Below are 71650 nucleotides of genomic sequence, written 5' to 3' on the forward strand. Positions count from 1 at the left end.
CAGACCTTTCAACGTCTCACTGCATTGCAGGCCTCTGCCTATTTTTCTAGGGCATTGGTAGAAATTTTACATCATCAGCTTAGGTCAGAAAGCTGTATCACATTATTTTCTTAAAATATTTTTATTTTTATGCATATGGGTATTTCACCAGCATGTGTATGCCCTGGTATCCAAGGAGGCCAGAAAAGGGCACTGGATCCTCTGGAACCGGAGTTGCAAATGGTTGTGAGTCACCAGTGTAGGTGCTGGAAACAGAACTCTGGAGGAGCAGCCAGCGCCCCTGACTGTAGAGCCACCTCTCTAACCCTGCTGCACGTCTTCTTTTAGAAAATCATATTGAATATGATCAAAGTACCCAGTTGGCAGGGCTGAAGGCTTGGTCACTATTCCCTTTTCCTCAGCCTCAAACAAAAGTCCTGAACATCGTATCCAGAGCCAGACACAGAGCATGCTGGTTAAACATTACCATTTGCCTAGCCCATGCAATTGCTGGGCCACACCTGGATGTAAACTAATAATAGATGACATTTATGGCATGCTCTCAAGGTGCTGGGGACTTAGCAATGCTCTACATAAATAGATCTGCACAAGACAATTTTTAGTCTAGAATATTCTTTTTGAGAAAACCAATATTCTTCTTTATCTTCACATCTGCTCAGGCTAACTTCTCACTGGGACTCTTCTGACCACCCTGTCTGTGCCTCTGTCCCCACAGCTCCCCCTTTTCTGCTCTGCTTTGGTTCCCTCAGCATCCTGAATCTTTAGCGCACTAAGCCATCCATTTACATACTGATAGGCATTTGTGGCTCAGCAGTGTTCATAGCAATAGGATATTGTGGTTCTGTCTTTCTGCCCTGCTAGACACAAGCTCTAAAAAGGGAGCAGCTTGTTTTGTCTTTTGGTTTTGTTTGTGCGTTTTTTTGTCTGTTTATGTCTGTCTCTCAAGGCCTAGAGCATACATACAGGACAACAAATCTTGTGGGAATGAATAAATGACCCTCATTTTACAGATAGAGAAGCGGTCAAAAGAGGTAATTCCTGTGTCACATAGCCAGCGAGGGCTATGCTGCCTTTGTGTCTCCGCACTCAGATATGATTTCTTTAGACATATCCCCTTGCCACTCCCCTCAGAGGATCTGATACATTTCTAGGCCTCTGAGAGACCCAAGGTGTGGATCCCAATTACCCACGAGCTTTCAAGTCTTTCCCTTCCTTCAGGACACCCCCATCCTTCTCTTATGCACAGCCTTCTTCCAGACAGTTCATTTCCAGTAGGCCAGCCACTCATCTAAGGAAGGGAAGGGATTTATCCTCTAGAAACACTAGCTATTCGCTCTTCCTTGTGGAGAACCGGACACTTCTGGAAGGGTACTCACAAACAAAACAGAGCTTGCTCTGTGTACAGGTACTGTGTGTGCACGTGATGCTCGCTGCTGTTGTACCCCAGTTTCCACTCTAGCTGCAAGATTCCCTCCTTTAATTCCAGTCTTGAAATCCAGCCATGTTCCCTACATGCTCAAGTTCCTGTGAATGAAGTGGCCACCTCTCAGAGGGCAGGGGTGAAAAGGGCCACCCTTCCACAGATTGTCCCCAGGTCTTCCTCCTCACGTGTGGCAGTAGCATCGGATAAGATTCACCTGTTTGCTCCATGAGAAAGTACAGTTTCTCCTTTGTGTTCCCCCACCCTTCCCCATAGCAATAGAAAGGAAAGGACAAGCAGTTGAAGCTGTAAGTGGAGAGGCTCAGAAAGCCTGTCTGTGGCTGATTCAGCACCTCACAGTGCGGCTCTGTTCACAGTGGCCCTACTGTGTGTCCTCCTACGGTGTGTATTCACACTGTGTGTACTCCCTTTCTTTGTTCTTTCAGAGAAAGCATGTCTTCAAAGTACAGTCTCCCTCTTGTTATTCAGTTCTCTGGTGATGTTCACAAAGGCACTAATATTAATGAAGGTTCTATTCTTTTCTCTTGCTAGAAAGTCAACATTTAAGAATATTTTAGAGAAGGGAGGCAGCATATCCCTTCATTGCAGCCTGCTCAGTGGACTCTGTACTTATTTGAAAACATCTGTGCCCTATGACTGGGCTAAGAGGACAGGCTTCCATCTTTAAATGCTTCCTGTCTTGTTAGTGACGTCTTAGCTCTCTGTAATTGACAGCATTTTTGGATGTTAGAGACTGGCTTAAAAAACAATCTTTTCATAGCTGACCCTCCATGTGTTAATCAAAAAATGGGAAGAAGAAGAAGACCATTGACCCAAATCATGGCCAAATTCATTAAAGCAAGTGATTAATTAAAGCAAGCTTTTCTATTCTTGTACACAGGCTGCCTCTCCCTAAGACAGGGCTTGAGAGGTTAGCCTTGAACATGAGGAAGACAAGGGTTTTACAGCTCAGGGGTCAGGGGTTTCCAAATAGGGGATTTGGCAGGCCAAACAGACCACCTCCTGAAACACAGACTTGGTTCCAAGGTGGGTGTAAAAAGATAGTCATACACACTTTGGAAACAAAAGTAGGCTTTAAGATGGTTATAGATAACTTTTTGAAACAAAGACATGATTGTCCTTCCTGGAACAGGCAGTACAGAACCATTTGTAGTTAAGGTTACAGGTGGGGTGTAGCCTAATCCTTGAGAAACAGAGATTAATCAACAGGAACTAACCTAGTTTGTCTTTACTGTAAGATGGCTTTCAAGCCTAAGATGGAGGAGGGCTGGTTCTTCACATGTTCTGTTTCTGAGTGAGTGGCAGTCAGTCTACTGTGAACAAAGAAGACAAAGTCGGATGTAACATGGATCCTGGAAGAACACCAGGCAAAGGACCCACAGAGCCAGGGTGACAGGCCTACAACACAGCTCTGTGCTGATCTAGATGTAGACTTGAGAAACGCAGGCTCCTGGACTGAGCAGTTGGTCAGAGCTCAAAGCCACACTGCCAGCAGCTCCAAGCACCACGGGGAGGTCTCTTTTACTATCTTCTACTCTTCTCTGAAGCAGATTAGGAATGTCAGGGAGAAAAGTCGTTGAGAAAACTGCCTTGGGCAAATCTTAATGTTCCCTGTTGTAAAGCTAAGGGGACCAGAATTGGCCCATTCAGAAATGTGCTTTCATCTCATGGGGGCATCTTGGGAAGCCCAGTTCAGTTAGGGCCACCAGGGAGGCCACACTGCACTTAGTGGGTCGGTCGCAAACATGAGGGTGCCTCAGACAATCCTGTGAGGCTTTGCTAGAGCAGAGACAGCAGGGCCCCGTCCAGAGATCTGGAGGTTCCACGCAGACACCTACAGGCCAGAGCAGAGCCAGTCAGTGGCAGCTTTCAGGATGCTTAATACTCCCTCCCACCTTCAGGGGTCAGCATAGTTCTGCCTTAGTCTAGGGCCAGTGCAAATGCGGAGTTGGTTCCTAAGAGGACTGCTCCCTCTATGCTAGCCAGTGTGTCTCATTCACTGTGGCATGTCCAGGGTTAGCTCTTGCCTCAGCAGCAGGGTCCAATCGACGTCCACAAATTGTTCGTAGGTGAACAAATTCATATCTTTTCACAAGATCTAGTGGAAGAGAAAGGCAGATAGTGATAGTGAGCTTTGAGCATGATAACTCTAACAGAGACAGTCATTACTGTCTCTGAAAGTGAGAGCATCTTCTAACTCTGGGGGAGATTTCTCCCCTGTGAAGTTCCACATGCTATCACTGGGACTCAAGGCTCTGGACAAGGAAAAGGCTGCAGGGGCAAAGTCAAACCAGCAGGGGGCACCGTACCCTTGCACCACAGACGTAGGATGGCATCCCAATACTTATCATTACAATAAATCCATCTTGTGTCCTGAATGCTGGTCTTCCAGGCAAACCAGCCTCAGTTTTCATCAGGCCAGGTCCGTGTGCTTGTGAGAGGCCGTCGGAAGCAGGCCGGCTGACAGTGGACAGTCTCTCTGAGAAGGAAGCAGCTGGTCTTCACCTGAGACTTCGGTTGCTTCCTCAGCTGCTTCCAGCCCGGTGTGTACAATTCTGCCGTACACTGGTGACCTGAGGTAGGTACTGGTGGGTGGCAGAGAGCTCCATCTACGTGGCTATGGAGAAGCCATCACCCAGGACGAGTGAGAGTTCCAGAATAGTGTCTGTCTGTCCCGCAGTGTGAGATCCGGTGGAACTGTGCTTTTGTTTGTTTTGGGGTACTTATGGGGGTGGGGGTTTGACATTGTTGATGTCTTTCTGGGGAAGAAATTCTTGAATCATCTTTTTATACTATAAAATGCTGCATTTTTTAAAGGTACGAATAAATAAACCACACACACAGAAATTTCAAAGTTAAAGCGAGCCTGGTGGGCACACATGTAATTACAGCATTTAGGAGGCAGAGGCAGGAGCAGAGGCAATGGATCACAGTTAAATTTGAGGTTAGGTTGGTCTACACCATGAGTATCAGGCTATCCCGGGCTACATAGTAAGATTCTATCTCAAAAAGCAAGTGCCATCCCCCAAAACAAACAAAATGCAAACATTTCTCAAGCTGAGCCAAAGCCTTCAGTCTGTGAAGCAATCAGACTGATCCCCAAGTGCAGGGAACACGGCTTCAGCAAATGGCAGGTCCTCTGTTCTGCATGCTTCCAGGCTGAGACTTGCCTTGTGTGAAAGAGGCAAACACTCAGAGAGGCCTGGATGGAGTTGAAGGGGCTCTGTGGGGGAAGAAATCAAATCAAATTGAAGTAAATCAGGACCCTTTTCCTGCTCCATCCTTTCAGCCACAGCCTGGGGACATGCTTCCCTTAGCAGCTAATCATCTGTTCTTATTTGCTTACATACTTACATCATATTACTTACATGCATAAACATACTCATACATGCTTATATCTACTCTTTACTGCTAGTGGCAGATTTGCATTATCCTATGAATATTTAGAAGAAGGGGGCCACTTGGGCTCCATTCTCAGTGGGAACACTGGTTGGGTCTCTGAGGGTGGCTCTGAACTGGTACTACATCATTCCGACACTCTCTCAAAGTCCCTGTAGTGAGCATGGGGCACAGTCAGAACATAAGATGGGCTACAAATGGAGGACATATAACTTTACATAATGCATTTGGAGACTAACCTACAGCAGACTACTGAACAACAACGGGCCCTTACGGGCATCACATCCTGCCACCTCTCCTAACAAACTGACAAGTGCTTAGAATCTGAGCACCACTCACACTGCCCTTCCTCATTCTTTTTGTCACAAGTCCCCCAAGCTGCTTTTCCCGTAAACTTGGTCTGCTCTGATAGTGGCATTATTTTCCAGTCATTACAATATGGCACTCTGAAGTTATTTTCTAACCAGTTAGCACCTTTGTCTTCTCTAACGCTACCCCCAGTGTTTGTTCTACATGATCTAAAGAGCACTCATTACCATGAAATTCCCCTGCCTAAAAGCCACCAACAGCCACACATGATGCTACAAGCCTATAATCCCAATCCCTACACTTGAGAAGTTGGAACAGAAAAATTTAATGTTCAAGACCAGCTACATAGTGAATTCCAGGTCAGCCTAGGCAAATAGAGAGGGGAGAGAGGGGGGGGGAGGAAGGAGGAGGAGGAGGAGGAGGAGGAGGAGGAGGAGGAGGAGGAAGAAGAAGAAGAAGAAGAAGAAGAAGAAGAAGAAGAAGAAGAAGAAGAAGAAGAAGAAGAAGAAGAAACAGTTCCTGAGAAAGAGGGACTAGAAATATTTTGCTTTTTAAGTTCTAGTCCTTTGGGAGACTATTCATTGTGATCCCAAGTCCTACCGTGTTAGGGAGCTGAATTATAAACAACACAGGGTAATAAAATTTTTATTTAAAGCCTTTATTATTATTTGCTTTGAAAACTTCACACTATCCCAACCAAGTATTCACCTTATTTCCATCATTGTCTTTATACTGCTTCCCTGATTAATATTTGCACTATTAAGAAATGAGGTGCCAGGGACTGGAGAAATGCTCTGTGGTTAAGCATGCTGGCTGCTCTTCCAGAGGACACAGGTTCAATCCCAGCACCCATGTGGCAGCTCACAACCATCTGTAACTCCCAACCTAGTGGATCTGACACCCTCCTCTGATTTCAATGAACACTGTGTATACTTCATGCACATATATACATGCAGGCAAAAACCCCATATATATTAAATATTAAATAGAAAGAAAAAGACAGAAAGACAAACAGAAATAGAAAGAAAGCAAAAAGAAAGAAAGGGAGGAAGAAAGGAAGAAAGAAGGAAGGAAAGAAAGGAAGAAAGAGAGAAAGAAAGAAAGAAAGAAAGAAAGGAAGGAAGGAAGGAAGGAAGAAAGGGAGAGAGAGAGAGAGAGAGAGAGAGAGAGAGAGAGAGAGAAAGGCAGTAATGTGGTTATAACTGGCAACATACAGCTTAGCAGACTATCCTCCATACATCCTTTCTGGTGTCAGCTGAGTGGCCATTTCCAATAGATTTGTCTTTTGTTACCTGGTCTTGAGCTGTGAAGAGAATGTGCTCTCAGAAGTGGTGAAATGTTTCCTCTTTTAACATAGACCCTGGTTATACTCACCTTATGTATCTTTTCTGAATCCATGGGCTGTGTGTTTAATTGTGTGCATGGAGGTCCCCACGCCTATCAGGCCAGGACTCTACTGCTGCGCTATACCTTCCACCTCCTATTAAACTTCATTCCAACACTTTATTTCTTGCGAATTTTGTCTTTAATATCTGTGTTGGGAGTTGGTAGGGCCTCACCACTGTATTTAACAAGTAGTCACTTGTGTCCCTGATGCTATGACTGTAGTGTCTTAGGATGAGGTGGAGAGGCTCTGGGCTTATGTTTATGCACCCAGGCAACCGTTGTGTTTACTGTCTCTGGTCAGCTTCCAAAACAGCCACACCGCACCCGTTAACACAGGCACTGGCTCCATGCTTGCTTGCTGATGGCTTGCCCTTCCAGTTGTGTGGAATTGTTAGTTTTAGCTTGAGCAACTGGTGGTTTCTTTTGAGAGGCAGCGTCACCATCGTACATCAGAGTTTCGACTGACAGAAATCCCTACTGCTCAATGAGGTGGTGAAACTGAGAGGTGTGGTGTGTGTGTCTGTTCTTTAGTTTATCTGACATTGTTTGGGGCCCCAGAAACCAAAAGACCTTAAGCCAAGAATGATGGATATGAGTGACCTGGCTAGAAAACCAGGGCCAGGAATGAAGAGCTATGGGGAGGGAAGAGAAGACATGGAGGACATTTGGGGAGGGTTTTACAGTAGTTGATATTTGAGCTGGATATAAAAGGCAGGGGATGTTTACAGAGCAGTGTGTCAGGCACTGTGCTTGGTGTGCTAGCTGCTTCAACTCCTACAGTCTCTACAACAGCCCCATGAAGGGAGGGGTCATAACTACTCTTATTGTTTAGGTGACAGAGCAAATGCATATGAAGGTTAAGTCACTGCCCCCCCAAGATCACAAAGCTGATATGGAAAGGGAATCGAGATGTTCTTGGGTACATGGCTGTTACCCGAGAGATGCTCTTGGGAGCATGGGTTCATATCTGTATTCTTCATCCTTCAGATCTTTCTCTTCTCTCACTTCAGGGAAATTCAGTTCTTACTAAGAACCAGAAACTTTAAATCACAATCTTAGAACTTGAAACCCAGAAAGAAAAACGACGACAAAGAACATTTAGTTTAGCTCCTTGATTTTACAGATGCAAAAACTATGGCTAAGTTAATAAAAAAAAACTTTTTTTTGGTCTGTTTCAAGTGATAAGAACCCATTTTAAACTATCTCAGATGAGAAAGGAGATATATTAGGTTTTAGAATTATAACCAACCTTCAGGACCAGAAAGAACTGTTGTCAGTTGCTATTGGTGTTTTCCTTTTATCTGAAATCTGTCTCTGCTTCAGAACACGATGACTTGCATGTCTCTTGGTGTCACTGGAATTTATTTATGGCTGGAGGAAGATATAGCCATGGGAAGCCTCAGACTTATAATTACCCTATGGTAGTGATTTCACATTAAAGAGTGAACTCGTCTCTCCTTGTTTCTGCTTGTATAAATCCCAGGGAAAGGCTCTGAAAGGTCAAGCTTGGGGATATGTGGGTCACAATTATGGTGCCAAGAGGATGTATCATGCTGGTGTGCTCTGGGCTACACCATACTAGGGTAGGGATGGCACTGGGTGGCAGGCTTATGGAGGCAGTCCCACAGAGGAAGGAACATTGGGTTCACCAGAAAGAAGGACAGTAGGGTAGACTGGCCTCAATGATCGCCACCTCCTGATATCCAGGTCTTCCTTCATGTTTTGAGCATGAGCTAGGCCTAATGTCTGACTTCTTATGAACAGAACAAAGGAGACATGGTGGCATACCACTTGGAGATTAGTTTACCATCTTCCCCCCACTCTAACCTTGCCTGACTCATACTGGCAAAAGCCGGTTCCCATGTTGTAAGCTAGGAATATAAGCTTACAGAATGACCCATCTAACAAGAACCTGGGCCTTCAGACACTAGCTAGAAAGTAACTGAGACCTTCAATCAATCCAGCATTCCACAAATTACCAAGTCCAGATCACCTGGGGGAACTTGGGAGTTGAGCCCATCCTGACAGGTGGCTTTTTGTGACACCCTGGGGTGGACGATTCATATAAGTATTACCTAAACTCCTGACCCATAAAGCTGAGAGAGTCAATGGGCATTTCTTGGAATTGCTATGTTCTAGAGTGACTTGTTATATAGCAACAGAAACTTAATTCAAGGACAAAGATATTGAGTAAACCTGTAAGAACACAAACACTGTCCTTGCTATGGTTTCCAAATGTCTTTAACACCCCCTCCCAGACTTCTGGCATTGCACTTTTCGAAGCATCAGTCACTGCTCTTCTTTACTACCCTACAGTTCCCACTCCGCAAGCTTTCTTTTCTTTCCTTTCCTTTTCTCCTCTCCTTTCCCTCTTCTCTCCCTCTCCCTCTCCCTCTCCCTCTCCCTCTCCCTCTCCCCTCCCTCTCCTCTCCCTCTCCCCTCCCCTCCCCTCTCCTCTCTCTTCTCTTTTTTCTTTTTTTCCTGGTTTTCCAAGAGGGTTTCTCTAGTCTTGGCTGTCCTGGAATTTGCTCTGTAGACCAGGCTGGCCTAGAACTTACAGAAATCTACCTGCCTTTGCTTCCCAAGCGCTGGGGTTAAAAGCACGTACCACCACTGCCTGGCTTCTGCAATCTTTCTTAAGAGGCAGCAGAAAAGAGAAACATACTAACGAGGGAACTGTGTTAATTAACTGGTTCTGACGAGGACTTACCATGTGCCTAGCAGTTTTCAGACCCTGTTCCACTGATCTCATTTAACGATTCCCTCAAACCTAGTAAGCCTGGTTTTATAAGTCCTTTTCTACACACTGGAAATTTGAGCCTACAAGCAGACGTGCCTGGCTCAGGATTACTTATCTGGGAAGTGGCGGAGCTGGGCTGTAAGAAAAGCACATTCATTCCACTTCAGTCTGTGTGCCCCGCCAGGCAGGTAATTGCTTTTTATCTGATAATCGGCCGTGAAGAAAGAATGTGAGGCTAGTTGCAGCTTCAAGCCTCAGTGCAAGTCTACCCGTTTAATCGTTCAGCGTCTACCGGATTACCAGCTGCTTTTCTTTCTGTGCCAAAGAGAATTTCTAACCGAACTGGCTGTCAGCTGAACAAGTCCCTTAAGGAAGAATCCTTTACTATGAGGACACAGTGCTGTTAGCTCCACAAGAGCCCATGGCAGCCCTTTATTATTGTGAAGAGTGGCCTATCCCAGCAGAGGAGGCAGAGCAGTAACTTCAAGGCCCAGTGAGCCTGTCTTTTGGAAATACAGAATCAGGAAACCCAGAGCTGGTTTCTCCTACGATGTCAGGAGGCTCTGTGGGCAGGTGTAGCTCTGCGCCCTTCACCAGAACAGCTGAACAAGAAGGCCAGACACAGTTCTTAGCCATGCAGAGGCTAGACAAAGTAGAGGCCAGCTTTCAGATTGGGAGAAAAGTAATTTCCCTGAAATTCCTTTCTGTGTCATGGCTCAGGGCTGAACTACTGAAGGAAGCATTTTGGGAACACCATACAGGAGGGAGAGAGAGAGAGAGAGAGAGAGAGAGAGAGAGAGAGAGAGAGAGAGCTCTAACCCTTTAATGATAACACCTTTTTAAAGACTAATGCTTTTCCCCAGGAGGGAGTCCTTCTAATAAAGACCTCAGAAATGAATATGTGATAAGCAGAATTTCACAAGGGAAAGTAATTTGAAATGAGAAACAAAATAAAACTCAAACCAGTTTCTCATCTAAGACCTGCTTTGCTCAACCATGATCCAAGGATTCACGGCTCAGGGTCCAGACCCTCCTCTAGGTTCCTGGTGGCCACCAGTTGTATTTCAATTCAAGTCCAAGTTATAGAATTGGGAGTCACATTTTGGCAGGGCTTACTAATATGGTCATATCTTCCTATTTTTATTTCCAATATTTTTATTTGCTGCAATGAAAAAGGGAAACCTTCATGACAAGCAAATGCTAGCAGCCCGTTACAAACAGAAAGGGCTGGAGCCAGCAGCTGGGTGCCAGCAGCTGGAAGACAGCATTTCTACCTTCCACTTCTGAAATCATCTGTTCTAAATTTCTATTCCCAAGAGTTTTCTGCCCATGGTCTTTGTAATGTTTCTTTGCCTCTTACCATTGTCTGCCTCGGCTGTGTGCGATGTAACTTGGTTCCAGAATGGAGTAGCTACCTCTTGTTTAGTTTCTGCTTATACAATCTCTGTACCTTGAGAGTTAATATTGCCCCTTGGCCCTTAGAGAGCATTGGGTAGAATTACCTCCTCACGTCTGCAAGAATGCTCTCAGTTACAGAAATGTGTGGACATCCAAGAGTTTTATGTAAAATGTATTTGCATATAAAACGTATATTTCCCTATGTACATCAAACCATTTCTAGACCACTTATGTAATAAAATGTAAATAAATGACACATAAATAACTGTTAGACTGCCCTTTTTAGGGAGCAACGGAGGAAAGCTCTGTATGTACTCAATACAAATGCAATATTAAAACCACTTTGACACTCCTTAGATGTAGTAAGTCAACTAGATATGAGGTAAGCTCTTTACATCTAATGTCTTGACTCATCTCCACAAGAAACTCGTCTCTCTTGCTATCATGAGTGTGCTATCCCAGAAACACAAACATTTGTGTTTCCCCACAGTGTCAGAATTTACTGAATAACAATGAATTCACAAAGTCCAGTGGCTTCAGTGGTGCCAGTTTGCCAGACAAAACCACACACCTTTGTAATCTGGCCAAGGCACATGCATGTTCTTTTATCTCAGTGCTAATTACTAATATTAACCCTTCTAGCATACAGCACACAGTAAATATATCTAAATATCTACACGTATACATGTGGTTTACGGAATGAATACAAATTAAAGAGGTGGAAGCAGAGTTTGAAATGTTTCAGAAGTGGGTTGAGGGACTGAAGAGATGGCGCACTAGTTAAAGGTGCTTGCTGCTTCTCCAAAGGACCTGAGCTAGGGTCCCAGACAGCACCCACATTGGGCAGGTCACAAAAGCCTTTAATTCCAGAGCCCAAGGATCTAATCCTTTCCCCCTACCCCTGTCTAGTTAACCACAGACTTATGACACATAAATAAAAAGAAAAATAAATCTTCAAAAAATCAGCAGGCTGTGAAATTCTATAGTGATAAAGCAAGGAACCAGACCAGTGCTGGAAAAGGGCTGTTGATGAATATGTCCCAGTCAGCAACCAGGTGTGAGGTGAAAAGGCTGAACCAGGGTTCAACAATAGGATGCGGTGGGTTCAGGTCCACATCCAGGCATGTGAAAGATAGATGGCAGTGGATTGGGCAGCATCAACAATGGGGTCCAAGCCTAAAGCTACAGCGATGGTCAGGGAATCTTCTGCATGTCTGCTCTTGACATACACACTAAGTCTCAGATAACTGCTTGGTATGGGTCATGTCAACACCATGTTAGGTGGGCCATCTTTATGGTCCAAGCAAGGGAGTTACACCCTTTTCCTGATCTGCTGTGTCTGATAACTTTTGGGCCTGGTTACCCTAATACAATTTAAATACATCTATGTACCCCCAGAGTCTCAGTTTACCTTGACAAATTCACAAGGTGGCTCCCTTTCTACTTCCACAAATAAGTCATTTATCAGTCTGGACCGAGGTGGTGTTTGATGGTACACTTTTGTGGCTCTACCCAGGGGCTACAGTCATTCTCCTTTTAAAAACTGGACTTAAAAAATATGCTCATAAAAGTCTCCCAGGGCAAGGCCTTGCCTGAGAAAAATTTTTATACAAAATGGAGCAATTTAGAGTAGGAGGTCTAGTCTGGTCACAATACTTGGCTGTCTTATCTTACCAATGACACAGAAGGAAAGTCTAACCCCATGTACAGACTTGCAAACCTAGCATCGAGTTAGAGCTAGTCAATTTGATTTCACAGCTTGTATTCTTTTATCTGTTTCTTTATGTAGCTCAGGCTGACTTAAAACCCACAACCTTCATCAGATGGTGGAATTACCCGTGTGTACCATCAATCCCTGCATAGCTTTTGCAATTAACCACAAGTCTATTTAGTTGGCTCTAGAGTTTAGTCCATTTCTTGAGTCATAGTTAATTGACTCCAGTATTCCTATTTTGTGAGATAAAATAGATGCCTGGATTCTATCCAAGACTCATCCCTTGGATAAGAGCACCTGTGCCAATTCATAAACACAGAGGTGGGGATTGGCGTGGAGAAAAGCCGTAGTCACTCTCTACACACATGGGAAGGGGCTTCTGCTCTTTTCCGCGTAGGTTTGCTCCAAGGTAAACTTTTTGCATGTGTGTCCTGTGTTTTCTTGAATTCTTCCTGGAAGTCTTCTTCTCATCCAGCAGCATCTCCACCAGCTTCTACGTCCAGCATTATACCCAGAACTGGCCTTCAGTTCATCTGCTTTGCTTTTAGATGGTCCAGATCCACAGAGTTGAATGATTGCCCATTTGCCTGGCTCTAGACAGGCTGTGCTGGGTCACAGTGTTCGTAATTGAGCAGAGCTTGTACTCTTGGACATGGGTCTGCATAATAGGGTAAAATAAACTAAGAGCTCTAGAATGGAATAACTTATGTGAAGTAGGATCCTGACTTGAGGAGTAAGACCTTTTTGATCTAAGAAATGAAAAGGTGCCAGTAAGCATAGGATGTTTGAGTATACACCGGTAAGTCACGTAAGCATCTTTTATTCAACAAATACCAACAAGCACTTGATAAGAACCTGCCACTGATCTAGACCCACGAGTGAAGAAGACAAAGGCCCTATTTTCATGAGCTCGTGATTCACCCTTTAAGGTAAGAGTGACAGGGTGGGAACACAACAGAACAGCTATAGGCTCAGGTCTTAGGGGACCTTGGTGATACGCGGAAGTGAGGTCGTAAGCCAGGAGCAAAATGCTACCCACTTCAGATATGAAAACCACTCTTTCAGATGTGGCCCCAAAATGGTGCCTGAGAAACATGCAGCCCCAACTCTGGTGTCTCCTTGTGGTCTAGGAGGATTTACTGCATCACCTCATGGTACAGAACTACACGGATGCTACAGAAAGCATCCTGCCAGAGAGACAAATATTCAATAGGCATATCTGCTTGGACTCTGGCCAAAGTCAGGCAAACTCAGTCTCAGTGCCAGGAGGGTTAGGGAGGTGTCAGTTCTTTTAGAAACCAAACCTATAGGCTCAGAGACACTAATGAAGGGCTTGGCAACTTCCCTGAGAGTTGGATGATGTCATTAAGTGGGATGGGAACCCCTGCAAGAAGGGGGCATGTCCATTCTTCCCAAGCATTTCCTTTTTTCATTTTTCCTTAAAAAAATCAAGGAGATCTTTATTATATATCAAAATTCATAACGTCATAGTTATAACGATGGGTAATATAGTCATTGTTTTAAATGAATTGTGTACTGGTTGGTTTTGTGTATCAACTTGACACAGGCTGGAGTTATCACAGAGAAAGGAGCTTCAGTTGAGGAAATGCCTCCATGAGATCCAGCTGTAAGGCATTTTCTCAATTAGTGATCAAGGGGGAGGTCCCCTTGTGGGTGGTGCCATCCTTGGGCTGGTAGTCTTGGGTTCTATAAGAGAGCAGGCTGAGCAAGCCAGGGGAAGCAAGCCAGTAAAGAACATCCCTCCATGGCTTCTGCATCAGCTCCTGCTTTCTGACCTGCTTGAGTTCCAGTCCTGACTTCCTTCAGTGATGAAACAGCAATGTGGAAGATGTAAGCTGAATAAACCCTTTCCTCCCCAACTGCTTCGTGGTCATGATGTTTTGTCCAGGAATAGAAACCCTGACTAAGACAACTTGTGACATACAATTACTGAATTTTCAAAGATAGCACAATTTATACAATACTTATCTATCTATCTATCTATCTATCTATCTATCTATCTATCTATCTATCTGAGACAGGTATGTAGCTCCAGTTGGCCTCAAGTTTATGATCCTTGGCACCCTAGTGCTAGGACTACAATTGTGAGCAAGGCCATCATGCTTTGTGGCTAGTCCTGCTTTTCATTAACAGCGATAGGACAGTGGAGGGTGGGGTATTGGTTGTCAGATTTTCACAGTCTCTCATCTCTTTCCATTATTTTGCTTATTGTACAATTTTATGTAATACTACCTGCCCATATTTGTATCATTTACCTTTTGATCTGTAAACTTGTGGAGAGCTTTTGGTGCTGCTTATAGAAATTTAGCAAGTACTTGTCACTGGGATCGAGGAGGAAGTAGGATTAGATAAGAGTATTTGCATTTGGGCTAATGCAAGGATCAAGGTAAACACTGCTGGCTATTTGGGCTGTATGGCCTTGAATGGAGGAAGTATACCACTGTTGGTGGGCTTTTCAGGCTTCAGCCAATCCCAGCCGGCTCTCTGATTCCCGTTTGTGGTTTGAGACGTGAGCTCTCAGCTGCTGCACTGCTACCTCCATTCTGCCATCTTGGACCCTAACCCTTTGGAACTGTCAGCCTAGTGAAACTCTTCTTTGATAACTTGCCTTAGTGTTTTACCATAGCAATAGAACAGAAACTGATACCAAGAGAAAGGGATTAAAGTCCAGGAAGTTCTTTACAGGAACTTTGTTTTTATTGTCTTAGAACAATAAAATTCAGCAGTGGGCTGGAGAGATGTCTCAGAGGTTAGGAGCACTGACTGCTCTTCCAGAGGTGCTGAGTTTGATTCCCAGAAACCACATGGTAGCTCACAACTATCTGTAATGGGATCCGATGCCCTCTTTTGCTGTGTCTGACAGCTACAGTGTAGTCATATAAATAAATCTTTAAAAAGAAAAAAAGTTCAGCAGTGTTACAGAATGCCCGAAAGGTCCTGTGACGCTCAGGATTGTTTAGTACCCCGGAGCTTTTTGGCCATCTAATATTACTGAATCAGTGAGCTTTGGGTTCAGTGTGCCACCCTGTCTAAACAAACAAACAAGCAAGCAAACAAGCAAACAAGCAAACAAACAAATAAACAAACAAAAAACAAAGGTGGAGAACGATAGAGGAGAACATGTCTGGCTTCCATATGCTGGACACATGTGCATATGTACCCACCTATACATACACACAAATGAATACACATATGAACATGTACACACGCGCACAACACACATACACATTAACAAAAAAAAAAAAAAAACCCCAAAAACCAAAAAACAGGCCATGGTCTGGATTTGCCTCTAGGCTGTTACTTACCAATCCCCATATTTTTGGTTAAATGCTACCAGGATAGAGGCAATTAAAACAGAAACCAAGGAAGTGGTCTATGAACCGATGTCAAGGGTTACTACATAGGTCCTAACCCCACCCTACTTCCTCTTCCACATGTCAGTAGACTAATTTACTGGCTTTTCTATGCTTAGGTGGTACCATGGGCCAAGTCTTCAGAGTGGAAGATGGGCAGGTCTGGCCCCTTAGAAACTCGCTGAAAGGTCTTCAGTGTTTTCACATGCTCAATGTTTATCTGATGGCGGGGGTGGGGGGGTGGGGGGGAGGGAAATGATTGTCAGCTTTGTTAAGATCTAGGTTGGCTGGGGAAAGGGGGCCCTGGCCTGCCTGTGGAGAATTAGGTTAAGTGAGGTGGGAAAACCTACTTACTGTAGGTTATTTACCAGGGCTCAGATCCTGGTAAAATAAAAAATGAAGTGGGGCTAAGGGATGGATGGCTTGGTAGTTAAAAACACTGGCTGTTCTCAACGAGGACCTGGGTTCAGTTCCTATCTTTTTTTTTTTTTTTTAAGATTTGCTTGTTTGTTTGTTTAATATATCTGGGTACACTGTACCTGTACAGATGGTTCTGAGCCTTCATGTGATTGTTGGGGGTTGGATTTTAGGACCTCTGCTCGCTTCGGTCAACTTCATTCACTCAGTTCCTGCTTGCTCTTGCCCAAATATTTATTATTATAAGTTAGTACACTGTAGCTGACTTCAGACATAAGAGGGCAGAAGGGGGCATCAAATCTCACTACCAGTGGTTGTGAGTCACCATGTATTTGCTGGGATTTGAACTCAGGACCTTCGGAAGAGCAGTCAGTGCCCTTACCCGCTGAGCCATCTTGTCAGCCCTCAGTTCCTGTCTTAATTCCAGGGGAATCTAACTTCTGACTTCTAACCTCAGAGGCACAGGTACTCACACGATGCGTAGACAGCACATGCAGTCTAAATGCCCAGACACTGAAATAAGCAAGCAAGCATAAGACAGACATGTGGGCTGAGCATGAGCATCCGTTACTCTCTGCTTTTTGGCTGCAGATACAGAGGACACTGGGAGATGAACCTAGGTTCCTTGAAGAGCAGTCAGCGCGTTTAACTGCCGAGTCGCATCCCTAGCCCCTATGATGCCTCTTCCAGCATGGCTTTCTGCTGCCTGCATGGCTTGGGTCCTGGAATCCTGATTAGGGGCAGAGAGGGAATGGAGAAAGGACAGACATACAGACACATGCACAAGGAAGCTGGGGTCCTGTGGGTGTGTGAGGTCTGATAGAGCTACACCTATTAATGTTGGCAACCGGAATATGCAGGGGAGGGCTTAGCCAGGCTCTGTAGAGGGTCTCTGTGAGCTAGTAGTCTCAAGTCTTAATGGCCTTGCCAGTTTCCATGGGTTCAAGGCCTTGGAGTTCCCATGTCAACAATACACATCCACTTGGATCTTCCTCAGCTCCCTACAATGGCTGCAGAGCTGCCTGTTTCTGCCAGAGATGACAGAGAGTTTCACGTTTCAAAAGTATGACTGTGTTTTTAAAACATCTCTTCTGTTGTAGCAAATAGATCTACAGAGTTTGTCAGTTCTTGTCCAGGTGAACCTCTGCCCTGGCATCTTAGCCGCCAGGGTTGTTGGTAGGTACATGGAAGGCTTGTGTGTATGTGTGTGTGGGGTGTTGATCTGAGATGCCTTCTCAGAGCTACAAGCTGCCCTTTGTAGTTCAGATAAGGACCAAGAGAAAGGAATCTTCTCGGCCCTCACAGTATTATTTGATAACCAGAATACTTTTTTACACCACCATACTTCCACTCCCCACCCCACCCCCCCACTTGAGGTCAAGGGCCTTCAGACACAATGGCTGCACCAAGGAGAGTGCAGTGCAGATCTGAAGCCACAGAGAGTGACTGCCTGGCTTTTTCCTAGTAGAGAAGGAGGTGGGTCTGCATCCTGCTTGGTCCAACGCCCTGGATGACCAGGTTTTCTGTGGACAAGAACCATTGTTGTGCTTGGTGACCGAGCTTGCATCTTGCAGCCCATTCACCATGATCCAAATCCAGGCTGCTTCTTTTATAGAAAATGCCACAGAAAGTAGTCACAGCATGTGTGAATTGCCCTAGTTCCCAAAGTATGGAGCCCACAGTATGTATGGATGTGTTTAATGCGCATGGGAGTTTTGTCTGCACATATCTCTGTACATTATGTATGTGCTTGGTGACTACTGAGGCTGGAAGAGGACAAGGGCTCCCTGGAACTGGCATGATAGACTGTGGTGAGTCACCATGTGGGTGCTTGGAGTTGAACCCAGGTCCTTTGGAAGAGCAGCCAGTGCTCCTATCCACTGAGACATCCCCCAAGTCCCAAGACTGACAGTTTGAAACTGAGCATCAGTTCCCTAACCAGGCCTTTCCACTGCTCTGGGATGAATAGCCTTGCCCTTCTCACGCCAGCTTACTCCACCACCCCCAGAATCACATTGTAGGGAAAACTGACTACTGGATAAAGCTCCAGTCTCATTAGTGAAGGGTCTCCAGCCTCAGGAACATGTGCACAGGTTAGAAATTTCAATGTACATAGTGAGCCATCGCCCTCTGCCAGCACAGGGTGGATACAAAGTAGCAAGGGGCCAGGTGTGGTGGCACACGCCTTTAATCCCAGCACTTGGGAAGCAGAGGCAGGTGAATTTCTGAGTTCAAGGCCAGCCTGGTCTACAGAGTGAGTTCTAGGACAGCCAGGACTACACAGAGAAACCCTATCTTGAAAACAAAACAAAACAAAACAACAACAAAAAGCAAAGTAGCAAAGGAATGCCTTTGCTGTTTGACATCTCTATGATACTAATGCCTGCTTATGACTGTAAGCATACTATCTAAATTGACATTGTACAGGAAAACTGGGCATGGAGGAGGGAGAAACACTTCCTAGCTGCAGACTGTGCTGTTCTTGGCTACACCTGCCTTGAGCCCTACAACCAGCTGGCACTCCTATGATGAATTACCATTCACTTAATTGCAGAAGTGAAAAGCTGCTCTTTGGGGAGCATAAGTAGCAAGGAAAGAACAGAAAGTGGACAGCCTGTCTGGGAGAGCAAATGTGGCATTCCTCAGAGCCACAGAACCCCCAGCAGGGGAGCGAAGCCCCAGAATCCTGTTCTTTCTTTTCATTCTGCTTAGCCCAGAGACACAAGTCAATATAGCAAACCACCACTCTGTGGGCAGCACAATTGTTTGGCAGATTTAGGGAGACTTAGAACCTCAGTACCCCTATGGCCTTTGCAGGTCCATAGTCACATTTGCTGACTTAACACAGAAGGCACCTGAGGGGCCTCCACCTCTCCTCAGTCATGGACAGTTCCTTATAAAGTGGAGGATCTAGGCCCCATGGAGGAACCATCATTTTAAGTCAGTGCCTATTGCAGAATGGACAATAGGGACACCTAGCAGGTTTGACTCTTGGCCTCTGTAGTGGAGACTTTTCTTGTTGCCATGGCATACCTGACAAAAGCAACTTAAGGAAGGTGGGGAATGCACAGGCTTGCAGTTTGAGGAGATGCAGTGGCAAGAGAGGTTCAGAGGAAGGAACCGAAGGCTGAGTCACACTGAGAGCCAGGAAGCAGAGAATGATGTCCGCTGATGCTGATGTGAGCTCCCCCGTGTGTGTGTGTGTGTGTGTGTGTGTGTGTGTGTGTGTATGTGTGTGTTTTCAATTGGGGACCTCAGCCCATAGAGCAGTGCTGCCTACATTTTGGTAGATTAACCCCAGTTAACCTGATCTAGACACTTCTCACAGACCCACCCAAATTTGTATCCACACTGATTTATAAATCTGATTTTTAAAATTTTAGTAGTAGTGGCACATGCCTTTAATCTCAGCAAGGGAACAAGCTGTACCTCTAGGAGGCAGAAGCAGGAGGATCTCTGTGAATTCGAGGCCAGCTTGGTCAACTGGGTGAATACCAGGACAGCCAGGACTATGTAGTGAGACCCTGTCTCAAACAAAAAAAAAAATCCCTGACAGTCAAGCATTACCATCCCAGTTCTAGTCTGAAGGATAATTATGCTAGTGGAAGGACTCAGAGATGACAAATGTATACACTTTCTGTCATTATACCTTCTACTAGAAGCGTCTCTACAGACCAGAGGCATATGAGTACCCAAATGCCCCCAGAAGGCATTTGATAAAGCTTCCAGTTCTCCCACAGTGTCTCAGGTGTTCTCCTCTGGAGGCATCTGAAGAAGATAGAATGGAGCCTCCTCTCTCAGCATCTCTTTTTCTTGCTATAGTTATTTCCCTTAGGATTCGTTACCTTTCTCAGCAAACCCTCGTAGCAGAGGAGTTAGATGAGTTAGATGTATCTTAATGTGGTCAAGGTGACAATGGAAAGCAAGCCCTTATCTTTAAACGAAATTCATTTTGTGGAGTGCCGTCACTGCCCTCTAAACTGGGATGTCTTGAGAAACACCGTGTGTCTGGAAGACCCAACTCCTCTCTCCCACATGCTTCCTTACCTTATTCTAACTTCTCACCCTGTCTCTCCTGCTTCTGGCTTTTCTCTGCAAGGAGCCCGGGGCCTTGGAAGCAGGAGCTCTGGAGTTACTTTTAACACCTAAGCGATTTTAAGTTGTCGGCTTTATCTCCCTGGATGTCAGCTTTGTCACCAGGAAAATGTTAGATATGCTGTAGAACAGTCTCGTTGGCCCTTGTCAGCCCTTACTTGAGACCTAGATCCATGTCCCAGTCCCTCAGGGGTAAGATGCTGCCCTTCTGGACATTTCCGGGTACTCTTCACACGTGGAGCACGCAAAACTCATCTCCAGGACAGGGCTGTTCTGGAAGGGAGCACTGTGCCCTGCATCAGCTGTGGGTATTGGTGTGGTGTGCTGGAACATGAGTCTCTGCTGTCTGCTGCCCACTGCAAATGACCCATCCAGGTAGACACATCCCCTGTACACACTGAGTGAATAGTTTTACATGTTTTAGGCCATGGAGTACCTTGAACTTAATGGAGTGTGAACAGGTTTTATTTTCATGAGCCGCAGACGAAATGTCATATGCCAAGTTTGTCACTGAAGCCGGGGGCAGGGGACAGAACTCCAAACCTCTCACCTAAAAGTGTCTGGTGCTTTGCTCACTACTTAACTATTTGTAGAAAAGCGGAAATCTGGTTCTTTTCTCCCCTGGAGCTCTAAATAGATTGTAATACGTTCTAGAATGGATTGAAAGAGAAGTGAGGTCGCTGGGTACAAATGAAAGCTGTTCAGGTGGACTGAGAAGGGATTGAAGAAATCCCGAGGCTGTCTCATAACTCTGCACTGCCAAAAGTCTACCTTAGACTCTACTTAGAAAGGATGTGTGGGGTACACATGGTGGAACCAAGCCGAGCTCAGCAAGGGAGCCTGCCCAGTGAGGAAAACCTGAAACAAATGAGAAGTCAAGCTGCCCAAACAAACAACATGGGGTAATTAGTAAGGCTCTCCAGGGCCCAGGATCACAGCTCAACAAGCTCATTAGGGCCTAAATGACTGTTCCCATCTCCTTGTGGCTGCAGGATGCACTCTGCTGGCTTGCTGGAATGAGGATGCTCTTCTCCCAGCTACTAATTAAGCCTTTCTAACCAACACTGGGAGGTGGGTCAGACCCATGAACTGCTCCCAAGGAATAGGCTAAAACAGTAACCTGATACCCAGCTCACCACTGAACTCCACCACAGAGCTGTCTGTCACCTATGTCGGTACTGTTTCCCACATGTGAGACTCTCTCTCTCTCTCTCTCTCTCTCTCACACACACACACACACACACACACACACCGCCCCATGGTTTATGGAGATTGTCACCTTGATGTGGTCTGACAGTGACCTCTTACTGAACTCTGTGCTAGGTGCTCGGATGAGTATCTTATGGACCATCTCTTGCTTCATCCTTACAGTCACTGTGGAAAGAGTTTTGCAACCCCACATTGCAGATGAGAAACCTGAGGCCTAGACTGCTCAACACTAATCAACATGGCTACACAGCTGATAAGTGGCAAGATCCAAATCACAATCCTTTTGTCACCCGGCTTTGCTTTTGCACTCGGACAATGACTCTACTCAAAAGACAAGGTCTCACTTTATAGCTCTGGCTGAATTGGAAATCACTATGTAGACCAGGTTGGCCTCGGGTTATCAGGAACTTGCTTGTGTCTGCCTCCTGCTTGTTGTTAGGATTAAAGGCAAAGGTGCAGGCCTGTTTCTGGATGATTTTATGCCTGCAGAGAGATGCTGTGTAAGAACCTGCTGCCTTGCTGTAACCCACAGAAGAGAGTCCACTGTGGAAGTGCCTTCACTGACACAGAGGCCCAGTGGATGAGGCTTCTTCAACATGTACCTATTAGCTCCTGTGCCCACTGGGCTCCTGGTCTCTCTTACTCTTCTTGTTATGTTTGTTCACCTTCTGCCTGCTCTAGGATATGAAGTCTGTGGCAAGGACAATGGGAGACTTTCTCAGTAAGCCTGACGAATCCAAAGGCTGAGGAGTTTAAGGCCCCTCTCACCCTGTACCCAGCACCCAGCACTCAATCAGGTATCTGGTTACTCTGCTATTTGTTCTTTTGATCTATGGTAAATGTTGCAAATGGCAGCTGGTAGGCCAGATCCAGGCCCACGATGACCTACATAGTTAATATTATTTTTACTTACTTGGCATTTTTTAAAAAAATAAATAAAGGCCTCACATTCTTCTGTTGCAACAAGGGCTAGGTCTTGGGATAGCTGCTGGCGTGTCCATTTTACCTAATCATGTGCTTGCTCCATGCGTACATTAGATTTAGTGACCTCTGACTAGGTTTAGCAATAGACTTTACTCTAGGCTTTTACATTCAATTCCATTAGAAGGACAAACATTTAACCTGAAGTTAGAGAAATGCTCACTGTACACACCTTTTCAAGAGTACTTATATATTTTGCTGACCTGAAAAAGTAGATTATTTTCCAAAATACAGTTATGCTTATTTAAAGTTCCCAGGAGGAATCCATTTTCCACCCTCTGCTGATAATTTTGAGATTTTGATGTAGTTTTTGATAAAACAGTAATTTGCAGTATGAGGTCTGTTGGGACTTTCTGTGTTCTTTATGTTGTCTTTTTTTCAGTTCACTCTGAGGGTTTGGAGATGTGCACCCCAGAGGGGCTGCGTTCTAGAGAGGATGCAGGTTTCCAGAGCAACGGCAGCCTAGGGTTGAGTACAGAATCTTAACAGTCATAAGGATCCTTCCTTGGGCAATTCCAAGCATATGCAAAGAAAGTGTCAAAGTTCAGCCACACCTTTGGCAGAGCTAGGAGACAGTTCCTAGTCCTGTCTCCTGGTGTCACTCCCTCTCAGCTGGATAGGGATGACCTGAGTAAGTCATGGAATAACGTAGCAGTGTGGCTTCTAAAGTCCATCTTCTCTTTTCCTTCAATGCTAACTCCTGGGTCAATCTCTATGTTCACTTAAGCCGTCCTGTAGAGAAGATTGTGCAGCCAACAGCCCTGTGTGTGGGTGTGGATGCTGTAGCTGTTGCCTGCCTAACTTTAGATTGCTGCAGCCCTAGGTGACAGCTATACTGAAACCACTAGCTGAACTGCTCTGAAATTTCTACATACCAGATACTGTATGAGCCAGCTAATGCTTATTGTTGTCTTAAGAAACTAAATTTTGGCCAGGCAGTGGTGGCACATGTCTTTAAACTTCAGCACGTGGGAGGCAGACGCAGGAGAGTCTTTAAGTTTGAGGCTGGCCTGATCTACAGAGTGAGTTCTAGGACAGGCAGGGCTACACAGAGAAACCCTGTCTTAAAAAACCAAAAGGGAAAAAAGACTTTTTTAAATAGAAGGTAAATTGGCTCCTGTATATTCACAAACAAGCATTTATTCATTATTAAGCATCTAGCCCATTCTACATGCTCAGGATGCAGTGGAAACAAAGCTAGTATGTGGTACAGACCCTCAAGGATGTGATAAACAAAACATTCAGCAAGCCAAGAGATTGGGAATGTCTTCTGAATGGAGTTGCTGCTAAGCAAAGGGCAACATTAACCTGGGTATGAGAGGAGCAAGCGCTAGGAATGGCTAGAATTTCCCCCTGGCATCTGTCCTGACTTTATTGCCTTTGATGCCTTAAGATTTTTAAGAAAGGAAGCAGAAATTTCTCAAAGGTAAGGCAGGGACATCTTCTTTTTCTTAGGACAAACTCCCCTCCTGTATGAAAGGGAGTGGTTGTACAGGCCACAGAGCTCTGCCTCAAGGGCACTGGGGGAAAGTTTGGAGCTGCCTGGGACTGGACACACTAAGAGAGACAAAAAATTAAGGGTGTTTGGGGAGGACAAACCATGACTAGCATTGTTATTTTGTTTGCTTTTGCTGCATACAAAACCTTCTGAGGTAGGTTGGCCTTTTGGATACACAAATATTATATTTTTCTTTAAGATTGGTTTTAGGAGAATGCATAGAAGATTAGTAACTTACCTGTTAGAAAGACCAGGAGCTTTCAACCCAAGAACAGCTACAAATAAAGCCCAAAACAAAACCATAAATTTACTTAAAACATAACTAGATATTTTGTGTGTGTGTGTGTATGTGTATGTGTATATAACTCAATTGTGTGGTTCTTGAATGTGTTGTATATAGATGATAATGTTGTAGCACAATGTCAACTGACCTCTAACTAACTAACTAACTAACTAACTAACTAACTAACTAACTAACTGTGTGTGTATGTGTGTTTCTCTGTGTGACAACCTGTGTGTATGTATGTGAAGGACAGAGACAGATGTTAAGTGTCTTCCTTCATCACTATCTACCTTACTTCCTTGAGACATGGTCTCTCACTGAACCAGAGACTTGGCGTTTTGGCTAGGCTGTCTGACCAGAGCCTCCTGGGATCCATCTGTCCCTGTTCCCCAGCTCTGGAATTATGGGCAGGCACAATCACACTTAACTTTGTACATGGGTATGAAGGGTTGGAACTCAGGTCTTCATGCTCCCACCCCTGAGCCATCTCCAAATCCTGCATCTGGAGCTCTGGACAAACACACTAATGTAAGGGTGATAGTCACATGCATCTGCTCTGTGTGATTCCCCACAGAAAACCGTGCTCCTACGCTTGGTGGTGACATTGTGTTGCTGCTGACAGACTGGGGAGGTCGTGTGACACCTTGCCTGACACGTGGGAAAGGTTGGGAGTGTGGCTGGACACACCACTGCACACTGACTGCAGACCATCCTGCTGATGTCTCCCTGCAGTGGTCCAGGGAGGTGGATTCACAGAATGGTTGGTTTGGGAAGAAGCACGAGAAGGATACAGAGACTCTTCAGTCCCAGAAGAGCAGCATCAAGCTTTGCAAACAATGGTCTTGCTTGTCTTTCTTCTCTGACTTCCTTCCAGGAACACAGAGATGCCAGTATGAACAGATCTCCACTAGCCCTTAGGAAATATACAGAGTTCCTGAATTGAAGGAGGGCTTAGGCTCTGTATCAGAACTCTTGTGTTGCTATGACCAGAATGCTGGAGAACTACTGTCTGGGTTACTTGTCTCACTGCCATGACAATGTAACTGATAAAAAGCAACTTAAGGAGAGAGGGGCTTATTTTGACTCTGGGTCCAAGGGAAAACAGTCCATTGTGGTGGGGAAAATATGTCAGCAGGAGCAGAAGGTGGCTGGCCACAATGCATTCACAGTTTCAAAGCAGAGAGTGATAAATGTTAATGTTTATCTAGATTTTCTTTTTTATATAGTTCAAAACCTCAGTCCATGGAACAATGCCACCCACAGATTTTCCCCACCTCAATTGACTTGATCAAAGTCACATCTCACAGACATGTCCAGATCCTGCCTTGTGAGAATCAACATTAACTATCACAACCTAAAGGAGATGAATCATTAATTCTTTTCATGGTTGCAGATATGGCATTCCTTCCATAAGGGTAGAGAGAGCAGGACATGTCTCATCATGGCAGCCAGGAGGCAGAGAAGGGCAGTAGGAGAAGGGCCATGTAAGATGAAGCCTCACAGAAACATGTGTCCTTCCCCCAGCCTTGAGTAGGCTAAACAGACCTTGAGTGCTTGCCACAATGGTTTTAAGACCTAGCTAGAGTTATCTGGCCTAGCCACATTTGCAGTTTCCTACAGGAGCTTTGAGGAGTAGACTGCCCACTGAGCTTGCTTTGCAACACAATCCAGCTGAAATAAAGGATGGGTCAGTGGGCTCTCCCTATATAAACACAGTGCTGAATATTAAACTTTGAGACTTGATCAGAACCTTTGTCTTGGTTTCATCCTTCTCTCGCCCCTCATCCTTTCAGGTAGACACAGTTCTCCATGGCCGCTGGACTGCTACAGAAACACTTTAAGTGACCTAATTCCTCTGAGGGTCCCACTTCTCACTTTTCCAAAGCATTGATGAGATCATGGCAGAGAACTGTCTCTAACAAGCAGAGCAGCAGTGCATTTCTTCCACATGTCTTACTTTTTTTTAAAAATATTTTTTATTACATATTTTCCTCAATTACATTTCCAATGCTATCCCCAAAGTCCCCCATACCCTCCCCCCCCCCCACTTCCCTACCCACCCATTCCCATTTTTTTGGCCCTGGTGTTCCCCTGTACTGCCAATGGAGGAGCTAGAGAAAGTACCCAAGGAGCTAAAGGGATCACATGTCTTACTTTTAATTGCTTATTGTTTGAGGGTTTTTTTTCTGCATGTCTGTCTGTCTGTCTACACATCATGTGTGTGCTTGGTGCCTACAGATGTCAAAAAAGAACATCAGATCCCCTGGAACTAGAGTTACAGGCTGATGTGAGCCACCATGTGGATGCCAGAACTCAAATTCTTTGCAAGATCAGCAAGTAGTCTTAACCACTGAGTCATCTCTCCAGCTCCATACTCTAGATTTCTAATTTAATCAACTCAACAGTCAATACTTAGCATTATAGGTTCAACATACAAACTTCTGCTCTGGTATCTTCAGAGGGTCTAGTAGTCCAAACAAGATCTTGGCAAGCCTAATGCTCTGACAATTCAATTCCTCATTCATTCAAACACACTAGTCACGTTCTAAGTGCTTAATAGTCACATAAGTTTGTGGTCACTATATTAGGCAGGGTGGGTTATGGAATATTTCCCCACTCACCACAGCTGTATTAGATGAAACTGTGTCTAAAATCCAGGATATAGAATAGGTTTCCTATATAATAAGAAAATTACCTTCTTGAAATAAATGACGTAGGTTTGTACCATTCATAAACTAGATTCTAAAATCAGCATACAGAGATAAATACAAGTCAGCTAGCAAATACAGATATATAAAGGAAGACTGGCTTAATCTTTTTGAAAGGGGTGTTTCAGTCAAGAATCCCTTCACTCCCAATCTCTTCCCCTCAGCTGGGGCATTAAACAATGGCCTTGTAAACACTAGGCAAGTTCTACATAGCTGAGCTATGTGCCCAGCAGAAGTTGGCTCTCACAATGTCTAGTGTTATACTTTTAGGTTGGTGTGTGAGCATGTGAGTGTGTGTGTGTGTGTGTATGTGTGTACACTTCTAGCTTTGGAGTAATTTGTTTCACTGGTCAAACATGAGGTGAAGGACTTGGTTTGCAGTTAGGGGCAAAGTGTAAGACACACAAATGGTGTCTTTCAATTTTCATATAGCACTGCAGGAAGCCAGATGGATGCTCTATAAGAGGGCCAATAAACAACTCCCCAGTGCAGTTTGAATCCCATCCCTTTTGTTAGGCTCTTGTCTCTTGTGCGGGAGTAACAGGTGAGTTGCTCACAGGACTTCAGAAGTTCCTCATCTATACAACATGTTTTGTTTTTCACTTTTGTTTTGATGCTAAATAGATGGAGAAAAGTCTGAGCTTGTTAGAATCACAGTGTGATTTCTCATAGACAGTCCTTGCTCAAGGCTTAGTTAAGGAGGGGTTACCTTTCTGCCAAACTTAAATATTTTATAATTAAGCAGAACAAAGGAAGTCCAAACAGGGGGAAAAGAAATCTGGGCATGGTGTTGCAAATCTGTAATCCTGGTACTGGAGAGCCCAAGGCAGGGAAGGATCAAAACTTGTGGTCAGCCTGGGCTACCAAATAAAACTCTATCCCTCCCCAAACAGGAAGCAAAAGACAAAACAACACAGTTTCTCCCTGAAATCTTTCTTGAGGAAGCCAAATGTCAATACCCATTGACCCCAAAGATTGAGTGGGACCTTAGTATGAGTGGGTCACTGTAGAAGTGGCACTAGAGTTGTTCAGACTCCAGAGCCCCCTTGGAGAACCCAACCCAGCAGAAAGTTCTATCCTCTCCAACCTCCCTGCTCCCCAGAGCATGCATGGTTCTGCCCGTTCTGGTTCTAAGTATGTACAGTCGTAAATCTTTCCTTACTATTATACCACACATTTCCAGTCAAGTCACAAAATCCCCGAGGGCAGATGGTGCTTGCCTTTTATCTCTTGTTACAACCCAAACATGGGGCCTTCTCCCTTTCAGGCTTTCTTCATATCTAGCTTAATTTTCACATCAGAAGTGATGTCCTTAGATGTGAGAAGAATCATAGGCATACACTTAAATATTCACACACACTTTAAAAGCACAACCAATAGAAAGGCCAGAATTTTCTCTTTCAGTTGGGAGAGAGATTTTAAAATTGTGTACCTTACTTGGAAGGGTTCTAAGTGGACTCTCATGACATCATCTTGAAGAGCAACGACAGTTTGAGGTGTTGGAATCAAGCCTTGGAGGGAAGCACAGCAACTGCCTTCTAGACCCTTTCAGTGGACGTTTACCAGCTCAGCCCATGTGGGATCCCGTCTTCATGTGAGGACTTAAACAGTCAATGATACAGAAATGGCTAATTAGAATCCTACCAGGTCACACTACTGCATGATGATACTACAGTTTTGTTTCCAGTAGGACCTCACTGTTTTAAAAGTGCCTCTCTTCCTGGTTAAGTTCCCCACAGTTCAGTATTTTATCATTACCTTAAGGGCTATTTAATCCTGTGCTAAAGGTTATTTTAATTGTGTTAGGATAAATCCCTGTTTGCTGGTATTATAATAGTTGTAATAACTTACATTAAAAGTATTCCTAAGTAGGGTCTAGGGAAATGGCTCAGTGGATAAAGTCTTTGCTGTGAAAGTCAGCATTCACGTGTGTACACGCATACTCATGTGCCTAAATACATGTAGACATGCACGTGTACATGCACACAAAGCATACACACCTATATATACACAGAAAAATCTCTAAGTATATTTTTAAACATCATCCTGAGTATTTCCCAACATTATTAGTTTAGATTGGATTCTGGGCGGTTTGTGTTTTGTTGTTTGTTTTTTATCTCCTTGAGGAGGTAGCCCAGGCTAGCCTGGGCTAGCCTCAGGTTTGTACCCTTCTTACTGTGATCCCAAGTGCCGGGATCACAGATATGTGCCACTAGGTCAGTCCTTCACTGAATTTTAAAGAAGACTCCAATGTAGTTGTATGAAAAACATTCTGATGAATTGAAAGTCATGAAGATCACCATGTTTTACATTGTTTCTTTATAAAGATATGGAGGGCTAATTTAAACATAGGTGTCATGATTACTTTAAACATTGGCTGTCAAAACCATTTTATTCCAGCCTGTGGCCACCGTTGACTCTCCAAGCACGTGGTTACCAGTGCCCCTTCTTCCCACAGGTAGGATTTAAAGTCCTCACCTGAAAACACTTCTTATCCAGGGGATACTGCCACAGATCCTGACCACAGACCGACCGGCTCCTCCTCAGGTCAGAACGACAGTTTAGGTAAGCTTTGATCATTTGCTTCTGTTGTTTTAAAATTAAGACCATTTGGGTGCCGTGGCCTGGGTGACAGGGAAGAGAGGGAAGAAAGGAGGGAGAGACACCAACAGACTGGGAGGTGCAGTGTTATTAGCAAATGTTTGCGATTGTTGTAGCTCCTGAAAGCTTGGAAGGCCTCTAAGGTCTCAACCACAAATCCTGCCCAAGGCCTGTGGCTGGCTCCCTACCTTCCATAGCCTATTATTTAGACACTGTCTGTGTAACCCTATCAAACAATGGCGTCTCCTTCCCAGGCTTGCTCACCTGGCCACTGTCTCCTTCTGGGTCGTGGAAGGGTGTATCAAAGTAACAGAACAAGTTAGTGGCTATTTTCTTCTCTTGCTCTCTAGACTGGGTTGTTTCAGCACCCTAGACACACCCATTTTAATTAATTACCAAGTGTGTTTTGCAAGGCACTTTTCTGCTTTATACAGGATACTTTTTTTTTTTTAAAGGGTAAATCGTTGTGAGATTGCACGGTGATTAAGACACAGCAGCTGGGGGCAGGCGAGTGTGCACTCAGGTACATTTTCTTATGAGGCTTTTGAACTGATTCCAAGGTTCCATGAAAAGTTGCTTGGGCCTCTGGCCTTGCCTTCAGCTTCTTTTCAGGTTGTAAGGCACCATGCATTGGTCTCGTCTGGGCCTCATAGTGGATGACTGAAACACAAAGAAGTAAGATGACCCTCTCTCAGGACCTTAATCTTTTAAGGGTGTGCGCTACTCCAGGTGGATGACAGCATGAATCCCTTGCCCAACCCAAACAAGGGCTTTTATAGGAAAGACAGCTTTCCTTTTGCTACAGTACGTTTTGGCTGAAGAGGCAGGAGTCAGGAATGAGAGGTTAAAGCAGAGACATGGCTTGCCAAGTGCTGCCAGGGGCCGAGTGGACAGTAGGCAGCCTATTGATAAGGCGTTCCTAACAGTCTCTGCACATCAGAACTCCAGGCCAATGGTCTGATTCAGCGACTGCGACCTTTTGAAGGGCTGCTTCATTTGGGATCTAAGACCACCGACATGTAAGACGTTTCTCTTGAAAATACAAACTCCTGGGCACTATTAGATTCACAGATACAATTTCCTGAAGGTAAGGATAGACACCCTGGGTGACTATACACTTGAAATTTAAAACCACCTGGGTCTTTTTTACTCACCGAGGATCCAAGTGACTAGAACAGCAATGACACAGGTCAACAAACACCTGTTGAATGAATGACAGCCGTAAGTGGTTGGAGCCTTTAGAGGCTCTAATTACTGATCTCTGTTAGACCATCTAATTTAGCTTGCCTCACAAAACTGGCAAAATGTACTATCCCCCAAGGACATTTCTAGACTGGCCAGGGGGTGGGGGTGGGGGTGGGGGGAACCTCATCTCTCTGCCTGGAAGCCTAAGTTAACTCTCTTACCTTAGAAAGCCTCTCTCTCCCTGGAGTGCAGACGTCAAGACAGAGCAAGTAGCAAACCTCACAGTTCTGCCCTCTTAAAAAGTAAAGTGTACTGACAATTGGTCCCTTAAGAAACCCAAATTATGTTATGTGAATATGTTTTTGTTTTAATGCCGGGTGTGGGATATGGGGCTGCTTCAGTTTGACCACAGCCATTAACGGTGATCGCCTCATGCTCTAGGAGGGGTGTGAATTCTCCAAGTGGTAGATAGTTCAATTCCGGGGACTCTGGAGAGGGAATAAATGCCAGCTCCTGAGAGGGGTGGGAGGCACTCTGAAGGAGGCAGCTGCCCCATCCCCATCCCCCTGCGGCTGCTTATTCCTGGTTTGCTGGATCGATGACCTTCTGAGATCAAAGATTAGACTGGCCTCAAGATACTGGCCATCCTTGTCAGCAGGAAGTGGCCTAAAGAGGTCTGCGTCCCTTTTTTTTTCTACCCTTATTTCTCTCCTCTCTGGTGTTAGGGGGCTGGAAGGGTTAGGGTAGAGTAAAAGCTGAAGGGTGAGATGTATAAGAACACAATAAACTAATAAAACAGAGACACCAAAAAGGAAGGAATTCCTGAAACTAGTTAGGAGTAAGACCCTAGATTCAGTACGGGAGTCTGTCCCTGTGTTGGTAACTGAAGCTGGGATTACTTCTATAAGCTATCCAGTTTTACTTGAAGGCTGAATAACCAAGGGATCGAATTTCTTCCTAATCATTCAAACCGCAGGAAAGAACACAAAGCCTTGCTGCTGTGTATGTTCTGTACAAAAACTGTTTTTAGAGATATGTTAAGAACCCATTGTCAAAAGCCAAAGAACTTGAAATTAGCCTAGGATGTGGAGGCAGGACTAAAATTTTGAGGTTAGCTTGAACTACACAGAAACATCTGGACAGTGGTGGGGGGAGGGGGAAGGAGAAGGTAGGGAGATGAACTGCATCCTAAAGGAGAGTGGATAAAATATGCCACTGTATAATATATATATATATACCCTTACAGTGGAACACTGCTCATCAATGTAAGGGGAAACAGTTGAAGCAGTACGAATGTAGCTAAACACTTGCAAAATCAAAGACGCCAACTCTAAGACATTATGGGGTGAATGAATGAAGTGACTCTGTCATTTACAAGCTATAGCAGGGGAGACAGATCACTGGGCTGCCTGACCTAAGTTAGAAGTTGGAGACATTTTTATATATGGGACTTTGGAAGGATGAAACAATAATTCTGTATCCTGATTAAATAGTTACACACTAAATCTATGCACTAACCTCATAGAACTGTGCACCCAATAGTAAGGTCAGGGCATGCAGATATCATAGTTTATATTTTATTAAAACAGAACTTAGGCATCCACAACATAAGCTCATTGGGTCTCTGGAGCCTCTGAGACATTTTTCTAGCCTTTATCAATATGGGAAGCACACGTACACATGGTCTTATAGTATGTGAGATAAAGGGACCACTATTAAGCACATGGTCTATGATAAATACATTGTATCTAGAGCCAAATGCAGCATGTAATAACCCAGAAGCTATCTTGTAGAAAATTCCTTTATTATAGTGCAAATAACTTTTAGCAGTGACATAATGTAACAACACATTTAACAACAGTTTACACCACGCAGTAAATAAGAAAGTGTTTCTTTGAAAATATGTCATCATAGGAACATTATCTTTACATTAATGCTGGAAAATGCCAAAGCTGTTTTCTCAAGGCAGTAGGGCTTGATCCTTTTTTGGATATTTTTCTCTTAATGCACATGGATTTGCCATTTAATGCGTCATCAACTCTAAGAGTGATCTCTTAGGGAGTTGTAGAGAAGTTGGCAAGATTTGAAACTGGGCTTCAAAATTTAAAAAAATAATCATTTTAAGACAATTCTGGGATTGCCCAGGAAGTAGAAGTCATCTGTTAACATGGTAGATAGACACATTTCCTCCACCTTTGCTGCAGATTGTCTAAAGCCTGCTTATTGCCCCAGAGCCTGATTGTTATCCCTTGGTTTTGGTTATTGCAAGACTAGGGCCCTGGGTGGACAGAACTCCTGTGTATGCAGTGCTTTCCCCATGAAGCTTGAAATTGCACTTTCCATCCTGAATTCCCCACATTTGACCTCTCAGGCTGAGGAGACTGTGAACTTGTCCTAGTTTCTAGCTAGCCATTTGGACAGTGAGTTGGGCTGTGGCCCCTATTGATTAACTAGTCCAAAATCAACTCAATGCACCACTTAGACGGCTCCCAGGAGGCTGATCTGGGATTTAATACTGCTTTTCATTACCAAGCAGCCTACGGGATTGGCTGCTTCTGAGTTAGCTGACAGGTAGAGAAAAGCCACTTCCAATCTTTTATACTCCCGTACCCCAAGCTTCTGCTGAGTTACACATGCTTGCCCACTCAGAAGATCCCTCGGGGGGGTGGGGGGGGGTGCTTACTGCATGAATCGAATCCAAATCTCATAAATGTTTTTCAGGGTGTGTTCTAAGTCTCTTGACAGACACTCCTCTAAAGTGGCTTTTCAACCCATGAGAAATTGCTCACAGGCTTTAAAAAAAACAAAAAACAAAATAAAAACCTGGAGCTACAAAACAGCTCTCCTGGCTGCCTGAGAAGCCATGAGAACAGAAAGTTTTTTAAGACGCAGCAGGTCTTGGTGGACAAGGCTTTGAATATAACACCATGGAACTGTGCTAAACAGTTTCAAAGTTGAGAAGAATCCAAATATATCATCTATAAAGATTCCTTATTTGAGTTTGCTTTGTTTATCTTAGACTTTGGTTCTGAAACACTGTCTACATTCTTGACACATGAAGATGACATGGTCACTTCAGTGCCTCTGCATGTTGTGTAAAAAACCTTAGAAGCGAAGGACAAAGAGGTGCCCTAATAAGACACATACACTGTACAAACAAAACCGAAATTATATATAAATACACCCCACCCAGGATCCCTTTCTTCTCCCACTACCTGCCCAAAGCAATGCCAAAGGCCCTTCTCTCTAGGACCAACGCAGGGTATGAAACACCGAGCATCTCTAACCTTGCAGATACGTTAGTCACCTGCAGCCTACTGGTGGTTCTGCAAGTGCAGGAAGCAGTTTCCCTGGAAGCATGGTCACTGTTGGCTGAGATCCTGGGACTTAATCTTTCAGATGACCTAGCTGGATCCCACCGTATCCACCAGGGAGGCAGCACTGTCTACTCAGAAGCTCCAAAGGCATTGCTTAGGGATACTGGGCAGGGTCTCAGAAGACAAAGTATACAATGAGCTAACAGCCTAGGTTGATATAAATTACTTCTCAGTAAGTAATTTGGGGCAACTTGCTTCTGCTTAACACTGCATTCTGGAACCATTTTCATAGCATACTATTAAAAACTGATATATAGTTATTTAAAAAGCTGTCTATGCAATCACCTCTTATATGCTTTCCATTAATTTAATAACAACTTAATGAGCTATTATGTAAATCTAAGGAATAGTTAGCCTTAAGGAAGCCAATACTGTGCTAATTCACAGGAAGGAGAAAAAGCAATGCAAACAAAAGTTCCCATCATCGACAAGAACTTTAGAGCTTTATCGAAGTGTTGCAAAAATGTCCCCAAAAGCACTTATAGCAATTTATGTCAAGAAGCCAAAGTTGAGGGGTAAGGGGAATATGTTCAAATTCTTTAAGGTAAAAATTCACTTATTTTATGCTTGTTATACATAAATTTCCCCCTTAGACCTAAGTTCATAATTTGTAGACATTGCTCATTCTCTGATACATTAATACATATACTAAATATAAATAAATTAATCGAGAATGCTTAAAAATCCAAGTTAACATGATGCTGTGCCAAAAACAAAACAAAACAAAACCCAAGAAAACATAAGAACCAAACCTTGCACAATCTACATTCTATGTAAATACCCTGACTAAAATGTCGGTTGTGCTACGCAATTCCACGTCAGTGCAGATTTGATGTACCGCTGTTGTTTTTAAGGTCTTTAGCACTTTTGTTTCTAAATATCACCTTGCTTTGAAATGATGAGTAATTGCTATCAAATCACAAATCATCACAAATCCATTTTAGTTTAGTCTGAATAAAAACCAGATAAATGTATTACTTTGTTCTGGGTATAATGGCTCAGTGTCTTTCTTGCGAGTTTTCTTCTTCTGGGCAAACCACAGATGAGGTTGTCACTCTGGACTTAAACTGCACAGAAAGAGACAGTGAAGTCTGTCTTTGTTTTTGTTTTCTTTTTAAGTCTCCAGATCTGGTTAGGACACTTCTTTCAGACATGTAGTTGTGGCACCTGATCGATCATATTTGAAATAGAAGTGCTTTAAACATCAGCCAAGTTTGGTGATCTGGAGGTCCCCATTGATCTTTATGGTGTCAATTGCAGATAATGTTTGAATACGGTGATAAAAATCAAAAAGTTGGTGTCCATCCACAAACACTCTGAAACGTGGGTGCTCGCAAAGAATCTCCACCTAGAAGAAACAAAAATAATAACAATGCATAATTTTGGATGAATCCTGCTGGAGTAAGGGGGAAACCAACAACATAACCACACTTCATTGTGGAGAAGATAAGCAAGGCCCACCGTAGATCTCAAACATCACAAATTGCTGAATGCTAGCTAGGGTGCAGACTGCTGGGTTCCCATTCCCCCAGCTCTCAATTCAGGAAGTCCAGAGCTCGATCTAAAAATCTGCACCCTCCCCAGTGCTAAGGCTGGAGCAGGGAACCCACTGAGAGAATCACCACTCCATACCAGTGAAAGATTTGGAACAGACAATTCCTCCCATATTCCAGGTAGAGGTGTGAAGGAGCACCAATCTCTTCACATGACACTTGATGCCAAACAAGCCATCCTACCTGCAGGGGGGCCTCTCCTGATGCATGGCTGGTAGCCCTTAGCAGCATCTAATAATAGTCTAGACAATCATGGTAAATAAACACTAAGGGAGATTACACAGTAATAAGCATTGGACCAAGAATGTGTAATTAACAAGGCTTTGTTAAAACAAACAAACACTGACTCCACATGGTAAACCTTTTCCCTCTCTTTCTCCATAATTCACCACAGAGGTTTGTTGGGATTTTGTTTGTTTGCTTGTTTGTTGAGACAGGGCTTCTTCATATAGCTCTGACTGTCCTGGAACTCACTCTGTAGACCAGGCTGGCCTCAATTTCACAGAGATCTGTCCGCCTCTGCCTCCCAAGTGCTGGGACCAAGGGTATGAGCCACCACCTCCTGGCCACCACAGAGCTTATGAATTGGCTGTGCTATGATGCTTGTAGAAAAGCATTGACAGTTATCATTAAGGGATGCCATATGTGGTATCAGTCACATTTAATTCATATTACTGCTTAAATTATACCATCAAAAAGTTCTATTTCACTCCATTTGTGTAAACTTTATTTAGAGACAAGGTTTCTCTGTGTAGCCCTGGTAGTCGTCAAACTTACTCTGTAGACCAGACAGGCCTTGAACTCACAGAGATCCACCTGCCCCTGCCTCCTAAGTGCTGGAATTGAAGGCGTGAGCCACCACCCAGCTTATTTCACTACATTTTTTTGTTGCTGGGAAGCAATGTAACCCTTCTAGTCAGTAGCTCACAATCATGAACCAGGCATAAGGATTTACCGTCTGAGATAGCTCTGTTGAGGAAATACTCGACTGGTAAGTAAGAGGACCCAAGTATAATTCTCTATTTTCCCACAAGAATGGCAGGTTCTGAATGCACCTGTAATACCAGCAGTAGAGTGGTGGGGATCTGGGCTCACTCGCCAGCCCAGTTTAGCCTAATCAGTGCGATCCAGGCTAGTGAGGGAGGCAGATGGTGGTGTTCCTAAGGATGGCACCTGAATTGCCTTCCAGTTTGCAAGCTCACACACACACACACACACACACACACACACACACGGCTTACCATGTAAGAACGTGGCATAGCAAGAGGAGCCCGCAAGGGGTTACCATTCTAAAGGAGGAGCTAAGGTAATGGGGAAACGTCCTAGATTCCGGTCGTAAGGGGAACAATCTCATTTCCTTTACTGATGTAAAAAAGTTATGGATTTTTGTTTTGTTCTAGACTCTAAGGAAAGAGAAACAGTCACGGTTCTTGAGAAGACCCACGTGAAGTGCAAGGTATCAAGAGCAGTTCTGTTTACTCTGGTCTATACGTAGCACAGAGCTTTTAACCGAGGTGCCGTTACTGACGTATGGTACGATTCATGCAGACAGCAGCCTCATCTCCAGGCCTGACCCGTACACAAGTCTGTTCTTATATTACTGACTTGCACCTCTTATTTGTCCTGCAGAGGAAGGTAGTGAGTGCTACTGCTGCCTGATGGGGTGGCAAACTGGGTTGTTTCCTGCCTGTTAGAGACTGGGAGCCAAGGAGCTCTACCCAAGCCCTAGGGAAGAAACCTGTCAGCCACACAGCTTATGACCATGAAACAGACACGCTTAATTAACCCACACGGGAAAATAGTTATACAAATATGGACTCATTAGCAAAGTGAACAAGAGAAAATGAAATGATAACCACTAAATTGTTTTAAACCCATAACTAATAAGGTTTTGAGGTATTTAGGCCAAGAAACATGAAAATTCTGGATACTTACTAATATCTAGTGATCAATCAGATACTTGGGGGTAGGTTATTTATGTGCCTCACACTATATTGGGAATTACACAGAAAATTATTACTACATTAATACCCCAGCTTGACCTGATGGCATAGGCCTGTAATCTAAAATACTCTGTAAACTGAGCCAGGAGGATTACAAATTCAAGGCCAGCCGGGGAATTTAGAGAGTTCCTGTTTCAAAACAGAAATCAAAACGAGGATTGGGAGTGTAGCTAAGTTGTAGAAACCTTAACTAATGTGCACAAGGTTCAGTCCCTAGCACCACCCCAGAAGTTAACAATAATTAATACCTCCGCACTGGCTAAGTAGAATTACAGTTAAGTACTTAGCAATTAGGTATGCATATATGCATCCATTAACTAAACATATGGTCTGAAGAGAATCAAGAGCTACTAAGGCAAGCATTAACATCTATCAGCAAACAGACTTCTTTTGTTGTTTTTTATTCTTTTCTCTCGGCCTCGAGACAAGTTCCGGGCAACAAATTTCTTGGACATGAAGAAATTCTTAAAGAGCTCTTGGCACACAGTAGATACAGAGTAAGTAGGGGCCCTGCCAACACTGCATCAGGCACTCAAGGTACCTACCCTGAACGGCTGGTCTGGGATGAATGGAAAGTAAGGGATTGCCGACTGCTCCTCGCCTCTTTCTCCTGAGATACAAGAGTTTCTGAGCAGCTGCCGGTCTGTGAACACAGCTTTGAGTTCAATTGCCACATCGGCAGGAGGATCTTCAGAGTCTCCACAGGTCAAGCTGATGGCAAAGCTAAAAAGAAAACAGTGTCACTTAGCCAGGAGTCAGATGTAACATTTTAACTTGACCCAGTTCCTCCTCCAGTGGGTTCATCGGCTTTTAATGGGCTGCTACTGTTTACACAGTTTAAACACAGACACTAAGGATTACACTCAAACCAATAGATTTTGTTACCTAAAGTAGGCTCTGGTGAAAACTCCAGTGGAACTGAAAATAATTACAACTGAAGACTTCAAATGCCTCAGGCCACCCTTGCATTAATCCATCTCAGAGTTCTCAAAAACAGCCACAGAACTTGACAAGGGAAACATCTTGTAAGTTTGGTTCTTATTTATTCTAACAGGTTTGGTTACGACTACCGTGTTTCAAAACCATAAAAAAAGAAGTCTTTTGGCCTTCTCAAGGGTCAAAGATTAACTGTAGGCCTATTTTTATCATCACTGATATAAATAGCTATCTGCAGAGATGATGGCTAGGATTGATACACATTCTTTTCATGGGAACATGGTACTTTCTTGGCACTCCTAACTAGTGACACTGTGCAAGTAGGGTAAGGGGAGGAGGCAGCCGCGGGACTCAGCAATGGCAGGGCTCTGCCCTTACCTTTCGGGGTTGAGATCTACGATGCCCATCACTAATACCTTCTTGCCTGGTCTCATGCCACCTTTAATGTGCCCACAAAATGGAACTATCTGCAAAGGAAGAGGGGAGAGACAGGATGTTTATGGGCTGTTAGAGACGAGCCAAACCCTCAGCCCTGAGAATCAGACCCATTAGAAAGCAAGGAAATGCACCAGAGGGGAAAAGGATAAAGGCAGAGACACGGAGCACATTGATTTACCAGTCGTGGGAAGTACACGTCGGCTTGAACTGGAGAACCCAAGGAGTTGTTTAAGTGCCCATCATCAAGTTTCTAAAAATAGAAGCACACAGATTGGCTTTCCACAGACCCTTGTTTATTAGGGAGTGAATGGAAGGATGAGGAATCAACACAAATCTGTAGTGATCCAGCAGCCCTCCACAGACACACATACATATGATGCCTCTTTATAGCCCATTAAATAACCGCGAAACAAAACCCGGCCTTTCCATCCGGTCTAAGCCTCTGATGATCCCCAGGCTCTTGAGACCGGATCAAATTCAAGGTCGCGGCCCACCCGGGAAGCAAAGCCCGTGTAGGTGGGCGGCAGGCCCCTCTCCAAGCACAAACGCTCCCGGAGTCTCTGCCCCCTGGCCTGTCCTCGGGGACGTGGCTGGAGTGCAGCGGCAGCGCTCGGCTTCTCTCCGGAGCCCCCGGCGCGGGACCGTTTCCAAAGGGGTAAATCCCGGACGCCGGGACCGCGGCCCCACACTAACCCACGTGCACGCACACGCGCCCAGCGCGCACCTGGCCGGCGCCCTCCTGCCCCGCGCCCGGGGCCCCCCGAGCTCGCACCCCGCGGCGGCTGACAGGTACCGCGCTTCCCGCGGCACCGCGGGTCCGTAGTCCTTGCCCCGGCCCTCTGAGCTACCCGCCTCGCGGGAGGCCGCTGCACTCACCACCACGGCGTCGCTGTCGGCCACCGACCCCGCCATGTTCCTGCAGCGAGCGCCGGGGACGCGGCGGCGGGCGCGGGTCCGAGCCGGGCGCGCGCACACACGGGCGCGCGTGCACGCCCCAGGCTGGCGCGGCCGCAGGCCCGGGAGGGGGAAGGGAGGCGGGCGGCGCGGAGATCGCGGCGGCGAGGGGATGACGGTGGCGAGGGCCGCAGTGCGTTGGCCTGGGGTGGCATTTAAAGGCGGCAGGGCTCGGCTCGGGAACCGAGAACCGGGAACAGGGCGGGGACGGGGCCCGGGAGCCGCGGCTTGCTAAGCGTGCCCTGCCCTACGGCCATTGGACCACGGCTGAAGGCCGGAGGGCGGTGGCCTGTCGGCGGGAAGGTGGGTGGGGCTGGGGAAAGGGGTGAAGGGAGGGCCCAGGTGGGCCAGGTGACAGGTGCTGGGGACACTCCTGGTCGGTACCCTACTCACTCACCTCCTTCCGCATCCTGGGGGACTGTGGGGGTGGATCAGGAGTGAGGTCGAGAGAAGGTGGAGGACTCCAAAGAGGAAGACCTGGTATGGCTTCTTTCAGAGAATTCCAACCTAGTGGGAGGAAAGATAGTTGCACTGTTTGGAGGAGAAGGAGAATGGAGGTCCAAGGCTTGTACATATTTGACCCTAAATAAAGAAGCAGCCAGGACTCTAGGGGGACAGTTTGCTGAGCGCCGACCAACCCTCTGTTCCCAGGGAAGCGCAGGCTAGTGTCGGGGTCCCGGAAGCATTCTTCAGCAGGTGCCCGGCCAAGCCGCAACTTGAAGTGGACACAGTTTCTGTCCTTAGCTATTTTACGTCACTTGCTTAGTTTGGGGTAATGGAGTCTCCAGTCCTTCTTTGTGTAATACTTCCTAGGGAATACACTCCTCTTTCACGCTAAGGCTCAGACTCCTGTAATGGTATCCTGACACTAGCATAATTATGTAACTTCTCAGATAAGGCTGTATCAACATACTCTCTATTAGGTGACATACTCGGCTTGCCCAATGCACTGTGTGAATCACCACACTAATAAGCAAGGAGCTTGAGCAAGTGAGCTGCTACAGTCCCAGAGGGGCCCTTTGGGGGACCTGGCGTCTCTGCAGCTTTTGTGTCCCTTTATGGACCAGTGCTAATCATGGTAATCTCTGTGGGACAGGGAACATGCCTGTAATCCACAGTCGGAGCCTTTGTGGAAGTGGTTCTCAGAATTAGAGACTGAAGAGTTGTCATTGTGGCTCCCATTTTGCTCCTGTTTACTCATCTGAGCTTGAGAATCACACCTATTAATTATTCTAACATACTAGGCAATTACAAGAAACTTGATATTTTAAAGTCATACTTTGATTCTCTGAATTTCTAAGAGTCAGCATAGGGAAAAAATCATTGAATTATTTGCTATTAGCTAAGCGTGGTACAATATATCATGGTTATTATAAAGGGCTGGTGTCTTGGGTCCAAATTTAGTTTCTTATTACTGATAGTAGCGTGCCTTAATTTCTTCATCAGACATGATAATAATTACTACGATGATCCTATCTTGAATTACTGTGAAGATTAATAAATTGGTTCACACACCTTCCCCAGAAGAACACTCAGCACATTCTAAGCAACAGTTTTGAGTGTCTGCTGTTGACCAAGAGCTGAGAATTAGCAGGGGCATTGCTGAAATTACATTGTAGCGAGGAGAGGCAGACATAAGCAAACTTGCAAGTATATAGGTAGTAAGACAGAAAAATAAGGCGGGGAGGAGGAGAGTGCAGGATGATGCTATTAAAGTAGGGTAGTCTGGGAAAGTGACATTGAGAATTCTGAAGGAGGGAGGGAGAAAGGGAGGGAGGAAGGGAGGGACAAAGGGAGGGCTGGCTCAACCTCCAGAAGAGGTTGCTGGCTCAGGAACTGTAAAGATAAAGTTTGCAAGATGGGACCTGTAGATTAATGCTGGACATGTGGAGCAGAAGTGAAGGCTGAGGTCTTGGAGACACCTTTTACTTGAAGGGAACAGAAAGACACTGGAAGTTTCTGAGCCAGGGAGAGGAGGTTTGGTTTTGGAGGTTCTGGGGAGCAAACCCATGGCCTTGTATGTGCAGGGCAAGCATACTGGCACTGAGTCACATCATGGACCTGTACTCTCTGATGTTGACGCATCCCTGTAGCTGATGTAACAAGGGCCAGAGAACAGGCAGCATGTAGCCAGGGCAGGAGGACAGGAGGAGGGGGCTCAGGTTCTGTGTACCTGCATCTGTGCTCACAGATTTCTGACATTGTGAGGAGACCATTGCCTGCAGCTGGGCCACCACCCTGCCCAATTGCTCTAAGAACTGGGACTCAACAAAGATTTGCAAAATATCCCACTGCTGAGGTTTGTTATCCCATGATGCTGATTCCCTCAGACTCCCACTGGGAAGGGAAGCCACAGCCCACTCTAACAAACAGGGCCCCACACACTGCTCTAAGTCCATTAGGCACTTAGTTTTTAATAACTGTTTTTGTCAAGCCAGTCTCCACTCTTATGAGCAACATTCACACAAGAAAAAAAAAAAAATCTCCAAACTCAGCATTCTTTGATTGCCTACTTAGGTAGGAGGGCACAACTTATCAAACAACTTTTCTGTATTTCAAAACATGATTACAGGTTTTAATTATTTTAGGAACTATGGCCTAGTTATCAAATGATTCTTTTAGACATACACAGAATTTTCTCATACCCAAACAATTAGGAGAATGCTGTAAAACTTGGCAGTCAACACTAGTTTTGAACATTTCATTAACTTCGGTTATTTATGGGGAAGCTAGATTCAGCCTCCGGTGTGTGTTTTAATTACAGACCAAAATAAAAGCCTCCCTCTGAAGAAGATGGTCATGACCCATTCCCTAGAGGAGCGTGGGGCTTCAAAGATGCAGTTCCATGTCCCCTTGTCCCCTTCCACATGGCAACAGAAGCCTGGCAAGGAGGAGGCAGAGGACCCTGCTTCTGCCTTCAGAGCTGGTGCTGTGAACAGGAGGTGTTTGGAGACTCCTCACAGCCAGATTAGTGCCTGTTCTGGGAGTCGCTGCCACGTACCCAAGCCTTCTCTCCAGCTTACCTTCAGCGATTTCCAAGAGACCACTGACCTGAGTCCAGTGCTTGATCTGCCAGAGTGTGACAGGACTGTGTGACTGAACCTGAAGTCTAATTACATCTCTTCATTGTTTCTGGACACTTCTGGTTGCATTTGTTGGCACGTAGTCCTCCCTTTTGTTGTTTTTATGATTTTATTTTATTTTTTTATTTGGTGGTTTAAAGGGCTTTTTCATCTTGTAGTTTTGCAGAAACTTGCCTGGTTTGGCTAGAAGGAAAGAGACATTCTGTCCCCTGGGGATTTAGACGCCCTGACCCACAGGAGGGAAAACGGGAAGCATCTACCTGGCTCTCAGGAGTTGGAGAGGAAATGTCTAGCTGACACAGACCTCCAGCCTCCTTCAAAGCTGGAAACTAACAGCCCAGCTTCTACAAGGAACATGGAAGTTTAAGTTTGATATCTACAGTGAATGTCCATGTACTTTGCATATCTAGCAGTTCATTGAGCTGGGCTGTGCTTTAATTGCTATTTTGTTAATGTTGTACTTTCATAAAAAAGACTAAGCATGGTGGCAAAGGTCTTTAATCCCAGCACTGGGGACGCAGGGGCAGACAGATCTCTTGTGAGTTCAGTGACCAGCCTGGTCTATGTATCAAGTTCCTCAGGTAAGCCAGGACTACATAGTGAGACCACCCTCTGCCCCTGGCAAGACAACAATGCAAAACCCTGAGAGCAAAGTCAAAACCAAGCACACACACATCTTCACTTAAAGCGCCTAGCTCTGAGTATGGTAAGGACACCACTGTTACCATAATGCTGGGGCTAAGGACACACCATTCCAAAATAGTCCACCCACAGGGTAGCTCTTTGGCATATTTCAGCTGGTTTATCCTGAGAATTTGCAGTTAGGAGTAGCTCTGAAAAAAAAAATTCACCTATTGTACTGGCTAGTTTTGTGTCAACTTGACGCAGCTGGAGTTATCACAGAGAAAGGAGCTTCAGTTGAGGAAATGCCTCCATGAGATCCAGCTGTAAGGCATTTTCTCAATTAGTGATCAAGGGGGAAAGGCCCCTTGTGGGTGGTGCCATCTCTGGGCTGGTAGTCTTGGTTCTATAAGAGAGCAGGCTGAGCAAGCCAGGGGAAGCAAGCCAATAGGGGACATCCCTCCGTGGCCTCTGCATCAGCTCCTGCTTCCTGAACTGTTTGAGTTCCAGTCCTGACTTCCTTGGTGATAAACAGCAGAATGGAAGTGTAAGCTGAATAAACCCTTTCCTCCCCAACTTGCTTCTTAGTCATGATGTTTGTGTAGGAATAGAAACCCTGACTAAGACACCTATAAAAGAAATAAACTGTGTTAGTAATTACCTGTATCAGGAAGCAGTATGCCCCAAATGATTTTATGCCTGGAGAGGACATAGAACCAGACAGCCTTTATGCACCACGAATTTCTAGGTTCACTTTCCCATAACATGTCATTCCCCACCCAAGCCCCTGTTCTCCGTAGCTTAGGGTGCTATACAAGCTTCTGTCTTCTGCCCTTTCTCTGATTCTCCCATTTTTTTGACTCTTGTGGCAATGTGTATAATTAATATGATTTTGCTCCTCTTAATCTGTCTTACGTCAGTTTAATTCATAGCCTAGGCAAAGAACTAGGAAGTCAAAGGGAAGCCATCTTCCTAGCCTTACATTTATATAATTTATTCTACCTCTGCATACTGTTGCTTCCATGTGGCAATGTTCAGAATGAGTCTTTGAGCCTCTCTGCCAACATGCTGGCCTGGAAAAATGAAGATCAGTGCTTCAAACTCAGGAGCTAGTTCCAATATTCCCAATCAGATAGGCCCTGCCCATCCAAACCCACCCTATCTGATGATTTCCAATATAGCTGTTCCGGTGGCTGCTTCATAGACTGAGCAAACTGTTGAAGAATGTGTTTTTAGCATTTCTTTGTGGTAGCTCAGGATGAGCACATGAACACACATGTACCACTGGGCTGTACCCACAGCCTGAAAACATTTTCATTAAGAATTTCAAATCAACAGTCTGCATTGACTAAATCTGTTCCATGTCGCTCATTCACAGTGTTGATATCTCTGCTTGCTTCGGATCTGGACAATGAGTTGGGACCCTATATATTAAGGAGGCTTTGGGCTGGGCACCACTTTTCAAAACTAATGTAGAGATGGGATGAAATAAAGTAGGAGACATCTTCATCTTTTCTTAAAGTCATCTCTCTTTTATTACCTAGAATAAATAAAAGTAGCTTTGGGAGAGAGTGGGTGTCTTGTTTTGAGATAGGCTCTTACCGTGTAGCTCAGGCTGACCCTGAATAACTCTTACTGTGTAGATCAGGCTGTCCCTGAATCATTACCCTTCTTGCCTCAGCCTCCCTGTGCAAGGGCTATAAGTGTGTATAACCACTCTTGCCTTCATCCCAGACGTTTTGTCAGGGAAAACTCATCATGGGGAAGATGTGTGCTATCTACTTGCTTTTAGGTGCTTGTTAGGGGAACAAGACTATGGTTCTGTGCTTCCTCCTTTCTCTGTTAACAGGTGTCTGGCTAGAATCTTCTTACACTCAGGCCTTCCCAGACAGTTCCACCCTGAGCTGGGTACCACCTACTTAATAGTGTAAGATGGTATACTTCCCAGAATCACAGCTTCTCTCCTGGACCAATTTGCCTATTTCATTACTGGCCCTCTGGATGCTTCCCTGTTTCTTGCATGAGGTCTGGGCTGGCTTTCCTAACAGCTTCTTCCTACACATCCTGTCCTTAGCAGCTAGATCTGGCAGACAACTCTCCCCTCATCTGAAAGAGAAAAAAAAATGTCAAACAAATGCACTGTTTATATATGGTCATTCCTTGGGATACAGAAATGGATGAGTTCTGGTGCCTCAAGAGGCCACATATTCATGGTTTTTTCTTTGGGCCACGATTCTGTAGTTTGCACAGGTAGAAAAATATGCATCACTCCGTTTCCACCAGTGTCCCAGAGCTAGTAATTATTCTAGAGGAGTGACAGCCGAGGGGTGACACGGAATGATTTATAAAGATTAGCTAACATTACAAATGATATGCTGTAAATGGAAATGGGCCTGTGGGAAGGCGGGCTGGGCTGTGTTCCTGAGTGGTTTTTCCTCGGGTCTAGTGCTGATTTTAATCTACAGCACTGCTCATTCTCAATATTCTAATAAAAAACTCATAAAGCAGCCACAGGGTCACCTAAAAGCTCAGAGTAATTATGACACAGTGCTAAATTGGAGCATCACCCAGGAACTGGAAAGTCTCCACATATTTTAGTATATGTAATTTGCTTTCCCTTCACCTTTGTGGAGCGTGCTCTTAGTCAGTGTGACTTTTTTGAAGTAGAACCTGTGCATTGTTGACTCCATTAAAATCCCTTGTGTGTTCTCTTGATATTCAGAATGAGGTTGGACTTCCTCTTCGGAGTTGAGTGCCCCTCCCGGCTTCCCCGGGGGCTGTAGTCTGCCCTGTGAGCACTGTCCACTAAAAGTGTCCTCCCTGGCAGTCAGTTCTCCAGGGGCTTAGCACTTGCCCTTCTTCCTGCTGAGAATGTGCTGCTCTGGGCATTTTCTTCATTTCCCAGCTCAAATGACCTTCCCTGACCAAGCCCTAGCCTGCTCCCCATCTCTGCCTAGTGGCCAGCTCCCTTCAGTGGTCTTGCCTATCGTCCACTGTAACCTTCTGCTTTTGAGGTAAGAACCTGGCATGAAGGGTGCCTGTGAGAACTTGGCATGATGACTGTTGCTTGACTGAATGAGTAAATGAATGACTTGTTGGACAGTGCATGGCCATAGATGTGCAGACAAGCATACAGCTTCACAGTGGTGAGGACTCCCGTCCACTCATCTACACCCTTTGCTTACAGCCCAGGAGCTATAATTCTCTCTAGGTTGACTCAGTACTAAAGGGTCTTCCCATCCTGAGAAGGCTAATCTAAATAGCCTATGGTTCTTGTTCATTTGTTTGCTTGTTTTTTTGTTTTTGCCTAAGTCCATGTTAGAAAGTAGCCAAAATTGTTTTAAAAAATAAATGTATAATTTGTCATAATATGCCCCCAAGAGCAATGAAAAATTGAACTTGTGTGATCAAAAATTGGTAAGATAATGACAAAAAGCCCTAAGTCATAAGCTTAGCAATATATGGAAACAGCTATATTGACTGGTATCAGTGTATTGTCTTGAATGGCTAGACCTCAGCTGATACCAAACTTGAACATCCTCAGAGAATGAGCATCGAAGGCTTTCCAGATGACTTCTTCACCTCCTCCTCCTCCTCCTCCTCCTCCTCCTCCTCCTCCTCCTCCTCCTCCTCCTCCTCCTCCTCCTCCTCTTCTTCTTCTTCTTCTTCTTCTTCTTCTCCTTTTTCTTTTTGGTTTCTCGAGACAGGGTTTCTCTGTATAGTTCTGGCTGTCCTGGAACTCACTTTGTAGACCAGGCTGGCCTCCAACTTCTGTTTAACAAGCACTTGCCCAGTGTGTGTGCTGTGTGTGGTGTGCCTGGTGTGCCTGGCTTATGTGCTGTGTGGTATGCCAGGTGCTTCTCTAATATGCAACAATGAGCCCATAGTTAGCTCTTCTGAAGCAGTAGATGAAGCAGAGTCTGAGTGTGACACTCTTATTAGGGATTCGTGCCTTTGAGGAGAAGGCAGAGAGCCAGAAGACGTGAGTCTGTAACCTAGGCTCAGCAGCATCTACCAACCAGCCTAGGAACTTGAGGCCAGTGCTGCCTGTCAGCAGCCTGCATTAGCCAGAATGACCTACCAATTACATCCCCCTAGTCCCTAAAACCCCTTTGCAGATCTGTGAACACCTGAAAATGTGAAGAGATGGAGGACTTGCCAACCACCCTCCTGGTGGCAGAGCAGCAAGCCTTTTCTTGAACCAAATTGGGCAGAAAATCCCTTCTCTAAAAGAAACTCTGAGCCTCAGACCAGTTGCATAAGCAACTTTATTCCCATTTAACTGATAAGAAGACTGAGACATGGATAAATTAGGTAACTCAGAAAACTTGGTCAAGTTGGAGAGAGAGAGAGGGAGGGGGAGAGGGAGAGGAAGAGAGGGAGAGAGAGAGGATGAGGATCCTGGGCACATTTACAGTTGTGTTCTGGTGCCCATTGTAATCTTAGAAATTGGAAGACTGAGGCAGGAGGAAGCAGAGGAGGAAAAACAGGAAGTGGGGGAAGTGGGGGAAGTGAAGACAGGATCCTTTGGGAAGGATCCTAGGGCTGGGCTTCAGAAGAAAGATGGCGTACAGACAGCTCCTCAGGATGGAGACAGTGGATCTAGACTGAAGAGAGGAAACCTCATCAAACAAAGCAAAACAAAACAACAAACAAACAAACAAATCATGGTGTTTTTAAACTATAAACCCACATTTCTCATATTATGGAATTAGACTTCTTACTTTTACGCTGGGTTCAGGCAAGGGGGTCTCCATAGTAAGTGTTGCCGGATGATGCAGAAGTCACGTTTCCCTGTAATTTACAGTTTGCTTTTGCCTAGAATAATTTCTAATAATAAGGAATACAAGTTGTTATCCGTGAGCCCTGAGATCCAGTGGAATTAGCTGGTTTCATATTCTTTTTCTGGAACTTGATGAAATCCCCTCTGAATCCAATGGAGAAATTTGTTCTAATCTCTTGATATTTTTATTTGCATATAAAACATGTTCCCTAAGGCTAGAACAAGCTCTTAGTAGGAAGAATGCTTTGCGGGGATAGAGTTTAGCACCGTGACTTGTAAGCAGGCCAGATGTGTCTTCTCTGGGGATTAAAGGGTTGTACTCTGGCATCTGCATGAAGTTACTCTCTCCACAGAACATGCCACTATTGATCATGTCACTGTCATGTCAGCATTGGTGACCCCTTGATCCCTGTGATAACAAGTTTTAAATCCCTGTGATATCCTCTCACATTCCCTTAGAGACATTCTAACATGATCTATTCATTTGCTCATTTTCTTGACATATAAACCATCCTAGAAACTCGCTCACAGTACAATGCTACTCTATATAATTTACAAAGTAAATCAAGCACAGGGGTGTTTGAAAAATAATGTATGACAATTGCAGGAGAGCACACGAGGCCAGTACGGGTCTTGCTTAGAGTAAGTATCAAGCCATTGTCATAGGGAGCTGGTGGGAGAGTGTGAAGAGGCACAGTGTGTACTGTGTGTCTAGTAGCAGCTCCCTGAGCAGTGGCATGATTTCAGGTTTGCCTTTTTCTTAGGCCACACAGTTTGTATTTAGATGAGGACTGACTGTCCTAGTTTGGTACCTGTTGCTGTGGTAAACGCCATGACCAAAAGCAACTTAGATGGAGGAAGGGGGTTTATTTGGCTTTCTGATTATAGTTTATCATCAAGGGAAGTCTAGGCAGGAACCTAAGTCAGAAACTTGGAAGCAGAAACTGAAGTGGAGGCCATGGTGGAACACTGCTTACTGGTTTGCTTTCCCTTGCTTACTCTGCCATCTTTCGTATTAGCCCAGACCCAACTGCTGCAGGATGGCACCACCCACAGTGAGTTGAACTCTTCTCCCATTATTTAACATTCAAGAAAGTGCCCAATAGACATGTCCACAGGCCTGTGAAATGGAGGCAGTTTCTAAGTGTGTCAAATTGACAACCAAAATTCGCCATCACAGTTCTGAGTTCTAGCCCTTGTTATTGAAGAGTGTACCCCCAAACCTGACAGATCTTCTGAAAGTGGACATAGGAATGTGAAATGGGTCTGTGTCCCTGATGGAGGGAGAGGAGAGCTTGGGTCCTATACCCTCCTACTGACTTAGGATTCTGAATTATCTTCATATAGTCATGTCCCAGCTGGGCCTGCCTGCTTTGTGAATCAAGTTAAAATAAGTTCTGTTCAAGGACACAGAAAGGAGTGGGTATGTCTACACTTTGGAATATATATATATATATATATATATATATATATCTCCAACATACATGTATATATATATATATTCTAAATATATATACATAAAATATATATTTCAAAATTATATATCATTTGGAATTTTTATGTGTTTGGTTGTTTTGCCTGTATATATGTCTATGTACTCCATGTGTGCAGGGCCCAGAGTGGCTAGAAGAGGGCATTAGATCCTCTGAAACTGGAGTTGCAGAGGATTGTTAGCTGCCATGTGGGTTTTAGGAATTAAACTGAGGCTCTCTGGAAGAGCAACAAGTGCTCTTAACTGCTGAGACATTTCTCTAGGCCTGCTAAAATAAATATATATTTATATTTTTATGTATATATATATATATATACACACATATATATATGTACTATATATTATTTTCTTACCATTAATAGTTTTAGATTATCTCCTTTATCATAATCTTTTTATCCAATGAATTAGCAAAAAGCACCACTACCATATATAGTTCTAGTATTGTTTTTCTGAGTGAGTGTTTAAGAACAATTCTGAATTATGAGTTATGAATTAGATATATCATATATTAGATAGTTACTTATATTAGATATATAATTATAAATTAAAAAGTAAAGTCTAACTTGTTAGTCTACCATGCTAATTTGTGAAAGCATCTGAATGTAAAGATGTTATAAAATATAAGAAGTCGTTAATACTCTTTATTTTCTGTCAGACACAAGCCATACTAATGCCTTTCAATTGTAAAAGGCAGCATCTTTGGTACAGGGAATTCTAATTAATTGGCATTGTCTAGAGTAACATGGAGCAGTGGTCTTTATTCATTTTAATGCTGTGACTCTTTAATACAGTTCTTCATGTGGGGTGAGCTCCAATCATAAAGTTACTTTTGTTGCTACTTCATAGCTGTAATTTTGTTACTGTTATGTTTTGTAATGTAAGTATCTGAAGTGCAGGCTATCTGACATGCCATCCCTGTGGACTCATAGGTTGAGCCCCACTGGTGTAGCTCGTTGTCCTCTTGCCATCTGTAAAGGACCAGTGAGCACAGACTGAAGCACAGCTGAGTCTCCTGCTTGGCTCTACAACATGAGAGGATTTCCCCAGTGTTTAAACACACTCACGCACCCAGCTATATAACTACAAACCATTTCAGTACATTTGGAGGTGGCATCTCCTATGTTTGTGAAAAGTTGAATGTTACTAATTAAGCTCAATCCTATTTTGAGATAGGGAAACAGGAATTGCAGTAGCTATTTTTAAAAAGATCATATCCACATTACTATAAGCTGATTTTTAATCAGTTCTGTCCAACAGAAATATTCTGTTAGTTCTTTGTTGTCTGAACTTTGATGTATGAATTAAATTATGGCACACATTAAGAGAATGAGACATTTGTTCTTAATAAGTAAGGCTATTGCTTATTATTAGCCTTTTAAATATAAACTGTCAGGCCTGCCCCTTCTCCCTTCTCTTTAATCCTGGTAAAGATCATTTCTGTCTCAGGGGTGTACTTCCTCCAAATACTCGGTGGGGTATCCTCTCCCCAGGTGATGCCTCTGCTCTTGGTTGCACCTATGTAAGAATCCAGCGACCTGACCTGTCTTCTGTCCAGACCACTGAGATTTAGTCCTGTTTTCTGCCTCTCTCCCTTTCCCCGGTGTGGCCTGGGTGCACTTCTGAAGGAATGTCTTCTTACCTTTCTCAATGTCTTTCATACTCAATTCACTTTCTCTGGTCATGGTGGTTCGAGTGAGAATGGCCCCGTAGCCCCACATGTTTGAATCCCATGGTCCCCAGTTGGTGGAACTATCTGGGAACTGTTTGAAGATATGGCCTTGTTGAAAGAGGTGTGTCACTGGGAGTGGGCTTTGAGGTTTCCAAAGACTCCCGTGATTCCCAGTGCTCTGACTCAGCCTTGTGGTTGTGGATTAAGATGTGAGCTTACAGTTCTTTCACTCTGCCTCCATGGACTCTAACCTCTGAGACTGTAAGCCAAATTAAATGCTTTCCTTTATAGGTTGTCTTGGCCATGGTGTTTATCACAGTAATAGAAAAGTAACTAAGACACTGACCAACACTGCAAACATTATGACTTGAAGCCAAATGACCCACTTTCTCTTGATCATATATTTTTAAAAGATGTATTTATTATTTTTATTTGTGTGTATATGTGCACCTATGTGCATTTATGTGCAGCATGTGTGTGCAGGTGCCCCTAGAGGCCACAGGGCATCAGATCCCTTAGAACAGTGAGTTACAGGCAATTGTGAGCTGCTTTATGTGGGTGTTGAAAACTAAACCTGGGTCCTCAGCAAGAGCAGTAAGTGCTCTTAACCATTTCTCCAGCCCTGACATGTTCATATATAATCTTTGTATACTGCATTTAAAAGCCTATCTAATAGTTTATGGACATGGTTAATTTCTGTGCAGTATGGCTAAACCAACTTATACATTTTTTTCTTCTCATGCCTGGTGCATTTTTTACTGAGTTAAAATGACTTTAGGAAAAATTCATTTTTCCCTTCTGAAAACAGACAAAAATGCAGTGGCCAGGTGACCAAAATTCACAGTATATCTTAAATTCCCAGTATATATCTTAAATCTTATTTAATGGGCAACATCACTATTCATTCTGTGCCTTTTTGTCTATGGCACATGTCACACACGTATTCTTCAGCCTGCTGTTGTTCTAGAATTAACTGTAAAACTATCATGAGATGACATTCAAGCCACACAAAGACAACAAGGTCAAAGAAGGCTGGAAGGAAGAACAAGCAAAACCCATAAAACCAACGGGCATTAAGATTTAACAAGATTAGCAGTGTATTGAAAAGAGATCCAGACCCAAGTCCCGGGGAAGGGGCCTCTCAGCTTTGCTGTTGCACCACACACCTGAAAAGCTGCTGAAAGGCTGGCAGAACCCTGTGATAAAGGCCTCTGGAAAACTACCAAATGATCGTATCATATCTGTAACGAATATTTCCACTGGACCTCTGCATAAGGAATGATTGTTCTTGTGCACGCCTGGCTAATTGTTAGTATTTCTTTTGTCTGCCTCGTTGGGTAGTTTGTCTGGAGCATGCCCAGGTTCAGAAGCTCGTTTACTACACAGGAGATGCCGGGCTCCTTTGCAGCACTTCCCATTACCGGGCTCCTTTGCAGCACTTCCCATCACCAGCAATGACAACTCCCCAGTGACTTGAACAGGAGCGGAAGGAGACAGCCCTTCTCCCTGTCAGGCTGTGTTGAAGTCCATGAATGAGTGGAGTTCACTAAATTATAGATGAGGCTCATCACTCAAACGCTCACTAATCTTTCTGTCCCTGGACCAGAGCAGTCTTTCTAGTTCAGTCATGTTAGCGATTATGACAAGTACCATTTTTAGACCATCCTGTGCTTTATATTGTATCTGCTCATCCCAGGAATGCTGGGTAATCTCTGGGCAAGCAATTTGCTAAATGCTATGCGTACAGGAAGTTTCTAAAGCCAGGCTAGGCACATTCGTGCCTTATAATCAGAGTGTAGTCTTTTGTTTAGATGCCTGTTCAGGAGCTTCAGGTGGGATTACATTTGAACAGTAAATATTTGCTCTCTTGCTTGTTGATTTAGGTTATTTGATGCTTTCATTCTGACATGTCTGCCATTGATTACACATTTCAAAGCCTCCTTTTTTATTATTTACTTACTGAGGTTTTGGAGGGAAAGTGTCACAGTACTCCAGGCTGGCCTGGAGCTCATGATCAGCTTCTTAGTGTTGGGATTATAGGTGTGCACCACCTTCTCTGGCTTGAATTTTCCCTTCTCATTATAAGTGGAACCTATCTGGGGTTAAGTGGCAGTTTACTGTTCAGACTTCTTGTTTTCCAGCACAGTTCTGTAGACTTTTTATTCAGGGAAAATCAGCCCCTTGTTTTAGTGGCCATGATCAAGCACTTTTTCAAGCCACAAACACTGACACTGAAAGTGTTGGCATTACAGGTATGTCCCACCATGCCTGGTGAGCACTGACTTTACTTAATTCAACACTATGACGGTTTCCTTTCTGGCCCTCCTTGAATGTAGGTGACAGCCTCTCATGGGCTGGGGTCCTGGCATGAATTATAAAGGAGAAGGTTTGGGTCCTAGCACACGCTGCCCTGCTTCAGACTCCAGACACAGTATAGCCAGCTGCCTCATTTCTATAGGCATATCTTCCCCTTGAGATGGACTGCGCCCCACAGTCTGGCCTACTCATTTATTGTCAATATTTCTTTTGTTTGCCTTGTTGAGTAGTTTGTGTCTGGAGCATACTTATCATCCCAATGCTCTAGAAAGATGGAGACAGGCAGACCCCCGGGAAACAACATCTGAGCTTGTTAAACAACATTTAAGCTACTCAATTTGGCTTCTACATATATGTAGTACATGCACATAGCCCCGATACAGACAGACAGACAGACAGACAGACAGACACACACACACACACACACACACACACACAGAAACAGGAGAAAAATGTGTGCATTAGGGTTTGGCAAAGAATACTTAGATTTGACAAAAGTACAGTCATAGATGCAAAAATGTGTTGATAGACAAGCAAAATGTAATTTGTTCTAAAAAAGTCTTCATTAAAAGGAAGAAAAGATTAATTATGAAACCAGAGAAAGTATTTCCAGGCTCACGTCGGCAAAGGACTAGGAGGGTACAGATGCTACTGTAATTCTTTCTTGAATATAGGAAGAATTATTAAGCTCCAGCTATAAAATGGTAAAGAAACAAAAGGACATTTTACCAAAAAAGATTTCCAGACTGCAAACAAGGAACTGGAAAGATGTTCTCCACCGTCCATCGATAGGGAAATGCGATTAAAACCACAGTATACTAGTGCTCATTTACAAGTATGGCAAGAATAAATCAGCAGGCAGGAATGTCGGAAATGGTGTGGTGTCCCTTACATGTCGCTGGTGGGAATATCAAGCGATTCAGTCCCTGTGGAAAGTAGTTAGGCAATTTCTTAAGCTACTAAATGTAGCTATCATATAACCTGGACATTTGTCCAGTGAAATTAAGACTTATATTTACCCTAAAGCCCTCATATAAATGTTTATAGTAGGTATATTTTATGTAGCCAAACATTAAGGCTCAGGGCTGTAGCCTTGTTGAAATTCAGTGACCCCTTCTCTAGAGAAACTCTTAAGTTGCTCTTTCTGCTTTTGTAATATGGAACAGAAAAAAGTGCAGAAAATAAATTACTTGATTTAAAGACTGCTCAGTCCACTAGAGAAAAACTTCAAGGTACTGCTCTTGTGGATAGTAATTTGGGTGCCTGAAAAAATAGTTTTATGTTTCATGAGTACTTACGGAACATAAAATTCACCACAAACCTAACTGTTATGAGCATTTTACAGATAAGCAAACAGGGATCGGAGAGTTCTAGAATCTTCTCTGCTTTGTGACAGCTCCTTGATCATTTGATTTCAAGGTCACAGTTAGATGTGTTTAGGTCCCATACGTTTTTGTTTCTCAAGTCTTTGGTTGTCATTAGGAAGAATGTATCATGTTGCTCTGAGTTAGATCCTAAAATTGGGGTACTGATGTGCAGGAAAGGGGATCTTGGATTAGTAATCTTAGTGCAGTCTCTTTCTCTGCCATCTGGGCCATTTGTTGGATACCAAGGGCGGATAGAGTGTAGAGAGGGAAAGATACAACTGTTGAGGTGGCTTAGTGGACAAAGTGCTTGCTGTATAAGCTGGAGAACCTACGTTCAGATCCCAGCACTTATGTAAAAAAAACCAGGTGAGGTGGAGTGGTTATTTCTCGTGATAACTATTGCTGAGATGTGGAGACAGATGGAGCTCTGAGAATCAATGGCCAGTTGGTCTAGTTGAAATGGCAAGTTCCAGGTTCAGTGAGAGACCCCCCCTAATGAGATAATGTATTTTTCCTTCCTAGAATTCCCACTGCTCTAGCAGCGTCCCTGTGAATTGCCACGAAGCTCTGTTGTGTCTACTCTGTCACACGGAGACTGGATGTCCCCCCCCCCTTTTTTTCTCTTCTGTCCCTCTCTGTAGTGCTGCCAGAGCCTAAGTAGTCTTTTTCTGGCTCCCTGGGCTCACTCTTTCTCTATGGGTCCTCTGTGTGGCTGCGTGGCTGCCATGTGACCACCATGCCTTACTCAAACGTCATGACTCTCTTTCTTCCTCTCAAAACTAAAAAATGTAATGGATTAAAAAATTATGAGGAGGAGCAATTGAGGAAGACCTTTCTGATGTCAGCCTCTGGTCTCCACAGTCACCTTCCTGGGTGAGCATACCTGCATACCATGCATACACCACCACCACCACCACCACCACCTGCCCCAGCCCCTGTGCACATTCACCCAGGCACAAACCAAACAAGTGCTATGCTGTACCAGAGGCAGGCAGTGAAGACTGAGGAGGTCTACCTACCTTAAGTGCTTTCTACACTCCCTTTTTTTTTTTTAATCAGATAGTCTTTTATAGAAATATTTTCTTGTTGCTTCTTAACTAGCTGGGCACTCCACTGCACCACTGTTGATGTCATCTATGATGTCATGAGGGTGGCAGCCATCCACATTGCAGCCCACAGACTGGGAGGTACCCAGGATCTCCTTGATAGTTCCAGAAAGTTCTCTAGCCAAAGACCGGTGTCTCATCTGCCAGACAGTGTTGACAAACTCATCAAAACTAATGCTCCCACTGTGTTTAACTGCAGAAACACAGTGCCTTTTACAGCTTCCCCTTTCTTCTGAGATCATGGTTCCACTTTACCCATCTCTAGGCTGTTTCCATGCTTTCGGCACAGAGCCATCCACATGTAGGACAGCCCTGTTTCCTAAAAGCTGGGCTTATTGTCAGCTCACCACTGTGTTGCACCAGCCAACAATACTGGTCAGGTGCAGTGGCTTTCTACACTCTTAGGAGACAACTCAGAGTCTCCCAGACTGGAGAGGGCAGAGCTGAGGTATAGTGACATTTCTGAAAATTCTGGAATTTTGGCTGATTTGAAAAAGAATAAGAATGTGCTTTCATTGTTATCAGAGGAATAGGGATATGGAGCTGCAGACCATGACTGGCCTCGTGCTCTAGCAGAAGCATGGTTCCGCCAGCTGCAGATAATTTCTGTGATTGTGTGACAGTTGCAATTCTGAGAACTTTTCAGAAGGTGCATAAATGCCAGGGCTGGAGAAGCGGTGGTGGTGGTGGTGGTGATGGTGGTGGTGGTGGTGGTGGTGCAGTTTGTTAGTATCTCTGGTCAACCAAGAAACAAAAGAAAAAATAGATTCAGGGATTTTCCTAATTCCTCTCTCCCCTCTCTTCATGTTTCTATCTGATCTAGTGTTAGGAGGAGAAACTAAGGGGATAAAGAGTGGAAAAAAGAAGAACCCACAAGTAGCCAAGACGAGCTATACTGAGAGACCTTGCTAGTGTGGCCCCAGTTGACCCCAGAGTCATTCTTCCCCAATTGAATGGGAACACTGCTGTGCGCAGGCAGAGGCGCTCACTGCAGAATTACTTCTACTGCCCTTAAGTCCCCTCCCTACTACCCCATAGCTATGAGGAGCCCCATCAGTGTCATGCCTAAGCAGACAGACCCCTTAAGCCTCTGTTGTGGTGAGCCCTACATCAGAGGGTCCTGGTCCCCAAGAGGGTTAGGGTGGTATGGAAAGTGTATAGATGCACTTGGTGGGAGGTGGATCATAGGAAACCTTCCTTTCTGTGGGTGCATAAGGCTCCTTGCAAAAGGCAGAGCCATCTCTACAGAGATGGCTAACCTGAATCAGAGCTGTCTGCGTTCCCAGGAAATAAAGACAAGGCAAAGTTGGGATCCTTTCTCTCACTGGGCCCAGAATTCAAAAGCTGTCTTGGCTAAATGGGCAGGGTCATATCTGTCTAACCATACACAGGGATGGCTTGGTTATGGGGAAGATGTCTGTGTCCTGGACAGTCTGGTTAAAAGGTGACCATTGACCAGAGTGCTTCTGGAGGCAGCCATCCCCAGTGACACTCGTGGGTTAGCATTTGCAACACATCCCTAGGGACTGTGGGGAGAGGAGTCGGGCAATGGCTGGCTTCTAGTGAAGCTTAGGGGCTCATGTTGTATCTGGATTTGGCGTTCTGATTAAATCGTAAACAATGAACACAGAGCACAACAGGACCTATGGCTTCGTGCAGGAGTCGTGAGAAAAAGCAACAAACCCTCCCTCCCCACATGCCCTTCCTCTTCCTCCTCCCTGCTGCTCTCCCTCTCTAGCAACGAGAACACATACTTCTACTAAGCCTCAACTCCCTTGTCTATAAAATAAGATGAATGGATTGTATAACTGAGAACGTTGAAATTCTCAGATTTGTCATTCACTTTAGTCAAGCACAGCTTCCTAACACAGGCTTCTCTTCCATTGGTTGTTGTTCTTGCTGGCACAAACAGTGCAGTGTGCAGCGTGCAGTGTGCAGCGTGCAGAGTGCAGTGTGCGTGGTATGTGTTCTATGTGTCTGTATGGTATACCATGCACTATTTGTTCTTGCTGTTCCAAGCAATCTCCCACATTGCCCTATCTGTACTAGACTTCTGATTCTTCAGCCATCCTCTCCCCCAGCCCCACCCCACAAAGCAAGAACACGTGTACGAAGTCTTTCTTCTCCTGCAGTGCTCCCTGAGATGCAGACACACAGCTGGAATTACATGCTTTGGGCCAGGAATGTGGCCTGACTTTGGGAAATTCCATTTGTATTTAGAAGCCAGATTCCTATTTTCAGAACCTGAGGGGAAACTTTAGTTAGCCTTCTGTTGCTGTGATAAACCACTCACCAAAACCCACATAGGGAGGAAAGGGTGTGTTTGGCTTACAGATTATAGCCCATCTTTGAAGGAAGCCAAGGCAGGAACTGGAGCAGACACCATCGAGGAACGCTGCTCTCTAAAGCTTTCGCAGCTTCTTTTCTTATACAGCCCACGCCTGTTTATCCAGGGACAGAGCTGCCCGAAGTGGGCTGGGCCTTCCTACACCAATTAGAAATCAAGAAAATGCTCCACACACATGCCCACAGACCTATCTAATGGAGGCAATTTCTTAATTGAGATTCTCTCTTTCCAGCTGTGTATAGACTTGTGTACCATTGACAGAACCTAACCAACATAGAGGGCAGGAAGGTGGAGCCAGGCTGCCTTTTACCAGCTAAGCAGGATAAGCATCCACCTAGGGGTACCTCTGTCTTCTCTGCCAGCCCTTCTGTTTCCTGTATCTGCATGTCAGGTGCCAGTTTTAAACCAGTTCCTCTCCTCTTGTCATTTATTCTATTCCTCCTGCTTCCTTCTTTGCTTAGAGTTAGACAGTAGGTCAAGCTCCTTCTGGACAGTAGGCCAGGGTTCTTAATCCCTGCCAGGGGACAGCCCCAGATTAAAGCAGGAGGATCAGAATGCTATGTGATTATCAGGAAGCTGCCCCGCCCCCCTGTCTGTTGGCTGCTCCCACCATCTTGGTTGGGAAAGGGGCTGGGCTTCCCCCAGAATCCAGCAGCAGTCCACCCTTGTTCTGGTCACATGTAGCTGTTCAACAAACCACCTCAAATCACAACTTATTTAGTTTACAAATCAGGACTCAAAAGGGACTGTTCATTTCTGCTCCTTCATGGCAGTTAGTTACTGGGCTGGCTGGAAGGTGAGGGGTGACTTAACAGCTGGGAGCTAGCAAGCTCTTTTTCCCACATATCTGCATTTGATGCTAACTGTTGTCTGGGACTTTAGCTGGGACTGTCAGCTGTTGCTCCTATGTGTGGCTTTTCTGTGAGTGTATGAAGGCAGGGTTGCAGGGGAGGGAGTTCTTAAGAGACAAGGTGGGAAAATGGCATTGTAATGACTTAATTTCTTTACAGTGTTTCTTCCTCTATTGTGCCAATATATTTTGTGCCATTTTTTTATTGGTGATACACTCACTAGCCACGTCTACAAGAGCATGATCTAGACTGTACCATTGAATGGTGAAGAGTTCAATGTTACATTGTAAGAATAAGATGGTATGTGTGTGTGTGTAGAGTGTGATTTATTATGGTAATATAATATTCATAAATAGAGTATAGTGAGCATACTCTATACTGTGGTAGTAATGATAAAGATATAAGTTACCTCATTTCTTTCCATAGTCACCATCCTTCTGGGGGATCTTCTTGGTTTGTCGGTTTGAATTTGTACAAGGGATGGTTTTCAATGGGACTTGTGTTCTCACACTGTCTCCAAAGCTTTTGCTACCGCGTTTGCCGCTGCAAGCTGCCAGCAGCACTATCGTTTCCTGTCCCCGGAGTACACATCCCTGGGATCACCGCTCTTTGAGGGGACATGGGAATATGATGGCTTGCCGAGGAGTGATTAGGGAGCATGGTCTAGGACCGTGAAGGGGTTTATAATACAATCAAGGTACTCATGTACTCTGGGTTAATCTAAAACAAGGTTACTCTGATTATGTCAGTTGGGCGGGATGTAATTCAGCATGTTCTTTAAAGATTTTTTAAATCTATGTAAATATGTGTATAAATGCATATATGTATGTAACATGCATGTGGGTACCTGTGGAGGCCAGAGGACAGTGTTAGATTCTATGGATCTTGGGTTCTCTGAAAGAGATTCAGGGCTTATAACTTTGGAGCCATCTCTTCAGCTCCACAAGGAAGTCCTTTAAAAGAGGATTTGGGTCCAAGTTGCCCAATTGTAGGAAGCCCCACAGCTAAAATACGGATGTCTTGTTGCTTCTGACCGTGCTTCTGACAGCTAGCAAGGGAACAGGGACCTCATCTCAACAGCTGCAAGGCTCTACAATCTGTCAATAACCTGAGTGGGTTTGAGTCGTTCCAGATGAGGATACAGCCTAGAGGAAGCTGCAGTTCAGCTTTGTGAGATGCTGAGCAGGAGCCCAGTCAGTCAGTGGCCAGGGTCCTGATGCTTGCACTGTGGGGTAATGATGTGTGGGTCTGAAGCTACCAAGTCCATGTTAATGTGTTATGTGGTGATAGAAAACGAAAACAAGTTGTATCGGGGGTTCCACTAGCAAGACAACTTTATTGCACGGGTAACTGGAGAAACACAGGCAGATCCAGTTGCTCAGTGTACAAGAGCCTCAGCTCACATAGCTCTCTCGTCCATCCCCAGTAACTAGCTGGGTTACTGCAGCTAGATGTAATCTCTCACACCTGAAACCCTGTAGCTTTGTTTATCTCTCTTTTGTGGTAAGTCTCATATTTTACTTATATTTTTCCTGTGTCATGTCTTGCCTTCCTGACCAGATTGTAGAGTTCTCTGAATGCAAATGGTGGCCTGATTGTTTTTGTGGCCGTACTTGGCATAATTCTCTACATATCATCTGTGCAACGTGGGGTTCCAACTTTCACTTGTTAAAGAGGCTGTAGAACTCTTTGATCTGATGAAAGTGGAGATGTAGTTTTCACAACTGTCTTAATGGGCTCAGTTTGAAACATCAGAAGTAGCCAAGCATTCCTTTCCATGCTTGTAGTCACTCAGAGTGTTCTTGTCATCTGAGAATCTGAAATGAAGCCTATCATTGTGGGTTAAATGGTGGCCTGCTCCTGGGGTGAGGGAGCTGTCTTGGGGGTCCCCAGGCCTGCGCAGAGGCCATCTGATTCTCAGACTCTTGGGCACAGAGACACCTCTAGGAACCACAAAATTGCTGAGAACAAAGTGGGGGCCCTAGGCTGGATCTAGCCCAGGGCTGAAGGGAAAAAGAGGGGAGCACTCGGCTGGGTCCTACAGGGAAGAGAGTCCTTGGCTTGCTCAATGGGTAGCTTGGCTTGGTGGAGGCCATGGCTGGGAGTGCTGAGAGGCCTTCTGTGAGAGATTAGTGACTGGCTCTCTAGGAAAAGGCCTGTTCCATTGCTCCCCATGGCCAATCCCAATGAAAAGAGACAGTCCATGGTTTTAAGGCATTTATTGTCATGGCGGAGAGTGACGATGAGAAAACCATACCCCCTTTCTCAGGGGGGGCCTGCGGTTAAATACCTTTTTCGGGAGGAGTGTCTGGGAAGGGAAGTTAATGGCTAAGCCCTTCAGATCTTTAGGTACCTCATTAAAATGGAGATCTGTCTTGAAGCTACATGACTGTGGTCATGGTTTCTGTCTGTGCAGGGGCTTGTGGTGTTGCCCTTAAGTGAGTGATGGCCACAGACCTATGGCCATCACTGCCTCGTATCAGGGGTCTGGTGTCCAGGAGCATGGCAAAATGCCTACCGTCCCTTGCAGGATCACCTGTGGGGCCACTGGGGTTTCAAACCTAGCTCAGCCAGAAACCAGGCTGCCTTTCATAGCCCACCGCCCCACAAATTTCTGAGCCAGTGGCTTCTAGTTCTCTGGAATCCTCTGTCCAGACAGAACCAAGGGTCCAAATAATTTCTTGTTCATCCTGAGACAGAAGCAGAACCTTTCCCAGAGAGCAGTGGTAACGAGGCATAGATGGGCTTTCCTCCTGGGCACAGAGCACAGATTCATCTGTAGAAACTGCTCTGTCCCTCCTTTTCTCTAGACAGGCTTTCTGGAAAGCCCAGGATGGGACCAAACTTGGGATCCACCTGCCTCTGCTTCTCAGCTTGCTAGGAATGTAACCATGCACCACCTTCCTAGCCTCTTTTGGATTAAAATTAAGGACACTGAGTGGAGGAGCGGATCAGAGAATGGGAATTAGCTATAAGTTTAAGATGACAAGCCCCCTGGGGTAGGTGGGTGGGTAGGTAAAGAAACAGGGGGCCTTTGAGTGGCTCTCAAGAGCCCCAGACATCCCTGGAAAGCCACATGGAGTTATATGTAAAGACTTGTGCACCTCTGAGAGCTGTTCTAGGTAACTTTGTTTACTATTAACAGAGCAATCAACATGAATAACCATCCTGTAACTTATGTAATAATAGAACCGTAGTGCCTGAAGGATGACGTTTGTATTTTGGAGGGACACAAGATGATGGCACCTGGTTTACTTTTTAGATGCTTCTAGATTAGCCTTTACAGAAACAATGGATGGAAACACCAGGCACATGCAGCCTTCAAGAATTTGCAGTTTTGCATACATTGTCCCATCGCACCAAAGAAAAGAGAAAGCTGCTCTCTCCTAACTTAAGCTGATGTAAGGACCCTGATTGTTAAGGCCTCAAAGGGCATCCACTTTGTGTGGAAATCAATAGTGCATGTCCAGACTTTGCCAAATCTCATAAGGCGCTAGACAGCTGGAGCCAACAGATTGTGTCCTTGTTAGTTAGTGTCAAGACATTGTTAAAGCCCTCAGTCAAAATTAGTCACACCAGCTATCCCTGTTTTGTCCCATGGTTGTCCCCCGTGGTCATTAATGAAATTGAATGTGACAAGGTCCAGATTGTCTATTTCATTTGGAAAACCAGTAAATATTGAGGAATTCCAGAGTCAGCATAAAATCTGAAGTCTGTTTGTTGTATAGACTCTAGGCCTCTGTATTTCCCATTAACAGCAGTTTGCAAGTAAATGGAGCCCAAGCTGGCCTCAAACTCAGGATCCCCCTGCAGTAGAGAGTGTGTATGGTAGGAAGCAGGGCAGTAAGAAGCCAGCAAAAGATCCTATCTGTGCTCCCTTCCCCACTGTAGCTGGAGGGGAAGGGTTAAGAGGAGGGATAGGGTGCAGTAAGGTGTGTGTGTGGGGGGATGGGAGGGAGAGGAGTGAGAACGCTGGGCTGAATGTACTGGGTTCATCTGGATCACCTGTAGTCTGCCCCAGCTTTTCTGGGAGAAGTTCCTAACACCACAGATTTTTAATCTTAGACCTGAGTTCTAATGATTCACTGTCTCTCTGGTTGGGCCTAAAGATCTACTTTCAAACAACAGGCGGTTTTGAGGCTCCTATGGCTCATTGGTTTGGACCCTTGGAGATCCAAGGCATTCATGTTAGAGAAATATGGGCAAAGTCTGACTGACATTTACACAATAGAAAACCGTATATGTATGTGTATATGTATATGTATATGTATATGTGTATGTGTGTGTGTGTGTGTGTATATGTATATGTATATGTATATGTATATGTATATGTATATGTATATGTGTGTGTGTGTATGTATATGTATATGTGTATGTATATGTGTATGTGTATGTGTGTGTGTGTGTGTATATGTATATGTATATGTATGTGTGTGTGTGTATGTATATGTATATGTGTATGTGTATATGTATTGTATATGTGTATGTGTATGTGTATATATATGTATTGTATATGTATATGTGTGTGTGTGTGTGTATAAACTTTAGCAATTTGGCTGCTTATAATGAATCTTGAAAGTCACAGGTATAATTGTGTAAAGAGCACTGGACTAAGAGCCAGAGTCCTGTACTCAAATTCGAACATCAGTTTGCTGTTTCTCCGCTTCTCTGGGTCTGTTTCCTCTTCTGTAAAATGGGAGGGGCATTCTAAATAAGTGCTGACATTCCATCCAGAACCCATGCTCTGATTCCCAGATTATCCATGACCCGGCCTGGGGCCCTCAGGGAAAATGCCTGTGCAGGTGAAAGAGGATAGGGTGGGAGAAAGAATTGCATTTAAAATGTCAAAGAGATCATGAAGAACTATGACTTCCCAGGAGCCAGAAAAATTACAATACTTGAATCAGTTTGTTGTCCATCATGCTGCTAACAGTTTTCTTTATAGCTTCAGGCCAGACACCCTTTCTCCTCCCGTGTCAGCAGTTTTGATTCAGTTCTTTGAGAGAGCAGATAGCCGCCTTTTCTAGTGTGTTTGAAGTGTGCTTTTCTGAGCTATTCATAGTAAAGCTCCTTGCAGCTTCACGACTCATTGCTGGTAATGCCCCGTGCACTCTGAGGACTGTAGCTAAACCTAGACAGTCTTTTATAAAGGTTTCTTTCATATCTGTGCTCTAAGAGTTAGAAGAATTTTCCCATTAAAATGTGTTGGCTTCATGCATCTTAATCCTCTCCTGGACTCGCTTCAGTGCCAAGCCCCTGGTCTACACTCACTGTGATATCCCTTCTGTGCCTGCAGAGAAGGGCCTCGTGGGAGCTGGCAGAGTGGGCTCTCATGCCCTTCCCATCCCAACATGGACCACAAACTCACATCTAATATGTCTTTAATCAGCTTCTCCTCAGCTGGGTCCCCCAAATTCCTATCCTCAGTCCAGGAGGGCCTTACTGTGGCAGAAGCATGATGCCTGGGGACAGCAAGTGGAGAGAGAATGAGATCAACTTTCTCTCAACATATGTATGTGTCTATATTATACATGTGATGTATATGCATATATTTTCCACGGGAGAACTGTGATGTGTCCCAGGGCCCTGGACCTTAGGCACCATTGCCTTCACAGTAATCTGTGTCTTTCTCTGATGGTGGAGCTGAGATTAGAGCTGGCTGTGACAGTCACAGGGATGGGATTCTTTGTCTCTGAGTCAGAGGGCTTTGAAAAAGGTTTGTGTAGACATCTCCAGGGCAAAGTACCACGCCCATGGTGGTGGGACAGTGGTAGCTGGTATTCCTTCCCTCTCCCACCAAGGAATGATGTTCCCCAGCTTGTTATCCTCACCTCCGTCACAGCCGCTTGTGAATGGTGGGCGCCCATCCCTTCAGGAGTACATGAGAAGGACTGCTAGGTGGTCCCTGGAAAGAGCTGAGAAACAGAAGCACTTCCTTGATTTAAGGGAAAGTCAGCGGAGACACACAGAGAACATGGCTGATGGGGTGTGTCCGAACAGGACAGCAGGGACCAGCAAGCAGGGGCTCACTGGAGCTTGAGAGGGTAGAATTGGGTGCTGAGGGTTCCTGTTTGATCGACAGGTGGGAGACACCTGGAAATGACCTCAAGCAAGTACATACCCAGGAATATAGTTATGTCCAGTGGAATGAGAATGCATGTGGATTTGAATTTGTTTTATAGGTGTGTGTTTGTGTCCCGATCTGATTCATAGTTCCTGCATACTTATGCTTATTCCAGGATAAAGTCCAAACTTCCAAGAAAACATTGGAGGCACATTGAGTCCAAGACTCAGCACAGTCTCCTTTCTACATCCTCTGAACCTCTAGTGCCTAGCCACCAGTTAGACACCACCCCACCCCCACACTGGGACTCCCAGCAGCATCAGTAGCTGGCCACCCCACCCCCACACTGGGACCCCCAGCAGCATCAGTAGCCGGCCTTTATTGGCCAGTATGTTGCCCTTTATTGCTTCTCTGTCTTTTGTACAGGCTGCTGAACTCTGCTAGTCTTAGCACCTCTGCTTGCTGGTAGCCTTGGAAAATCCTATTTAATCATCACAAATTCACTCACTGCCTCTTCAGACCTGAGCTCTGATGCAGGACAAGGCAGGGCCCAGCACTGCTTAACCACCACTGATGGGCACTGAGGCCCACCTCATCTGGGCCTGCCTGAGAACGCCTGTCTCTCTGGTCCCTCAGTGAGAGAGAGCCCCTCTCAGGTTTGTGCTGTACACGGTGCTACCCATTGCAGCCCTCAAGTCCACGTCCTGTGTAAGGTCTGGTTGCACTCATGGAATGGTTGTTGCATGAATAAACGTATGTGTGGCTGCTGAGGTGGCTCAGTGGCAGAAAGCACTTGTGTGGAAATCTGATGACTTAAGTTCTATAGAACCCACTGTGGAAGAAAACTGACTCTCAAAGGTTGTTCCTTCAAACCTTCAAACTTGTGTTGTGGCATGCACATGCATACACATGCACACACACAAACACACACACACACCACACACACACACACACACACACACACACACACACACACAGAGATTATGCAAACAATAATAAATAAAATTTTGAAAATTAAAAATAAATGTATGTGCATGGATCCTATGCACAAAACAGATAAACTGGAAACGGAGAAATCAACAAGAAAGCATTGGAGGCACTGTTCAAGAAACAGTCACCAGACTAGTGGTTAAGTCTGCGCAGGGACCCCCAGCACACAGGGTAGATCTACAGGGGAGCTGGATTTTGCTTTTGCAAACCTGTGCTTTCTTGAGGAAAACAATAGTAGTTTATTTTTGTGTTCTTCCCACTGGGTTCATGCTTATGGGTGATATGTGCTTAGAATGGGGTCACAGCCCCTGCTAGAGCAACTGTACTAGGAACTGGAGGCTCAGGGCCTCCCACAGTCCCAGGGAAATCCCTGTCTGCCCGCCCGCCTGAGTGACTGCCTGCCAGCCTGTGTGCCTGTTTCATGGAGTAGAGCGGAAGCAGACGGAAAACCCCTTCCACTACACAGCTACACAGTGGGATCCAAAGCTACACCTCTGAGTTCCCACTCTTCTTAGCCACTCCACTCTTGGTGGTTTTTTCTGTCCCTTTGGTTGCTAGATTTGGTTTTTATGCCTTGAAGACTGGATACCCCTTGATTGTGATAGGGTCAAAGTGCAGCACCCTTTTAGAGGAAGCAGCATCAGGTTTGTTATTTTCCTTCTATTTCCAGTGACTCCCCAGTCCTTCCTTGTTTGAAATTTGCTGACATCCATCAGCGTGTTGGGTCCCCAGGAGAGGCATTTTAGCTTGTTGTATTTGTTGCTGAAACTCTAGTACCTACAAATGGCTACCGGAGTGGAGAAGCCTTGTTGAGTAGAACAGGGACATGAGAAACAGTGAGTGAGCTGGGAAATGAGAGAAGAGCGAGCGTCAACAATCCTTCAGCTCTTTTTGGTCACTCGTGTCTGTGATTTAAGCCGCCCTCTCTGAGCAAGGACTTTTGTTTGTTTGTTTGGTTTGGTTTTTCAAGACAGGGTTTCTCTGTATAGCCCTGGCTGTCCTGGAATTCACTCTGTAGACCAGGCTGGCCTTGAACTTATAAATCAACCTGCCTCTGCCTCCCAAGTGCTGGGATTAAAGGCATGTGCCACCACTGCTAAGCGAGCAAGGATTTCTTAGATGGGCTGCTCCAACCTACCCCAGGATTCCAAGACAAGAAAGGCTGGGGAGAGGGACACTGGAGAGTTACAGGAGGAGGAGACTGAAAACTCTATGGGAGCCCTGTTGCCTACTGACGTTTTTCCTGGCATCTGCCCTGTGGCCTGGGCCCAGTGCCCATGGAAGAAGGAGTTGGTTCGGGTTACAGTCAGGCCCACAGTCCAGAACAGGGGAGGAGCCTGTGTTTAGGGGTGGGGGGCCCCAAGGCAAAGAGTCCCCTCAAGCACTGTGGAGCATTAGGTTTTGAACGACTCCATTTAGAAGCAGAAGAAAAGCTCTTGGGAAATAGGAGGTCTCTGGCTGGCTTCCCAGGAGAACAGCAAGTTCCAGCCAACTGGAGCTCCGGAAGCAGGGAATTTGTGGGGAGGAATGGGGCACGGAGCAAGCAGACATCCTGACCACAGTTCCCCTGGAAGAGCTTTGCTCTCAAGTGAGCATGTTTCTGGAAATGGGGAGTGTTTGTCCTCCCAGGTTGTTATGCACACAGCCAGGGTATTGTGAACCTAGTCATTCCCTGGTGTGCATGTTTTCAGAAGAGGAGTATTATAAGCTATTCATAGTTCTGCCTGAACATTCTTTGGAGTAACGGGATAGACTTCAGCTCCACCTCTTCCTGTCTGAGGGCAGGAATGGGCCTGCCCTGCTGTCTCCAGGACAGGCTGGGAAATCACTCTTCTGGACAGCTCCCTTTCAGCCCACCAGAGCCGGGACCCGACAAGCCTCTAGGGGCTTTCGGGCTGTCAGGTGTAAAGCAAGTGAGTGTGCAATCATCCGCTCCCGCTGACTGATGGGGGCTGGGGGTGGGGTGGGGTGGGGTGGGGTTGTGGGGGGTTGGTGAACTCAAGGCAGGAGGCTCCAAGGAAGGGCCCAGGTGACATTAAGGAGGAGAGAGAACCAGTTATGAATTTTTAACTGTAAAAAGGTCAAACATTAACTTCATCCAAATAAAACCTAACATCAGTTGCAAGCTTTCGTTTTAGGACTCCAGCCATTTGTTAACCTACGACGGAGTGGGAGGGGGAACAGGGATGCTGGCATCTCACAACTGCTTTGTCTTGAGACCTCCCTCACATTGGCACCCAGAACCAAAGAGCTCCTTATTCAAGGATACTACTAGGACTGGAATCCCTGCAGACCTGGAGAACCCACATCAGGACAAAGAGACAGGGGTCAAAGGGCACTCCCGCAGAAGGCATCGTGAGAGTAGCACTGGTGACTGGGGGTGAATGGGTATGGTTGGGAAAGCTTGATGCATTCCACGGGAAAGGTGGGGCTGTGTAACCCCTCCCACCCAGCAACTCCACTCCTCTTTAATACCACACAGCACCAGTCCTTCATGCCTTTTGTCTTAAACTTACTTTACATTCTTACATATGAAAAAAAGACCCCAAATAACTCGTGTTAGGTGGGTTAAGCTGGTCAATACTTGCCATCTTAGTAGTGAAAATTAATGTGAAAGGTAATAAACTCATGCACACTAATATGAGTAAAATGTTTATGGGGGAAAAAACCCTCAACTCCCTATTTTCCAAAACAAATAATAGGCAGAACTTGGTGGGCAAGGGGCTCTGTCTGGCAGCAGCCAGCTGGCCTCACCCTGCATGGCTCTGCTGGGATACAGCTGCAGGGGAACTCCCTGGGGGGGACTGCAGGGGAACTTCACTTGGGAGGGAATGGAACTAAAAATGACAACCCTGCTGTACATTAGCAAAATAGCCCTGACTTCACAGACACTTCTGAGGATGTCAGGGTCCGCAGAGGCCCGTGACACACCTGACCATATTGTTCTGGGGACGATTGTGGAAGGAACTATGGACTTCAGAAGACATTGAGTGTTGAGAGCACATACTTCTGTAGAAGTTTGGGAGATGAGGAAGTTAAGAGCAGTGCAGATGGCGGAGTCCTGGTTTGTGACGCGTCAGAGGGATGCAAAAACTCTACGGGGCTATTTGTGTGAAGAATCTATGGTGTCTGGCCAGGTAGAGTTGAAGAATCAGCTGTGATTGACAGGAGACCAGCTGGAGAGATGGCTCAGTGGTGGCACTGACTGCTCTTCCAAAGGTCCTGAGTTCCAATCCCACAACCACATGGTGGATCACAACCATCCGTAATGAGATCTGATGCCCTCTTCTGGGGTGTCTGAAGACAGCTACAATGTGCTTACATATAATAAATAAATAAATCTTAAAAAAAAAAAAACAACAACCAGAACTACTAAAGTAAGACCTTTGCTTGGCTAATTGAAAATGGTCCACTGGGGCGGAGGAATCAGCGGTGATTAAGAAGAGACCAGCATCACTGAGGTGAAGTCTTCTGGGAAGTGTTTCCTCAGGGTCAGCACACAGAAGCTGTGGTCCTGAGGTGGCCAAGGTTGTACCTCATCTGGCAGCCAAGCTCGATAGCATAAGAGTCACCCAGGCTTTGAAGGCATGAAGGGGTCATGGGGAGCAGCTGAGTCTTGGCATGTGTGGCAGGGCTGGAGGCCCTGAACAGAGCCCAGGAGAGGCTGTTGGTAAAAGTTGAAGCAAGAGACCCAAGCAGCTTTGGAGATGCCAGTACCATGGGATGGCCACGACTGATGGCCACAACTGAATCCGTGGAGTGGAGCCAGTCACAGACTAAAAGATAGGCTGTCTGTGCTGCAGAGGGCCGAGCTGGAGGAGTGACCCAAGTCCCTTGGAGGAGCCCAGAAGATGGTTGAGTGAATCATTTGTACTGTTGGAGTTTAGTTTTGCTTTGTTAACATGTGACTGGGCTCTGGTTCTCCCCTCTTGAAATAAGAAACTACTTAATTGAGTTTTTGATTTGACAGGAGCCCAACAGTTGAGAAACTTTGAATCTTAAAAGACTTTGGATTTTTAAAGAGACAGCCTATTTTAAAGAAACTGAATTTTAAATCTTTGAATGTTTAATGACTGGGAGCTTTTAAACATCGGGATGTTTATATTGTAAGGTTGATATTTATATGTGATCTTGGGAGAGGACAAGAAAGGGAGGATTATGACTTAACAGTGATGTGTTTGTGTCAAGGTGACAAAGGGACAATTGTATTGGCTAGTTTTATGTCACCTCAACACAGACTAGAGTTATCTGAAAGAAGGGAATCTCAAATGAGAAAACGTCTTCATAAATTCTAGCTGCAGGGCATTTTCTTAATTAATTATTGACGTGGGAGGGCCCAGCCCATTGTAGGTGGTGTCATCCCTGAGCTGGTGGTCCTGAGTTCTATAAGAAAGCACTCACGAGGAGCAAGCCAGCAAGCAGCACTCCTCCGTGGCCTCAGAATCAACTCCTGCCTCCAGGTTCCTGCCCTGGTTTGAGTTCCTGACCTGACTTCTTCCCGTCATGAACAGTGATGCGGAAGACTAAGCCAAATAAACTCTGTCCTCTCCAAGTTGGTTGTGTCATGGTGTTTCATCACAGCAACAGAAACTGTGACTGAGACTTGGACAATACTTTGAGAACTGCTATTCCTGGAGAACACAAACAAACAAACAAAACCAAATCCACATTTCTATTCCAGCAGATAAATGTGTATTACGTCAGGTTCAAGTTCTATAGAGAAAGAGGAATTAAAGTAGATACTGAGAGTTTTCTCTTCTTATCCTCTCTTTAGAGGATGATTGAAATTTCTAATGTCTAATTGTTAGAGAATCATATTCAGGATTTTTTTTTTTTTTTTTTTGAGACAGGGTTTGTCTTTATAGCCCTGGCTGTCCTGGAATTCACTTTGTAGACCAGGCTGGCCTCGAACTCAGGAATTTTTTAAAGATGATAGAGGATATCAAATTACTATGACATTTA

General features: G+C 44.9%; 1 protein-coding gene, 1 long non-coding RNA gene and 1 other non-coding gene across 5 annotated transcripts; 1 reads left to right on the plus strand and 2 right to left on the minus strand.

Annotated features, from left to right (window-relative positions):
- The first annotated feature begins 3567 nt into the window (after nt 1-3567).
- On the plus strand, nt 3568-30110 carry Gm32213. The gene is made up of 3 exons (XR_872288.3): nt 3568-4019; nt 29411-29517; nt 30009-30110. It is a non-coding gene; the product is annotated as a predicted gene, 32213 (long non-coding RNA).
- Nucleotides 30111-32302: 2192 nt separating this feature from the next.
- On the minus strand, nt 32303-40864 carry Lgalsl (lectin, galactoside binding-like). Of its 3 annotated transcripts, XM_006514629.3 has the most exons (6): nt 40638-40864; nt 40397-40506; nt 39224-39295; nt 38986-39074; nt 38217-38394; nt 32522-35463 (listed from the first exon to the last, which is right to left on the minus strand). In XM_006514629.3, the coding sequence occupies exons 2-6, from the start codon at nt 40406-40408 to the stop codon at nt 35320-35322; spliced, it is 495 nt and encodes a 164-aa protein (XP_006514692.1). In that variant the 5' UTR covers nt 40409-40506; nt 40638-40864; the 3' UTR covers nt 32522-35319. The 3 variants fall into 3 exon arrangements, with proteins under 3 accessions (NP_776113.1, XP_006514692.1, XP_030101642.1); NM_173752.4 differs by lacking the exons at nt 40397-40506; nt 40638-40864 and adding an exon at nt 39922-40056 and having other exon boundaries at nt 32303-35463; XM_030245782.1 differs by lacking the exon at nt 40638-40864 and having other exon boundaries at nt 40397-40596.
- Nucleotides 40865-56700: 15836 nt separating this feature from the next.
- Nucleotides 56701-56829, minus strand: Gm22807. The gene has a single exon (XR_003949906.1). It is a non-coding gene; the product is annotated as a small nucleolar RNA SNORA65 (small nucleolar RNA).
- Nucleotides 56830-71650: the final 14821 nt, after the last annotated feature.

This window comes from Mus musculus, chromosome 11 (assembly GCF_000001635.26).
Source record: "Mus musculus strain C57BL/6J chromosome 11, GRCm38.p6 C57BL/6J".
Classification (NCBI taxonomy): Eukaryota; Metazoa; Chordata; class Mammalia; order Rodentia; family Muridae; genus Mus; species Mus musculus.

Bases quoted from the DNA above. Each gene is read 5' to 3' on its own strand.
- Lgalsl (XM_030245782.1), bottom strand. From the start codon at position 40,573: ATGTACAAGCCTTGGACCTCCATTCTCCTTCTCCTCCAAACAGTGCAA. The intron at 38,395-38,985 runs GTAAGGGCAGAG...TTTTCTTTTTAG, and splicing joins GTAGATCTCAACCCCGAAAG to CTTTGCCATCAGCTTGACCT. The intron at 35,464-38,216 runs GTAGGTACCTTG...TGTTTCTTCTAG, and splicing joins TCCCAGACCAGCCGTTCAGG to GTGGAGATTCTTTGCGAGCA.